The sequence below is a fragment of the Leucopleurus acutus genome (assembly GCF_964270905.1).
Source record: "Leucopleurus acutus genome assembly, chromosome: 1".
In the NCBI taxonomy this organism is placed as follows: Eukaryota; Metazoa; Chordata; class Mammalia; order Artiodactyla; family Delphinidae; genus Leucopleurus; species Leucopleurus acutus.
In genome coordinates this window covers 12,576,972-12,642,872 of record NC_139142.1, presented here as the reverse complement: position 1 = coordinate 12,642,872, position 65,901 = coordinate 12,576,972, and the positions used below count along the sequence as shown (strand labels likewise).

Below are 65,901 nucleotides of genomic sequence, written 5' to 3'. Positions count from 1 at the left end.
TCTTTATAGTTTTACTACACACACACACACACACACACATGCACACACGCACACCTGCACACACCCGCACACAAATACACTTAAATCTCTAAGCAGTTTATTGTTTGGTTTGGCAGGGTACAGATGCCTATTTTTAATGCTGTATTTAAGAATACAATATATATTCTTCTGTGACTTCTTTTTTTTTTTTGGGTACGCTGGCCTCTCACTGTTGTGGCCTCTCCCGTTGCGGAGCACAGGCTCCGGACGTGCAGGCCCAGCGGCCGTGGCTCACAGGCCCACCCACTCCGCGGCATGCGGGATCTTCCCGGACAGGGGCACGAACCCGTGTCCCCTGCATCGGCAGGCGGACTCCCAACCACTGCGCCACTAGGGAAGCCCTCTGTGACTTCTTTTATTCAACATTATGTTTTTGAGATTCCTTTGTGTTGATGCAAGTAGCTGCAGTTCACTTTTCACTGCTGTGTAATCATCCAGTATGTGATTATCCCGCATTGCGTGCATCTGTTCTGCTCTTTAGAGTACACACCTATGAGAGGAATTGCTAGGTTCAAGTGTGCTCACATCTTCAACTCTCCTGGATATTGCTAATGATCTTCCCAAGGTGATTATAACAATCTACACTTCCGCTAGCAATCGATGATAGTATTTTGGTTGATCTCATTCCTGTCAGCTTTAATTTTTGTCATTCCAATAGGTATGGTCTGTGTCTCATTACGGTTATAATTTGCATTTATTTGATAACTATTGAAGTGAAGAATCTTCTCATGTTTACAAACCGTCTGTTTTTTACCTCTGCTGTGAAATGTCCATTTAAGTCTTTTCCTCTGTTTTCTAACGAGCTGTTGGTATTTGACAGTTGATCCATAAGAACTCTTTCTATGGTCTGGATTATAATCCTATGTTAGCTTTTATAGGTTCAGATATCTCTCAGATATCTCCTTGCAGTTTGGGATTGCCTTTGCATTGTATATATGGTGACTTTTGAACAGAAGCTCTTAATTTTCATGTCAAATTTACCTTGTCAAAGAAAACTTTCCCAACTTGAGGTCACAAAAATAATTCTTTTTTATTCTCTTCTAAAAACCTTTTATTCTGTCCTTTATATTTAGTACTTAATCTTTCATATTTAAGCCTTTATTCTACCTGGATTCGATTTTTGTAACTGTTATAGGATAATAGACTTCCATTTTTACTTTTCCCCTCACTTATCTGCAATGTCCTCTGTCACAAATCAAGTTCCATTTACGAGTGTTTTTTTTTTTCCTCTGAACTCTCAAATTTTCTGTGTTGAGCTCCAGTTTTTCCCTTAATCCATGGCAGATCAATATTTTTGTAGATATAACGAAAATTAATTACTAAAAACATTTAAAACATGCATAAAATAAAGGCCTCAATTATTTATTATTAGATTCAGTGGGCATAAACTTGCTCTGTAAAGTTGCTATGGAAGTTTCTAAATGCTTACTGTTCACTTCTGCACTGATCGTGGGCCCATGGCAAGGAATTCAAAGATGGTAACCGGTGTACAGGTCACATCTGAGTCATGCTAATCTGTACTGCTCTACTGATATGTTTGTTTATTCCTGCTGTACTATCACTCAATCTTTTTTTATTGTGGTAAAATATACATAATATAAAGTTTACCATCTTAACCATGTTTGGGAATACACTTCAGTGGCATTACAGGCATTCACGTTATTATATAACCATCACCACATCTCCAGAACTTTTTCAGCATCCCAAATGGAAACTCTGTCCCTATTGAATGATAACACCTCATTCCGCCCTCCGTCTAGCCCCTGGTAACCACCATTCTACTTTTGGCTTTATGAATTTGAGTATTCCAGGTACTTCATATAAGTGGAATCACAAAGTATTTGTCCTTTTGTGTCTGGCTTATTGCACTTAGCATAACGTCTTCAAGGTTCATTCATATTGCAGCGTATATCAGAATTTCATTCCTTTTTAAAGCTAAATAATATTCCATTATATGAGTATACCACATATTTTTTATCCATTCATCCATTGATAGACATTTGGATTGCTTCCACCTTTTGGCTGTTGTAAATAATGCTGCTGTAAACGTAGGTACACGAATACCTGTTGGAATACCGCTTTTCATTCTTTTTGGGTATGTATTCAGAAGTGGAACTGTAGTTCAATGTTAAATTTTTTGAGAAACTATTATACTGTTTTCACAGAGGTTACACCATTTTATATTCCCACCAGCAATGAACACGATGTTCCACTTTCTCCACATCCTTGTCAACATTTGTTATTTTCTGGCGGGGGTTTTTTTTCCTCTTTTTTTTTTAAATAATAGCCATCCTTATGGGTACGAAGTGTTGTCTCACTGTGGCTTTATTTGCATTTCTGTAATGATCGGTGATGTTGAGTATCTTTTTATGTACTTGTTTGGCCATTTGTATGTCTTCTTTGAAGAAGCGTCTATTCAAGTCATTTGCCCATTTGTTAATTGGATTTTTTGGTGGTGTTGTTGCTGGATTGTAGGAGTTCTTTCAATCTTAATTACCATGGCGGTATAATACATTTTGATATCTGGTAGAGGAACTGCCCCTGGCACACACACTCTTGTCGGTTGTTCTTTAAATATGACTTGGCATTTCTTGGCTCTTTGCTCTTCCAAATAATCAGCTGTTGAGTTCCTTTTAAAAATCTTGTTAGGATTTTGATTGGAATTGCCTAGAATATATACATCAATTTGGAGAGAAATGATATATTCACAATATCGTCTTCCTGTCATGAACATTTGTTTATGTCATTTTTTTAAAACTTGCAGTAAAGTTTTTCTCTAGAAAGGGCTTTCACATGTTTTGTTAGATTTACTTCTGGATATTTGAGATTTATTCATGCTATTATAGGTGGTATCTTTAAAATTGTATTTTTTAGCAGTTACCAGTGAATAGAAATACAATTTACTTCTCACATTGATTTTGTATCTAGAAACCTTCCTGAACTCTCTTACTAATTTTAATAATTTATTTGTAAATAATGTTGGGTTTTCCATGCTGACAATCACAAGTTTTTTCCCTTCCTTTCCAATCCTTACACATTTCCATTTGCTTTGTTTTCCTTGTTTTACTACACAGGCTGGTATAATGTGGTGTTAATGGGACTTCTTAGGCCTTGTTTTAGCTCTTAAAGGGAATGTTTTCAACATTTCACAGTAAGTATGATGTAAGTTTTTTGTCCTTTTTTTTTCTTGCTAGATGTTCTTTATCAAGTTCTAGGTCAAACTGAGTTTTAAAATTTTTAATAGGATGTTAAATGCTATTAATTTTTTTCTGATTTTATTGTGGTGGTCAATTTTTTGCCTTTAATCTGATAATATGAATTCTATTAACCACTTTTCTAATATTAAACCAACCTTTCATTCCTGGCATAATCCCAACTTGGTTATGAGGTACTAACTTTTTTGATACATTGCTGGATGTAGTTTGCTAATATTCTGTTTGGGATTTTTGCATCTATATTCATGAGTTAGATTAGCCTGTCACTTTCTTATCCTGTTCTGTTCTTGTCTTCTTTTGGTCCTGAGGGTTTCTTTGATCCAGATAAGCTTCGTTTGCTGCCTAAATAAGGAGAGTAGATCAGTGGTTTTTGCTGACTTGGTAACACACCAACAGCACGTGAGAATTTGTGTTTTGATGGAGCATGATGTTGAATTATATTCAGACCATGTGCTGAACAGTCAGCTCCTGAGTTGGCTTGATGAGGGCTCAACAAACTTTTATGCAAAGGACAATAGTAAATACCTTAGGCTTTGTACAATACTTACATCTCTGTATTAGTCATGGTTCTCCAGAGAAACAGAACCAATAAGATATGCATAGATATATAGAGATATGGAATTGACTCATGGGACTATGGAGGCTGAGAAGTACCACTATCTGCTGTCTGTAAGCTGGAGACCCAGGAAAGCCAGTGGTGTGGTTCCAGCCCAAGTCCAAAGGCCTAAGAACTAGGAACACGGATGGTGTAAGTCCTTGCCAGAGGACAGGAGAAGACCAACGTCCCAGCTCAAATAGTTAGGGAGAGCAAAGTCTCCCTTCCTCTGCTTTTTTGCTCTATTCAGGCCCTCGATGGACTGGGTGACACCCATTCACTTTGGGGAGGGCAATCTGCTTTACTCAGTCTGCTGATACTAATCTCATCTGAAAACGCCCTCACAGACACACCCAGCAATAATGTGTAACCCAATATCTGGGTACCCTGTGACCCAGTCAAGCCGACGCATGAAGTTAACTACCACTCTGTTATTATTTCTCCACCTGCTTTTTAACAACCTTAAGAAATATAAAAACCATTCTTAGCTCACAGGCTATGCCAAAAAATTTGCCAACCCTTGGTTTAGATTGTCTCCCAATACCTACATCACAAATAAGTTTTGTTGTTTTCTACAATTTAGTGATGCTTGTGTGGTTTCCTAAAGTAAATAATCTATGAAAATAAGGAGTCAGATAGACAGCCACCGCCACAGAACTAATGTACACCCACCCAGCGCATGGTCCACGCTGCCAGACCTGCATCCACCAAACTTAGTATCTTTTGAAATTAGTACCAACCTGGACACACCAAGTAAATGCCCCTAACTTGGAAGCATTGTGATTCTAGCAGCTACAGAGTTAGTCTCTGGCTCTCTCTTGCTGCCCTCTCCTGGCTGGCCCATTGCTGAGACTCAGAGGAGAGTCCTGGTGGAGTTCCTATGGCTCATAATACCTTCAGGTCTGGTTGCTGGTCCGTAGACTTGTCAAAACCTGCTCCAGTAGAAAATACAATCAGGGATCTTAACACTGGTTGTGATGGCCAATTTTATTATTTCTCGTAGGGTCCTAAGACTCTTTGAAGAATTATCACATAGTGAACGTTTCGTATATGCCAAGCATTGCTAAATATGTGTTATTTCATGTCATCCTTATAACAACCACATGAGCTCCATATCCCTTGACTGTTGAGCGTTCCCTTTGTACAGGTGATGAAATTGAGACCTAGAGAGGCTAAGTACCCTGCCCAAGGTCCTAGAGAGGTTAAATACCCTGTACAGGTAGTATGTAGTGGAGTTGGAGCTCGGAGTTAGTCCATATATATCTGACTCTAAAACCCATGTTCTTAACTGCTACTTAAGGTTCTCAGTCTTTCATACTGAGTCTAATTCAGTGGGAATCTATGGAGCCAGACATTTGCATGCACTCCAGGGTTCTGATGCGGGTGTCCCGGAGATCTACACTTTGAGAACACTGCCTCCCATAAATAGAAACTGAACTGCTTCCAGCAGAAGGATCTAACTATTCAACACCAGAAGCTTCATTCTTGGGTGGAACAAAATGCTGGGCCTACCCACATTCTTTGGGTAAAAGAGATTAGAAGAAGTGATAAAATGTAAAGGAATCTTATCTCTTCCTGTCCCTCAACTAAACCCCAGAGAAGTGCTGCTCCATCGAGTTTACCTAAAGAGGTGTAACAGTCACCTTTGCTAACAAGCAGCCCCGAGCGAGTAATCAACTGGTTATGTGATAACACTCAGCAACTAAGGGAATCCTGGCTCTTCTGAGGAACGATTGCGCATCTTCATTGAAAATGTGTACTGAGCTGCCCAGCAAATCCCCTTTCCTTTCTTTAATAAGTCAGACCTGGTACTCAGCCTGTCAGATCTGGAACTGTTCATGGCTCACTAGGCAGAGACGAAAGGAAAAAAGCTTAGTTATAATCTAAGCACAATGAATTTGCAATGGAACAAAGCAGCCTGGGCTACAACCATTCCTGGGCATGCCCTGGTTCTCTAGCAGCAAATCTATGTTTGGCAAGGAATGGGATGGAAACTTCTCCCCACCTCGTGGCCCATGTTTTCTTGAACTTCTATATCTCTTTGGATCCTGGGTGGGGTTGGACACCATCCACAGAGCAGAGGTTGGGGGTACCCATGGCTATGAGGGCCAGCCACTCGTTAGTGCCCAGTGAAGAAGAAATATAGTGGGGGAAAGAGAAAAACTATGCAAGGAATTTTGCTGGGTGTTTGACTGATATGATTTAATCTGCCAACAGCCCGGCGAGGTGTTGGGATTATATCAGTATCTTCATTTGACAAATGAGAAAACAGAAGCACAAAACTCAAAGTAACTTGCCCAACGCCACTCAGATAGCAAGAAGTAGAACCAGGAATCAAACCCATAGTCCTGTCCTTTTCACCTAGCCACGTGCCACTGTAAGGCACCACTGCCCTCTGTGTTTATCCCTCAAAATAGATCCTCTACTTCCAATCTAAACAGGTTCCACTCACAGGCCTTGGCGAAAGGCCACTCGCCCTTGGGTCCAAGAATAACATTAATACAATGAACCTTTTTTTTAAAATGAGATTCCGTATGAAAAGCACTTAACCCAGTGCCTGATACTTTTTAAAGTACTCAGCAGACCTCCGGGCATTGTCAGGCCTGAGTCAGGTGTGTTCCAGGCTGCAGGAGGTTCCCTTGACCATTTGGTAACAAACACTTCTCAAGTAACTACAATGGATGGTCAAAATAGGAAGAAAAAATAGCCTTGGACTTAAGACCTTTGTAATCTAACTGGGGTATTGAAAGAATTGAATATTTAGAAAAAAAACTTAGAACTTATTAATAGTTTACATATCATACAGGGTTCTCATTTCTAGTTGGGATCTTACTCACTACTGGATGTGTAGCCTTGGAGAAAATGATTTCACATCCTTTTGGACCTCAGGGTCCTCTCTGGAAAAATGGAGACACTACCAATCTCAAAGGATTTTACTGTTAGGGGCACATATACGGTCAATACTTAATAAACAGTACACAGGGTCTGGAGATAAAGGAGGAAATAGAATTAGGTGGACTTCCTTCAAGATCTGACTTTGGAATTGAGCTCTGAATGAGGTGAAGGCCCTGAAACTAGAGAGAGGAAGTAATGTTCCAGGTGCTTTTTATCCTCATGTTATAGAAAATCTAACTGAAATTGGTTTAAACACAAGTGGAATTGATTGACTCATAGAACTAAGAAATTCAGAGATAGGGCAAGTTTGAGATGCTCTAGGTGTTGATAATATCATCATGGTTGCAGCTATAGTTCTTGGCAGTGCTTTTGTTGGTACTCTTCATGTGCAGTTTTACCTAGAGTCTGACTTTACTTATGATAGTCAAGTGACTGGAGAAACAGTCCAAGCCTCCCATCTACAGCCCCTGAGGACCTTCTGTCCTCCATTCTCAAGAAGAGTCCCAAGAGCCATTCTGATTGGACCAATCTAGACCACATGAACCAATCCCTGCACACAGGAGGTTGGGATTATGTGATTGGCTCAGCTTAGGTCACATGTTCCATCCCCAGAACCTTGCAGTAGGGACCAGTTCCTTGGAAGTACATGGCTCCTCAAATGGAAATTGGGCACTGTTGAGAGGTGGGATTTGGCAGGGAGAGACACAATGCCCTCAACAGGGAAATTGCTTTTATAAAGTACAAAGGATCGAGGGAGCTGTGGATAGAGTGAACCCACAGACTTGCTGCGGGGAGCAGTGCATTCTCCAGAGGGAGTTGTGAGAAATGGAGCATTTGAGAGGGAAGTGGGGGCCCTGCAGGAGGCCATGCCAGCCTCTGGGGCCTGGGGCCTTGTGTGAGCCTGGGAGTTTTACTGTAGCGTATACCGGCACCACCAGCAAATTCAGGAAACGAGCCTGTTTCCTTCTATTATAAAGGCTGATCCTTTACTCATGAAACAGAGTATTCACTCCACCTGAAAACGTTCAGTGTTGGGATTAGAAGAGAGGGAGCCCACTACATGCTCACTCTGGGTAGAGGAGTTTCCTGTGTTTTCTCCTTTAATAATGCTCCCAACCTCCCTCTGGGACAGGAGGCTTTACAGCATTCGCAGATGGGAAAGGGAAGGGAAGTGACCTGTCCCGAGTCACTCAGCTAAGAGATGGCAGTGGGGAACCTGGAGTCCCCAAGGCTGCTTGACTCCCAAGCCCACAGCAGGGCACCAGGCTGGGATTTTCTCCAGTTCCTGAGAATTCCGCTGTCCTGTATCACAGCAGCGCCCGGGCTGATGACCCTTTTGCATGGTGACACCTGCCTCAGAGCACAAGCTTGTCCTCGGCTACACTGGTTGTGCCCGAGGACCCTACTGGATGTGGGAGTCTGGAGGCAGGGGGCTACTCATGAACAGGGACTCTGTACCTTCCCCATCGGACCGAGGACGGGAAGTCAGACCCGGGAGAACCGGGGGCAGAGCGGGTGCTGAGCAACCTTTCCGGAAGTCGGAACTGTCCTCCTCACACCCTCCCCTCCGGCAGCTGTGGGTGCTCTGCTCGCTGCTCTACGTACAGCGTCTGCTCGAACGTCACAAATTTTCCTAGATGAGCAAACCAAGGAACAGCCATGACAGCTGAGGTCACAGCAAGCGGCTTGTGCCTGTGGGTGTGTCTTCTCAGCCCCATTTTACAGATGAGTATGTTAACCTCCGGGAGGTTGCCCACCGACCTCACATGGCTGGCAGGTGACTGAGTTGGAATTTGAACTCAAGTTCTGTCTGACTCCAGAGACTGGATTAAGTGCTCTGCTGTGAAGGGTGACCTTGAACTTAGGGAAAACCTTCAGTGAAGCTGTTTGGCCTTGTGGATCCCTCCCCAAGGAGAACGTCATGTGCTCCCTGGACAGCGTCTGATCCACTTTGTTGGAATAAGCACAGATCCTTTCTTGGGGCACCTGTGCTCACTGATGTCACCATCCCTCTCCCCTACTCTCCACTTCTTCCCCCCTCCCCCAATACCTGAACAAGCCCCAGAGGAGTCACTTCCCGTGCGGGCTCCCTCCGCCCCAGGAATTTTCTATCTGCAGCAAGTAGAGTGCAGACTTCCCGGAGCCTCGGGACACATCACCCCCAAGATGGTGCTGGTGCTGATAGTAAGCCTTTTATTTTTTAAGGCCAACTACAACAAAAACATGGAAACTGGGAATGAGCAAGGTCCACGTGAGCAATCAGAAGGTGTAACAGCAGCTGCGGGAGAAGGTGACTGCAGGGAAGTGGATTGCCCCCCTTTTCCTTGTGTTCTGTTTTTAGCCTGTGTTTTTCAGAGCAAGTAGGTGCCATGGTGACAGGTACCATAGAAATAGATGGAGCGCAGCCCAGCGCGGGGCTGCCGAGCCAGCCGTTCCCATGGAAATGCACCGAGCCCTGGGAAGAGCCCAGGGTTCTGCCTGCCGTGCTCTGGCTGCAGCGCACAGCAGGCTCCCTGAAGGGCCCGGCTCCAGTCAACCACGTGACACTGCTTTAGGATGGCCCCTCGAGGCTTCCAACTTTCTCACCAAGTTTGTCCAAGGTCCCTGATAGCACACCCTCCCTCCGAGGGCACCCATGGGAGCTGCGCTCTGAGTCATACCAGACACTGTCTTAGGGAGCTTTGGCTTTGCCCATCCGGGCCAATAGTGGCCTCTAACACTGCCAGCGTTCCTGTCCCCACTGCTGGGAACACCCTGTCCCCATCCTGACTAGATGTGGAACTGTCACTGCTTTTATGCAATGGTACACAATAACAAAGAGCTTTTACCACTGGGATTGAGTCCCAGACATTTGGTAACCAGGAACACTCATAAAATGAAATCTCAGAGGATCTCAACCTGAAAGCAGAGCAGGAAGGGGCACCATCAATCACGTCTGAGGTCGTGCTTTCAGTCTGTGAACCTCGGACAGTGCAGACTCAGGCCCAGCCTCACAGCTGCTTCCGGATGCAGCTTTAATGCACTGAAAGACCCTTTGAAACAACTGCTCGAGCTGTCCCGTAGCATTTATATAACCCTCTCAGCATCGCTGTCTGTAGATGTATGTAAATGATCCTGGTGGAGCTTAGCTTGTTTGTATTTGGATTTAGACCAATTACACGTCTTCTGAAATAGAACCCATGTGTACACACGCCCTTTAAACCTAACTGTCTTATATTAGGCCTGGCATAAGAGGGTTACGTTGAAAGGACATATGTTATAATATCTGTTCCATAAGAGGGTTACGTTGAAAGGACATATGTTATAATATCTGTTCCAAATATAATATTTCCTTCTGCGATGGGGCTCTATTACATATACTTGTTTCCATACATTTATACCATCAGATGGCATACATCCTTCAGGGCAGCGGAAGTATAATTCTGGACTAAAGTATGGTCCTCAGACCAGTAATTCTAAGCATTGACCAATTGAAGTTAATTTTACTCTCAATTAAAGAAACACATACACACATACCCTTAACAAAGGAATTTTTTTAAAAACAATTAATAATCCATACCACCATCAACTCATGAATTATTGCCCAGGTGGTTACAGATTGTGAAAATCATAGCATTGGAAGGCGCTAAAAGTCATGTCTATCCTGGCATATCTGGCATTTGACATGAAGACACTGAACCCCAAAGAGTCGAGGTTCTTTGCTGTTTAGCTCAGCATATCTTCTGTGTATGCAGATGGTGTGTCAGGTCATTACCACACGGACAGCCCTTTCCCAGCAGTGGAAATGCATGGAGTCTCCCACCCCTCCAACTAGCGAGTGGTGCTCACAGTGACCTTGAAGTAGGCCTGTAGGTCATGCCATTGGTGGAGATGTGCAGTAGAAGGGTAGCCAGACATTAAAGCAACTTCCTGGTTTGTCCCTAGGACTCATCCGTGAAACCATGTCACTCCACATTTACCATTCGTAGCATCATACACGTAACCTGCATCTGGCTTCTGTATATCATGTTTTGTGGTTACAGGAATTTGGTGTGACCGAGCATTGCAGAGCCTCTGAATTAAATAAGCAAACACGTGTGCTCTAGTTTTACAGGCGAAGCAAACTATGAAACAGAGGGCTTGCCTTTCTTGCCCATAGCACTGTCATACCTTGGAGTTTTGCCACTTGGTTGGATTGCTTTATTTGGCCTAGTAACTAAAAGCAGATTTGCTTTGAAGAACAAATCTTCTATAACTCTCTAAGAATGGACATTCACAGTTATGTTTGGCAGACAGAGTTTTCCCAGATTTTCATAGAGTCATAAAGTTAATGTTTGGCCATGTGAAGCATAAACAAAGAAACCTTCCTTTCCTAGATAAGCTCCTTTCCATGGAGTTGGAACAGGAAGCCTGAGTTAAAGAATAGTTGATATTTAATTCAAGAGACACACAAACCCTTGTGTCACTTTTCCCAACAGTTTGTAACTAAACATTTAATGTGAATGCACCTTAACAATCACAGTTTCCTTTTTTAATTTTAATTTAAAATTTTTATCGTGGGAAAATATGTACAACACAAAATTTACCACGTTAACCAGTTTTAAGTGTACGGTCCAGTGGCATTGAATACACACACATTGTTGTGCAACCGTCACCACCATCCGCCTCCAGATCTTTTTCTTCATCCTTACCTTAAAATCTGTCCCCATTAGGCACTAGCTCCCCATCCCCCCTGCCCCCAGCCCTTGGCAAGCATTGTTCTATTAATATTTTCTGTCTCTATGAGTTTGGCTATTCTAGTATCTCATATAAATATAATCATATGGTATTTGTCCTTTTGTGGCTGACTTATTTCACTTAGCATAATGTCCTCAAAGTTCATCCATGCTGTCACATGTGACAGAATTTCCTTCCTTTTAAAGGCTAAATAATATTCCATTGTTTGTATATACCACATTTTATCGACCATTAAACTTTTCTATAGTTTATCTCTTATCATTTTTTTTGTTTTTGTTTTTTGTGATACGCAGGCCTCTCACTGTTGTGGCCTCTCCCGTTGCGGAGCACAGGCTCCGGACGCACAGGCTCAGCGGCCATGGCTCACGGGCCCAGCCGCTCCGCAGCATGTGGGATCTTCCCGGACCAGGGCACGAACCCGTGCCCCCCGCATCGGCAGGTGGACTCTCAACCACTGTGCCACCAGGGAAGCCCTATTTCTTATCATTTTAAAAATTTGAAACAATCACAAAGTGACAGAAAAGTTGCAAGGGCAGTACCAAAAAAAAAAAAAAAACACCTCTTTTTTTCTTGAACTCTTTGAGAATAAGATGCCCTGATCCTCCTCATTTTCCCATACTTTCCTGTGTTTTTCTATAAACAAAGACACTTTCTTACCTCACCACAATCCAACCACCAACACCAGAAATCTGACACAGATTCATAACCACCATGGAATGCTCAGACTCTGTCCAAGGTTTGCCAAGATCGCAATAGTGTCTTTTATCACAAAAGGGTCCAGCTCAGAATCACTCTGGCATGTACAGATGTCTTTTTGTCTCCTGCAGCCTAGAACACCTCCTCGGTCTCTCCTTGACTTTTATGACTTTGACACTTTTGAAGATCACAGACTTTGTAGAATGTCTGTCTAAGGTTTCCTCATGGTCAGATTCAGGTGATGCATCTCTGGCAGAAAAATCACAGCAGTGACACTGTGCTCTTCTTGCACCCTGCCAAGGGGTTCACCATTGTGATTTGTTTCTATACTAATGATGTGCCCTTTGATCCCATGATTAAGGTGGTGTCTACGAGGTCTCACCACTATAAAGTTAGTCTTTTCCTCCTTTCTGATTAATAGGTATTTTATGGGGAGGTACTTTATTTATTTATTTAGGCTGCACTGGGTCTTAGGTGAGGCACACGGGATCTTCATTGCAGCATGCAGGATCTTTTAGTTGCGTCATGTAGACTCTTAGTTGCGGCATGCATGTGGGATCTAGTTCCCCAGCCAGGGATTGAACCTGGGCCTCCTGCATTGGGAGCAAGGAGTCTTACCCACTGGACCACCAGGGAAGTCCCTGGGGAGGTACTTTGAAACTAGGTAAATATCACATGCCTCATCAACTTTAATTATTTTTTATATCCGTATAGACTTATGGATTCCTGTATTAGTGAGTTATACTCCATTCCCATCATTATTTAAAGTGCACCTTGGCCCCAGCTTGACCAGTGAGAGCCCCTTCGATCTGTGTCCTTTCTGTATGGGCCCATCATGTGCTTTCTGGCATGACAAGATGTTCAAGGCTTATCTTCTGTTCTTGCCTCAGTTCTGGAAATCAGCCTCTTCTCCAAGGAGTCTTAATTCATTTTAATGGAAAATGGTATTTAGAATCCAAGATCTGGGCAGTAGATGTGCTCATTCCTATTGAGATGTTGCTGCTCCCAGGCAGGGCTAAGGAATATATGTTTCTCTGCAAACACACACATACACAGATACACTCCTTACCCTCTGATACCATTTGCCAGGCTGCCATTCCCCAACGCTCTGAAGAATCCCCCCTTACCCTAATCGGGCTGTGACACCACAGGCCAGGCCACCCTCCGTGGGGATGTCCTCCTCATTACTTGGCCCTGACCCCCACCTTGGGCCTTCATGGCTTCCTGCCCTCCATCCCCGCCATGGACTCCTACCTCTCCACTCCACCTAACGACTTTAGGACCAAATTGTTTAGGAAGAGGAAGTGGAAGGGACCACCACTGACTTTGGTTGAAAGTAATTGTATTGCTAACAATCCTTTGCATATTGGGAACACTTGTGTCTGACCTATTACATAGACAATTCTAATCATGACTGCCAGCATTTCCCCTATCTTTTGTCTGTTATTGTAATGAAAAAATTTTATGAAATATTTATACAGCCAGGATGCCATCTTCCTTACAGCAACATCTACTTTGCAAATTCGCAGTTGTGTTTAGGCTGCCACCAGCAACCTTCTTGGCAAACATTGAGCAACTCCCACCACAAAAATTAATGAGTGAAGACAAGGTCTGTACACCTACTTAATTCCATGCTTCCGTTATCAAATTATAGGACTCTGGGGAGGTGATCCAGGGACAGCTACAGAAACCAGAAATGGAGTTTTGTAACACTGTGAACTGCCTTGTAGTGAATAATGAGATCTTCCTGGCTGGACTGTGAATATCAAGGAAATGGGCTGTGTCTTCTACTATTTTTTGTACCCCTCAAGGTCAGGTCCTAAGTATGATCTGTGTACGTACATATGTGATGCCTCCCGGGCTTGCTGGCCGACAGAGCTGTGACGGCTTCCTCATGGTAGTGAGGGAGAGAGAGCGTGAGTTACAAGATCTGACGGACGCCTGTTGGGCTTTATCTTCCTTGACCTCCGTGATCACAAATTGTTCTTTAAGACACTTGCTTCTTTGGCTGCTGAGCCACATCTCCTGCCTCCCTGGCTGCCTCGTCTTGGTTGCCTTTGTACTGATACATCCTATTTGCTCTGCCCATCCCCTGCCTCCCCGACAGAGGACACTTATTGGGTGCCTTCCATGTGCCAGGCATTGTTACAGGTGCTGGAGATACTGCAAGGAGTAAAACAGACCAAAAGGCCTGTGCTGGCAGAACTGAAGGGAAACAGAAAACCTTCTCCCTTGTGTGTGTGTGATCCCGTGGTCCCACTTCACAGGAGCAACTTCCGCTGAGCACTGGCTGGTCCAGCAGGGCACGTGAAGGGTTAAGGCAGCCTTTCTCCTGCCAGGTTCTTTTTTGGGAGGGAGGCTTTCTAGACGCTCATCTCTCTGGCCTGGCCTCCTATCTCATCTGCCAGCTTCCTGCTTTGCCTGCCCTGCAGTCCGTCTGCTACCCATAGCCAGAGCCATCTTCATAAAGGGCATATCTTACCAAGTCACTCTATTGCTGAAAACCTTCGTGATTTCCCATTGCTCTGGGGACACATCCAAATTCCTTCAGGAGCTGGCCTCTGCTTACCCTCCCAGCCCCTGCTCCGTTCACCTCCTCCCGTGCAGTGTATACTCCAACGGCACCGGAAGCAGGTTCCCTGCACGTGCCTCCTTGCCCTCGCTCGTGCTGTGCCCTGGCCTAGAGCACCCTCTCTCCCCACACTTCTGCTAGTCTGACCCCTACTCTTCGTTCTAGACTCAGCCCCTTTTTCTCCTCCACCTGCAGTCCATGTGGCCCAGGAGCGCTCAGCACATGCAGTTATAGTTACCTATTTATTTTTCTGTCTCTCCCTGGGAGACGACACAATGGTAATTACGTGTTTAATGTCTGTCTCTGGGGGATGGTAAACCCTCTGTGTGCGTGGGCTGTGTCTGTCTCATTCCCACTGTATCTGCAGCACGCTGAGCTGGGCGAGGAGGAATAAACATACACAGTGCTTGCACCTTGCTACCTGTGGGCCCGGCCAGGAATTGTTCTAAGAACCTCACAAGCGTCGCTAAAATCCTCACCACAACTCAATGAAGAGCAAACGGTCATTAGCCCCTGTTTACAGGTGAGAAAATAGGCACAGAGCAGTTAATGATTCCCTCTTAAGTGTAGAGGCATGCTTAGAATTCAGACAGTTTGCCCCAAAACTGTGCTCTGGACCACAGTGCCTGTTGCCTGGATGGGTGGTGGATGGTGCCTGGACCCTGGGCATCGAGCAAGCACTTGGTGAATGACAGCTGTTGTTATCACTGTGGTGTTCACTCCCAGGCATCCACGCCTCCTGAATGGGAATAGGACCTGTTTTACTCACCTCCGTATACTCAGCATACCCCACACGGTTGGGACTAAATAAATATTTCCTGAAAGAGTGAAAACCAAGTGACCCAGATCCTCAGAAGTATAAGGAGTAACTTATTTTATCATAATGACCTGATTCTACCTTCCTAATGTGTGTTTAAATTAAATTCCATTTTTTTATTAGGTAATACTTACATGTTGTGCTATTCAAAGTTGCAGAGGGTCCCTCTTCCACCAGGGCCACCCTGTGGCACCACTCCAGAGGGTACCATTCACATAAAATCGTGTAGCAGCCACTGGTCCTGATCAAGCCCCCATCTGCTCAGTTTCCCTTTCTACAGCCATCACTGGTGCCAAGCTCTTCTCCATCCTTCCAGAGCAGGTCTCTGTGCATTTGAACTGATCGGTTGTGTGTGTGTTATTCAATACAGAAGTCTTCACCTTGCCTTGTTCATTCTACATCTTTGGGAGGTTTTGCATTTGAGGCATATAGAGTAGGCTTATTCTTTTAATGGTTACATATCATCTATGTATGGTTTAGATGGACGGTAGGGATGTACCATAGTTTAACTTCTCCTCTACTTAACCAGTCCTCCATGTATTTAAGCAGCCTCTATTAGGTTGTTTCTAAATTGTTTCTATTATAAACAGTGCTGCCTCTGTGCTGGCATTATCTCATCCACTTTTGAACACATCTGGAGGTTATATTCCCAGAATTGGATTGCTTGGGTAAAGCAGAGGAATGACTTTCTAACGGTAGAATTTCAGTCATCTGTGACAGGCACAGATAAGATATGTTTACACCAAGGCTTTGGGTGTTTCAGTTCCTGCTAAGGAATTGATTGGCCATGGGTCCTCCTCTCTGGCATATTCGATACTGGGGAATGATATTTGTGGGTTTGATAGTTTGTTATTCTCTAAGGAGAAAAGAGAGACCTCACAGCAGAAAGGTGGCTTCTTGGAGTCTGACCAAGTCTTACTGACTGGATCCCATCTGACCTTACTTCTAGAGTAAGACCTAGCAGGACAACGCAACACCTGGGCCACTCAGCAGTGAGTTCACGGAGGTCCTGAGAAGCCTGAGTCCAGGGATCAGTCCACAAAGAAACATGTTTGAACCCTGGCCCCAGAATCACCTTGTGGGGAAAGGGACAAGGCCTCTGATGTTCCTGAGGATGTGATTCCTATTAGCACCACAGGATAGACGATGGATGGGTGGGTGGATGGATGTAAGGTTGGATGGATACATAGATACATAGAAAATATCCATAGATAAATAGGTATTGATCAAGCAAGCATGAACTTAGACTTGCTTTTGAATTTGGGCTCTGCTACTTCCTATTTATGGAACTTCTTTGACTTCCCTGAGCCCCAGTTTCCTTGCCTATAGTGGGAATGTCTTCTTTGTGGGGCAGTGGTGGGGAGCCAGTGATTGTAAACCAATGAGGGTGAAGGGCCCAGCACAGTGCCTGGCCCACAGTGCTCTCCCTATCATTTATTTTATGACTGACTTGCTCTGGTTGGTTACTGGGGGCATTTCTTTGGCAGGAGCCAATGAACATGTACTTCACGCTCTGTTTGGCCCCTGCCTTCAAGGGAATGACCCTGTTGAGTGGGGGTCCTCGACCTTCTTTCCCTCCCAGCGTGCACAGCCAGTGACATTAAGTGCCTGGCACGCTCCCCGCATGCATTGCACAGGCAGGATTTCTACCTACACTCATCTATCTCCAGGCTAGGGAAGTAACATTATTATAGGAATTACCTAGATCCACTTACATTTATATTAAAACAATAAATAAAGGAAAGAAAAGGCAATTACCCTCAGATTTGGGTCTTCTGGCTACAATTTATTTGCAAAACAGCACCCAGCTTGCATCTGCTGCCTTATAGAGCAATAATGGGGAGCGAGGGCCCACAGATACCTGTGGGGTGTCTCATTTCATCGGGTTCAGGGTAAACTCCATTCTCTCCTCCGGATGTGAAGTGAGGTCAGTTATCAGAGGGGTCTGGCCACTGACCCACATGGTTATGGAATGGTTCTCTCTTCAAACTTTGCTGAATGCCTGGCTGAGGTGCTAAGCCCTCCACAAACCTCAAGGGAGCCACAGACATCCAGGACCTTAGCTGGTACCTTGGATGCTGGGCTGAAAGGACAGGCCTGCCAGGGCCAGCGGGGGCTTGCTCAGTCCGGCAGGCAAGCACAGGCTGGACCTGCCAAAGCAGCTGCTTTAAGCCTCAGTATCTTCAACTGGGGTATGGAATCCAATCTCACCTGACCCTCCCGGCACCCCTACCCCAGCCCATGGGAACCGACTGTCCTCTCCTCTGTGCCTCCACGGCCCTTTGTTCCTGCAGCTATGAAAGCACCTGCAGTCAGTTTCAAATGTATCTCTACCCCTTCCAGGACAGTATCTTTATATTTTTTGTGTTAGAGATTTTATACCATCTCAAATTCTTCATGAAAATAGCCATGAGGTTTACATGATCTTCTGTCTGGGAGATGAGAGTTGAAAACACACATTGGTGATTTGGAATTCCATTGGGCTCGTCTCTGTAGATAGAAAGAACTGTGGAGAATCAGGCTTGTCCAGAACCTTCGCTATGGACACTGCCCTTGAATCCTCCTTTCAACCAGCCTGCAGTCAGTCATTCAACAGACACATATGAACTCCCACTTTCATGTCAGGCACTATGCTAGGCACGTGGTATATTTAGATGAGGAGGACATGGGCTGTGCCTTGGAGGCCAACACAACGTGGCTATCTAGCCCTAGATTTTGCTGACATGTTGATTCCTCTCTTTCTAGAGTATAAGAAGTCAATTTATAGGATTACTTTTTGAGCATATTTTCCTAGAGCTTTGAGACTATCTCTATATTTTAAAATTTACAGTTTTTATTCATTCACCAAAAATCTGTGTAAGACACTGTGCCTATAGTAGTGGTGAGAGGAGGGGATATAAAGAAGAAAACATAAAATCTCTACCTTCTAGGTCCTAAATCTAAATAACAGAAGTCATACGTAGACAGAAAATCTAGCCTATTAATTCCTTTGTGAGCTCACGTGGTATGCATTCGTTTCTTCACTTACTCGTAAGTAGGTTTGGTGTGTGCTACGTGCTTAGGCTGTGATAAGTGCTCTGGGGGCTGAGGAAGAGCCCTAAGTTATGGACTTACCCTCTAGGCACTCGGGGTCTCTCTGGGAGAGAGAAAGGGGGTTCAGGGTCAAGTAGAACATCAGGCTGACTGCAACTCCAGGCCCAAATCAGTGGCTCAAAGAATGCTTTGGGGGCAAGGCAGCTCAGCGCCAGCCAGCACGAGCCTGTTGGGTACATCTTAGAGGTAGAAGATTCTGAACCAGTTCTGAGGAATGGAAAGGCCTTCTGGGAGGGAGGCAGGGAGGACATTCCAGGCCGGAGAAAGAGCATCTTGAAGTGTCAGGAATTTCTCATTAGAAACTGAGACATGAAGGGGATGGGGCTGGGCGAGAACTTGCCCCAGGACAGGGCCAGGAGCAGCGCTGGGCAGGTCGGGAGGCAGTCCTGATGCTGCATCTGCTGCCTTCCAGGGGGCTGTGCTTTCTCATCTGTCCCTCCCTGCCCCATAACCCGGATCCTCTGTGGCCCATCCAGGGATGACCTTCCCACTCCCCCTGAAGTCCCGCCTTCCCTCTGCCGTGAGGAGTTTGATTCTACAGAAGAAACCAAACCTCAGAAACATGTCCAGCATGGCTAGGGGTGAGTGGTGCTAAGATGTTAAAAAAATATTCCCTGGAAATACCAGCCATGTAGGGCCCAGGAACTCCTGAGACGCCTAGCTTCTGCACGGGAGACGGCAAGTCAGAGCAGAAGGAGATTCTCGCTGGTCACTAATTAACTTCCCAGAAGGAGCGGGCACCTTGGACCAGACTCAGGTGCGAAGGCTATCACCAACCAGCTCTGCTTGGTCCCCACAGCTCCATAGGGAGAACCGCCAACGACCTCCAGTGATGGAAAGGTTTTCCCTTCTGGGAAAAGTGCCCCCATGTTACGCCGCATTCTAATCTGCTTTTGATTCAGACCAAGTCTCCCTCCTTGGGCTGGTGGCACCCAACTCCCTACTACATCCCAGGAGTGACGCCCAAGGCTCTAAAAGGTCCTGCAAGAGAAAACAGATATCCAAATTGTCACTGACCTGAATCCCAGCAAAATTTCACAACGGGAAAGACTTTCCTGGTTCTGGTGGAGTCACCAGCAACACAGATTAAAATACTAAAGCAGGACAATTTTCCTTGTTTATGGACACGTCCGGCCTCTGTCGCTATTTGTGGGCCAACAATTATCTAGTCTTGCCTAACAAACCACCCCAAACTTAGTGGTTTAAACCATAATTCTGCCCTGAGGCTGGGCTCCACGGGTGTCCACTGGGCTAGACAACCAAGATGGCTTCTTCCTCACATGTCTGGAGTGTCCACTGGGATGGCTGGAACCACTGGGACTAGCGTCTCATTTCTCTCTCTAGGAAGCCCCTCTAGCAGTGGAAGCCAAACTTCTTTACGGAGTAGCTCAGGCCTCCGTGGGAGATATTCCAAGAGGACAAGCCCTAATGCACAAGCACATATCAAGCCTCTGCTTGCATCACACCTCCTAATGTCCCGTTAGCACAGCAAGTCATGTGGCCCAGGCCAGCGTCAAGGGGGAGGGGGCTCCTAATGATGTGAATACCGGGAAGTGTGCTTTACAGAGTCAGCAAGGAACAGTGGACCACAACCCTTCGTACACATGATGGACCAGCAAACCCTAGCTCAACCAGGTCGACCCTGCTCACTAGAACCTTGGGGGGCCAAGGGCGCAGGTGGCTCCTTACTGGCTGTTGCCGTGGGCAGACTGTGTGACCTCTCTGAGCCTCATCTATTACTGAAAGTAACCACGGAATCTTCCCCACAGAGCTGATGTACATAAGATGCGGGACCCACGTTAGCTGCTGTCTGTCGTGGATTCTCCACAAGGAAAGCAGTCCATTTTGTGGAACAGCTGGCGCTCTCCAGCTTGGGACTACGTCTTCCAGGGCTTTAGATCAGATTAGGAACATTAAAAGGCTTCTGCTTCTTCTTCTTCTTTTTTGTTTCTCTTGTTATTAAGTTTTTTTAAAAAAAATGAAAACATTGATTTTTGGGTAAAAGGACTCAGAGGACACACTTCATTTCTCGCCACAAAGAAAAAGCTGTCGTGACCTTAGATGGAGCCCGAGACAGCAGACCATAAAGTAGCCCCAGCTCGTGTGTCCACCGCCCCTCCAAAAAGGCACCACGGAGCCTTCTGTTCCATGTCCTGTTACTAATGCGGACGACGCGGGGACTTGCTATGACCAGCAGTAGAGATGAGCAAAACCGAAACACAGTGCCTTCTGAAGTACATTTAATTAAAAAGGAAACAGAGAAGCTTTGTGCACGTAATACCTCGTGATTTATGGTATTAATCCAGTTTGCTCTTGAAACAGGCTTCGGAGGTAAGAAAGGTGTGGGGAGGGGATGGGCGGCCTCTAGGCTGGCTGAATTCCCTTCCCTCCCTCCAGATTATTTTTGGAGCACGCTGGGCTTGCTTGAGCTGTGCAGCCAGCTTCCTTGAGCTTTCGGCAGCGGGGGGTGTTCAGTTTGACCTCCTTTGCAAAGTCTGTAGCATTGGCAGGCTCTGTAGGGTTTGAGGTAATGAGTTCCAGGCAGTTAGAGCAGGAGCCAGTCCCGGACTTTCCCTGCAGAGGGTCACATCTGCTTCACTACCCCATGCCCAAGGAGGAAGATGCTGGAGGTGATGGTGGACCCATCCCGGGGAGGCCCGTGCCCGCAGCCCAGTGGTGACCTCAGAGGGACACAGGGGTCATCTGTCTGAGGCTTGAATCCTGGCTGTGCCACATACCAGCTGTGTAACCCTGGGAAAGTCACTCTATCTCTCTGAGCCTTACTCTCCTCTTGTATAAAATACAGATGATTGATTACACGTGTAAATTACTTAGCACAGAGATCCTGGTACATAATAAGCACTCAGAAAATATTAGCTGACAGATATTATTGCAGAAAAGAAATGTCCACTTGTTGACAGAGCATACCTGGCATTTAGGAGATTTGTCACCAAGGTTATTTCTCCAAAAGAGTATATTTTTCTTTGGGATGATCTTTTTTTTTAAGGAAATAGTCCTTTTTTTTGAAGCATAACTTTTCTTGTTTGTTTTTCCTCCAGTTACAGTTTTCCTCCAGATACCTATTTATTGCATAAATTCTAGAATATTGAGGAAAGCACAAAGGAGAAAATTAAAATCACCTACCATCTTGTCAGTGGAGATAGCCGTGATTAACATGAAGATGTGTTTCCTTCTAGTTCTTTCTCTTATCTCCTTTAAAAAGGAGAATATGCTGAACATAATGTTTTGTTACCTAGTAATGTTCCTTTAATGGTACATCCCAAATATCTTCTAATATCTTTAAATATTTCTTCTGTACCATAATTTTAAATGTCTATACAAGATTCACTGAATGAATGTAACTCCAACCCCTACTTCCCGAATACCAGTGTGTTAGGTAACTTACACACAGGAAAGGACTCAAGGAGTTCTCTTTGAGGTAGGTATGATTACTGCCATCTTATCCATGGGAAAACCAAGCCCAGGGTCACAGCACTGGCCAGAGGCAGAATCAGGATTCAAACTCGGGTTTGTTTGCCTCCAAAGCCAAAGGACTTCCCATTCCAGAGGTGGGCTGGCTGCCCCCGGGGGAGATTGTGGCGTGCACGTGGGGGTCTTCCTCTAAAACTCCAGTAAGACTATCTCTTTGGAGGAGAGTCGAGGATTCTGAGCCTGCCCAGTTAAGAACCTGCCCAGACAAAAGAAGTGAACGGTCTCTTGCCCAAAAAGGATACCCAAATGGCCAATAAAGCATACAGAAAGTCACTCAGCCGCATTACTCAACAGGGGGATGCAAATCAAAACCACCGTTCGATGCCACTGGAAAGGCTGGGATGAAAAAGGCAGAGGCAACACCAAGCGTTGAAGCGGGTATGGAGCAACCAGGAACTCACGCGCCCCCTGGTGGGAGTATAAATCGGTACAACTGGGATCGGCTGGGACCTGGGACCATTTGCTGCAGTGCTGCAACGCTTGCACCTGGACAAACGTCTCCTCGAGCTACAAAATGCAAAGACTAAAAATAACTGTGTGCGTGCGCAGTTGGGGAAAATTCTGGACAAAAGATAACAAAAAGACCGAAAAACCCAACTGCCACTTCTCAAGAGCTGGGAGCAAAAACAGGGAGTCAGGAGCAAAAGCAGGGTACTGTGCATGACCCCTGCACTCAACGCCACCAAAAGGGTGGGCAAAACACCTAAGCCACCGCTCCGGCCCAGCCCCTAGACACACCCCTACCCTCACCCCATGTAAGGAACCAGCTTACCCTGCGTCGGGAAGCGAGCAAGGGAACCTGTTACTTATTGTCGTTCCCTCCTGCGGCCGCAGGGGCCCCAATAAAGGGGCCAATCACCAAACCCAGAATTTCTTGATTGACTTCTTATCAATTTCTATTGATTGGGGAAGGTCAAGAGCCCTGGTCAATATCACAACCACTTTGGAACCTGCTCGGCAGCATCTACTAAAGCTGAGCAATTATATTTCCTACAACCTTAGGTATGTGCCAAACAGAACCGTGCACACATGTGCCCAAAATGCATGTACTAAAGTGTTCACGGGGGCACCATTTGTAATAACCTGACACCGGAAGCGATTCAAATATCCATCAGCAATAGTTTTAGGTAAATGCACTGTAGTAATGAATACACCACAGAGCAATGAGAATGAACCCACTATTGGTGAGTGAAGGAAGGTAGACTCAAAAGACACATGCTGTATGATTCTGTTCTAGGAAGAACATGTACGAAGGACAGGCAAAAGGAATCTGTGGCGTTAGAAGTCAGGGCAGTGGCTATCCCTGTGGGGGGCGTGTGGAGGATGATGACCAGGAGGGGCATAGGGGGTCCTGGGATGCTGGTAACACTCTGTGTCTTGACCAGGATGCCGGTTCCATGGATGGGTTCATTTTGTGAAAGTTATCAAGCTGTACACGTACGTGCGTTTTTCTGTGTGTATGTTACGCTTCAACAAAAAGTTAAGTTAAAAAGCCTCTACAAGAAGGAACTGACTGCATTCTTCCCTTCTCTCACCAAACCCAGGGCTCCAGCCAGCCAGTGTGGTGGCCCTGCCCAGGTCCCTTGCTCCGGCCTTTGAAAAGTTCTGCCAGGTCAACAGTGTCTCTCTGCCGTCTGCCACTGCTGGGCCAAAGTGAGCCAGGCAAGTGGACGTTGCCTGCCCTGGGTGCTGGCCCAGGTACCAGGTAAAAAACCTCAGTTTTCGGGGTTAAAGCTTGGGAGTGGCCAGATGCTGCAGCCAGGTGTGTCTGTCACCAGGAACCTCTCTGTCCAGCCTCGGGGACCCTATGGTGCCTGGCATGGAGCCTCACTCATGACTGTTGCTTTGGAAGGGGCTGCCGTCTTCGCATGTCCACTCCTACCCCTGTCCCCTGCCCCTGCCTCTGCCCTGGGAAAAACCTTTGGGACTACCAAGAAAGTCCAGCCCTGGACAGATGGCACTGCCATCCGTCCACTTCATTACCCAAGCTAGAAAACTGACTCCACAGGATTAAGAAGGATATAAAACCACCTGCAATTAAATCCAGAGACAGACATTGTTAATACTGTCATGAATGTTCTCCCAGACTTTTTTTTTTTTTTTTTTGCAGTACGCGGACCTCTCACTGTTGTGGCCTCTCCCGTTGTGGAGCACAGGCTCCGGATGCGCAGGCTCAGTGGCCATGGCTCACAGGCCCAGCCGCTCCGCGGTATGTGGGATCCTCCCGGACCGGGGCACGAACCCGTGTCCCCTGCGTCAGCAGGCAGACTCTCAACCACTGCACCACCAGGCAAGCCCTCCCAGACTTTTAAAATACAACATATGGAATAAATGGCCCTACTGATTCTGCTTCCATAGTAGCCCTTGGGGAGCCCACATTTCTCCTGCCCTCCTAGCTCAGGCTCACATCTCTCTCTGAAAATCCTGTGACGTCTTAACTGTTCTCCTTGTCCCACTCTTTCCCTCTCCTATTCTCCCACCCCATCCCCATCTTCTCTCCCCCTGGAGTGACTTTTTCTACATCTGATCACGTGACTCCCTCATTTAAAGTTCTTCGGTGTAGGGACTTCACTGGTGGCACAGTGGTTAAGATTTCGCGCATCCAATGCAGGGGACCCGGGTTCGATCCCTCGTCAGGGAACTAGATCCCACATGCATGCCGCAACTAAGGAGCCCACATGCCACAACTAAGGAGCTCCTAAGACCCAGCACAACCAAATACATACATACGTACATAAATAAAATATTTTTTTTTAAATACAGTTCTTTGGTGCCTTCCTGCGGCTTGTACCTTACTTGATATCAGGCCTGTAGTGACCAGGCCCTGGCTCAGTACCTACCCCCCTCCGACAGTCCAGTCATCCCCAACCGTCTCCTCAGAGAAAAAGTTCCCAGGAACATTCTTCTCTTATCATTTGTGGACTCCAGGGGTGGGAGGGGCCTTCAGAGCCCCACCTGGGTCCAAGGCCAACTCCTTTACGAGCCCCTCCCATGCTGCCATCTCAGCGGCTTTTAGGGCCTTGATGCCTCCATGCTGTTCACTGCCGCTCCCTCTGCCTAGGATGCGCTTTCTCCCTTGTCCAACTGGTGAACTCCTATTCAGCCTTTAGGACCCAGCTCCAGCATCTCCCCATTTGTGGGAGAGAATGGATTTCTCCCTTCTCTGAGTCACTCCTCTATCTAGGCAGTTAGCACTCACTGCTCTGTATTGCTAGCATCTGATTTCAATGGAGCCTCGCCTGCCAGTGTGGGATTTCAAGCTTCTTAAAGGCTGGCCGTTATCCTCTCCATCACTATAGCCCATCACCTGGCCTGTGCCTGGCACGGAGGAGCGACTCAGCAAAATGGTTTTGGAGTGAATGAAGAATAGGCTTATGACTAAAGACTTTCAACCCTGTGGAGGAGTTTCTCTAAGAGAGCAGAGAAAGGCCTTTCCACTGCTAGCACTGAGAGCTTCCTTATCCCTTTGGTCTGTGGGCCTCGCCTCGATGGCAGAGAGGGCACCATTGTCCTTTTCTTGCTGGTTTGGCTGGTTTCTGGTTGAGGTTACAGGAAATATAATAGGGTAGAGGCAGGAGCTACAGTATATTCATGCTGATTTGATAGTTTCCAGTCTGGAAAGGATGAAGGATGTTGAAGGATGCCAGCAAGGCCCCCTGCCCAAAACTGTGCTCACCGCCTTGGTGCTGGTGTCTGAAATTTCAGCCCCAGATGTCCTCTTCTCCCTCCCCAGTCCTTTTTAAAAATGCATTGTCAGAGTCCATACCGAGTCTGGGGGCCTATGAGCTTTCCCTTGTGTCTCCAGGACGGGCTGTCCCCAGTTCTGGAAGTATGAGTTCGGCACCTGCACAGGCAGCCTAACCTCGCTGGAGGAGTCCTCGGGGCAGCTGAAGGACATGATGGCCTTCCTCCTGGGCAGCAGCTTCTCCCTGGAAGGGGCCTGGGAGAAGGGGGGACTCCCCAGAAGGGACTCAGCAGGCCACGGCCACATGGGTGCATACAAGGTAGGGACGCAATCCACAGGGGCAGAATGACTTGAGAATGTGGGTCATCTTGTATTTTCCTGCAGTGGGGAGAACAATGGTGCAGGAGGCAAGAGACCTAAGCTCTGGCCACTTTCTAGCTGGGCAATCCAGGACAAGCGGTTAACCTCTCTGGGCTTTTTTTCCTCATCTGGAAAATGGGACCACCAGCCTCTCCCCTGCCTACCTCTGTGAGCACCCAGCATGCCCTTGGGAGTGCGAGTCAAGCCCTTCCGGGCAGATCTTCCGGGCAGATCACTGTGCTGTGTAAACCAAACCTCTTTGGAATTTGTCTGGCTCCTTTAACTTCGGGCACCTCAGTGAGATTTTTGAAAAAGCTCCCTGGCAGTGGGGAGAGCGCGCCTGTCTGGGTAAATGCCCAGGGATTTGTGGCAGAGCCTTGGCCAGGCTGTTAGCTGCTAGGTCACGTCTCTGTCAGGAAAGCTGGGTCATGTTCTTGGCCAGAGGCGGCCGCTGGTGGTCACTGATGCAGAGTGGCTGCCTCTCGGAGGACGTGCCCGCCGTGGGGCCGCCTCCCTGCAGTGTTTCTGAGGTTTTATTCCAGCCACTGCTTGTCACGGGGTGGGGAGATGGGGGGAGTGGAGAACCAGATTGCTCATTCCCCTGACCCCTTCTGGACACTTGTGTGAAGTCTGAGAACGTACTCTGCTGGATGGATGGGCAGCCAGTGTCAACAGCCAGCCCCAGGTTTCTTTACGGAGGACGCAGATTGGAGATTTCATCTTGGGTCTGAGACGTTTATTAAAACTTGCCTGGTTTGGGCTCCTGCCAGAGGGGCCCAGGCTGCCTCTGATGAGAAACAAGGCTGCCCACAGTGCGTGCTGCTTTTCATGTGTGAAATATGTGTCTGAGCGGTTTTCTTGACGGTTGGGAAGGGGGGTTGCAGAACCGCAGCTGCTGGCTGGGCCCCTGCAGGGCTGGCCCTGGAACACACCGCTGTCTGTGGCAGGTAGGAGCCGGGAGGGCCTCGCGGCTCATCCTGGCCAGCCTTTCATTTTAGATGCAGAAGCTGAGGCTCGACAGAGAAAGGGACTTGCCTAAATCCCAAAGCCAGGCTGGAACCCAGGACTCCTGGCTCCCATCTGTAAAATGCCCATAGTGGAGGTGTGACAACTATAAGATGCTTTGCACAGAGGTGCCCATTGCTGCCCAGAGGAAGTGCTCTGCAGAGCCACGGTCTAGCCACACCTCACCATCCCAGTGGATACCAGATAGCTTTCTGTTTAACATCGATGCCTCTGCCCGTTGGCTGCTGGGAGAAATGGCCAGGCTGCCATCATGGATTCGGTTGGCGGCCTTGAGGGGATGCAGGGAGTCCCCCAGAAGGAGGCTCCTTGGCCTTGAGGAGTGCTGCCGGTCTCTTGTGAGTGCCCCTGGTATGTGCTCCCTCCTGAGTGCTGTTCTGCAGACGTCAACCTGGCAGGCACATCAAGGTTTCATCCTGCTGCTGCCAGGGTGCTAACAGCACGCCCTTCAAGCAGCTACCAAGACCGTCCCAGTGGTGTATCCTCCTGGCCGTGGCCTGAAGCTTTCATAAGCCCCACTACAGGGACCAGAAAACATTCAGGGGGGGAAAAAACCAACATAAGCAGGGAAAGTCACACAGGTCATCCTGGGCAGCTTCCACTGAGGCAGGAGGAGTGAGCAGGGCTCAGTGGGGTCTGTGGACTCATGGGGCAGAGGAGACCCTGGGGCCTCCTTCGAGGCTCCCGCCTGGGGACCCTCTGCCTCTGATTCTCCTAGAGGTCTTCATTTGTGTTCACGGGCCCCTTGAGGTCTGAGGAGAAAATTCAGAGGGTCTATGAAATTGCGTGGGAAAAAATTTGCATTTCTTTTCACAGTCTCAAACTGAAATGGAGTGTTTCCTTCCGTTATGATTGTAATGAAAGAAAAAAACGGCACCACGTCAGCAGTCCCTGTGATTTGGTGGATGCCCAAAGAAGTCACAGACGTGCCCATGTCACACTACAGTCCTTCCTGACATCTCAGAAATATCCCGTATGTTGATCACTACTTCACACTTCCAAGGGTAGGTCTCCCATCTTGTTGCTTGCTTGAGTTGCTAATGAAGAAGCATACCTATCGCTGTATCGTAGTTTTTCCATAATTTGCTAACTGCATTTGCAGCATAATTGGTTTCCTTTGTAATCCTATGCATTTCCTTTTACACAGTTAAAAATGCTACTTCGACACAGGTCCGTAGCTGCACCAGACTTCCAAAGGGGTCCAGGGTGAGTACAAAATTAAGATTCTCTGTTTTAGACCAATAATTACCAGCAATCTTCCTCATCTCTATGTCACATAAAAGTAGAAGCTAGGGGGCTTCCCTGATGGCGCAGTGGTTGAGAGTCTGCCTGCCGATGCAGGGGACACAGGTTCGTGCCCTGGTCCGGGAAGATCCCACGTGCCGCGGAGCGGCTGGGCCCGTGAGCCATGGGCGCTGAGCCTGCGCGTCCGGAGCCTGTGCTCCGCAACGGGAGAGGCCACAACAGTGAGAGGCCCACGTACCACAAAAAAAAAAAAAAAAGTAGAAGCTATATTTTTATGATGGTTACTTGGACCTCCTCCTTCACTGAGCTGCTTTGAACTCTTGGTCCTGAGGGCTTTCATCTGTGCTAATTCTATTTTTTAACATTTTTTCACTTGATTTCTTGGCAGACAGAGGTGCCTTGTGCCACCATTGCTGGCTTTTGCTGCCCTCTGGTGGTCACAGTGAGGCCCGTTCCCAAGGACAAACTGGAACAGCTGGTGCAGGCCTGTTGCTCCGTGGGGGGTGAGCATATGGACAACCGACCCAGGTCAGTGTCCACTCTCTTTCATGATTCTGACAGCTGCACGTGGACTTCTGCCTGAGAAGACGGGAACTTGCTGTGTTCCTGAGTTCCCCTGACGTGTCCTCATCTTTCCCAGCGGTCCTGGGGGTTAAGGCCCTGGACAAGACCCAGATTCCTGCAGTAGCACCAGGGCTGGGTTTGCAGGTGCCCTTCAGGTTTGAAGGTGACGCCCCTGGCAGAATAGCCAGCCTCATCCATTGGTCCCTGTGAACTTCAAGTGAACCGGGGGTTGGGGAAGCAGGTGGTGGAGGATGTCAGCAGAGCTATTTGCCTTGAAATTTGAAATCATAGTAGCCGCTAATCTAGGCTATTGTTCAGTGGCATATCTGGGCAGGGGACGGCTTCCTTCCAAATGCTAACTTGAGCTGAAAGCCATTGATCCCCAGTGTATTAACTCAATCTGCTGGCAAGTGAGCAGATCCAAGTGTGGAAGCTTCCCAGGCCTCCTGGAGGCTCTCAGAGGTCCTGATGAGAGCTTGGGATTGGGTCTTGGGTGAGAGTCAGAGTTCAGAGTAATTGAACTCACTCAGCTGCTTAACAAACAAAATCAGACAAAGCCCGGCCTTCTGCAAAAATGCAATCAGCACCTGTCACCTCCCTCACAGAAAGATGGTCTCAGGACCACCCAAAGCAGCGTGTCGGCAGTTTTATCATTAGTGGGATGAATTGAACCCAATACATCCATCTTTGCTGTCTTCGTGAGGGCTCTGATATCTGGCCAGGGGTAGGGATGCTGTTGGTCATCAAGCAACAGAGTTTCTGTCTAGGTTATGTGACTCGGTCTGCACCAAGATAAACTCAAAATCGCAATCTGTATGATGACAGTGTTGGACTAAATGCCCCCCTAGTCTCCTCCAGCAATCACACCAAGCATTTAAGATTCCATGCTCTGAAACTATGCCCCTCAAAATGCACTAGAAGTCAGCAAGTATTCTGGGTTGGTAAAGTCCGGATTCCTGGTGTCCTCCCTGGACTTCTCCAATTTACAGTGGTTCTGTGACTAGAGTTGCTCTTGGAGAAAGAACCATAAACTACTCAACATGTTCAAATCAGATAGTACCAGCCAGTGCAGGACCCAGTGGAATTCACCTTCTTCTTCCATCTGCAGAACTGTTGGGTATCAAAGATCTTTCCAAACCTGACCACGGGGAGCCTGTGCTGTGTCAGCCAGGGCACGTTCCAGTGTTCTGGCCTTCTCAGCTGACCAGTCTCGAAGCTGTCAGCGCCTGCAGTACGTCTGGGCTTAAGGGGGCTGTTACTCTGACCTAGGAGGGAATTGGGTGGGTTTCCAGTTCCTGAATGCATAGGCTTATGGTGCAATGACTTAAGGAATAAAGTCATAAAACACAGGCCTATAGCCCACAGCAAAGATCCCTCTGACTGCTTCCATCCCAGTGCTGGGACTCACCAGAGCAGCTTGTCTTTCAGCTCAAATATGTTTTGATTAAATATATTTCTATCAGTGGAAGGCTCACAGTCCAATCTAACAGAAGCGCCAGTTTTGCTTGATATTTTGAGACATCTTGGAGGTTAGTGGGGCTTTGAAAGCAAAGGTGAAGGCAAGCAACTCAATTAAGCAAAGCATTTCACGTGGTATTTGCCGGGTGTTTGAAAGCAATATTGTCGGTCCTTTTTTTCAAAGGCCAAGGGTGATATTACACTGAAGCGACACACGAGGGCCCCCTAACTAGCACACAGTAAGGTAAGGATGTGACAGAGACATTAAAAATAACTGTTGCAGCCCATTGTTGTAGACAGAGGAAGATTCTAGCCAGGTCAGCCTGGCTTGCACTACAAATAATAGAATTTAGTGCTACTTTCAATTTATTTTTAAAGCATTCATGGACGCTTAGCTATTAGAACGGCCTCATGATGGGGAAGATTATCTCTAATATGGTGATAGGGCATAAACACCAAGATCCAGGGGAGTCTATTTGTTTATTCACACAAATGTATTGGGAGCCTACTCTGTGCCCAGATCTTAGGAATAAAATGCTGCAGGAGACAAGATGCAGTTCTCAGGGAGCTTGTGGTCATTTACAAGTGTGTGTGTGCTCACGTGTGTACACATCCATACACCCACAGTAAATATCCTCCAGCACGATGGTCTCAGCCCTCTCCTGTCCCCTGCCAGGGGGATGCCCTGCAGAAGAGCTCTCACTGCGGCTGGGATCCCAGCACACGATAGCCCTTCAGTTCTGACTTGCGATAGCATGTTTGATTGTAAATGAGAACAAATGACATCATTGGTCAGGGATCACCTTGAATCTTTCTAATTTATAAAAATCAGGCTCAAACTTCAATATTTAAACTTCTGTTAGCAATAGATTAATTGCTGCACATCTCACAACAGATGGGCCAAAACCCCATGTCACACTTCGAGCTGACTGTTCTAGTGTGTGATTGCTTTAGAGTGACCAATTTTAGGTTCTGCCCCAAACACAGAAAAACTATTGCATTCATCGAAATCCTTAGTTCTTCCACTTTTTATCACAGCTGAAAGTTAAGTTTGAATGCTTGACGCATCTGTCAGTAGGTTTTCCTTCTGAAGTGTTGGCTGACTTTAGCTTTCTGTTAGATCTGAGAAGTTTTACGGTTTCCTGGGAAATCCAAGACGTTGTTACTTACTCAATTCATGTCTACATTTATTGAGCACTTATTGTGTGCACTTGTGAGATGGATAAGCAATGGTCCCTCTTCTCTGGGAATATACAGCTGAGTGGGGTTAAAGTACTCAAGGATCATAATGACACTGAAGAAAGCAGAAGGTCTAAATTAAGTTATAGTGAGGATTAAGCACCTAACAGGCCAGGCACAAGGACATGAGAATGGATAAGATATAGCACCTGGTTCAATAATGCAAACCATCACCTATACCGAGGGCTTACACTGGACCAGGCACTTTGCTAAACACTTTTATGTGCATTTTCCAGTTCACTTCTGACAACAACCAGATGAGGCATTATCATTATTTTACAGTTGAAGAAACAGGTTTAGAGAGGATAAAGTCACATCTCGTGCTCAAGTGTGTTCACCATGCAAAGTCATGTCTTAATAACTATGCTACAGTGCATCTGTTGCCCAGAATCTAGTGGGGGAGAACAAAATTAGCATAAACCAAAGCAAAATATACGGGACATGAGAAAAATAGAAGCTATGTTCAGAGAGAACTATTTGTTAGCAGATCTAACAACTGCTGCAAAGTAAAGCAAGATGGCTTGATGCGTTGCAAGTGTTTAGTAAGTACTTTCTGATATCCATGGGATTGCATTGATGGAAACTCCTAGAGCCCCAACTGTAGCTGTGGGTACCTCACTTCTTTGCCCACACTCAACCCATCTTCACCTTCCTAAAAATCAGGGGCCCCCGTTAATGTGGAACTTGATTTAGTCGTAAGCCAGCTCGTCCTGGCCTGGTGCCAACAAATGGGTAAGGAGCGCCGCCAGCTAAACCAAGGCATGGGCGCCATCTTTCCCGTTAACGGTGGGCTAGATGGACATGGACAGGGTTTGATGAAGTGGGCTGGGCTCAGACCCTCCTGTTGTGTGCCTTAGAGATGCCACTGGCTTTCACCAGCGCACCGGCTTGCACAGTTATGACTGACCTGAAGGGTACAGCGGCTCCGGCCAGATGTCTCACCCCTGAGGGAATGCCAGAGGTCCATCACATTTCCCAGGATCCTTTGCACGGCAGCATGGCGTCAGCTTCAGTCGCTCAGACGGTCAGAGAACTGGAGATGATAATTGCCATCGACCCCGGTAAGAAACAACCAGTCACACCTCAAGGACCTGGAGAAGTTCATCACTGATGAATGTTCAGGGGGAAAAGCAGCATGCCAACTGTATCTACAGTATGATTTTTTTTTTAATGCTAATACTGTGTATGAATCCGGAAAAAAGTAAATGCACCAAAATACTAACGGTGATGATCTCTGGATAGCGTGATTGTGGATGATTTTTTTTTCTTCATTTATTTCCCCCAAATTTTCAACACTAAACATATGAGGGAGTTTGGGATGTGGGCACGTTCCCATCCAGAACTAAATTGGGGTTGAGTAGGGAAGAAAAAGGGAGAGGAATGGTTCCTAGGTAGTCAACTGCCACTGTTTAAGCAATGTCATCAGTCATTCCGTAATAATGTCCCTAATCGTCTTCTTTTGTGCCATTGCCTGGGGTTGGGCGTAGACTAGATTTTGTTCACTGGGCAGTGGAGATAGGAGGGGGGTTTGGATTGCTCCTCCTTGGCGGATCCTTGGTGGGGCAGGACCCTGCAGAGACAACCTCACAACAGTTTGCAGCCGACATGTATATTGTATTTGGCGTCTCAGAGGATAGCCCTTCTGTGGTTTGAGAGCCGCTGACTTTCTAGACATTAGACAGGGCTGCTGGGGTCCAGTAGGGGTCTGCTGGTTCCAGTTAGGAGGAGGTTTGCTGAAAGGTGCTTGTCTGTTCGTTCATTCACTCATTCATTCATTCATGCTGCAGAAAACAGTTTCCTTTTCATGCAAACACATTGTAAGTTTGGGATATCTGCTCATTACAGATGCACGTTTCAGGACACACACATACACAGCGTCGTGGCTGTGTATACACAGAGCCTCTGACATAGCTGGTCTCCGTGGTGAATATTTTTAAAAATTCTGCAATCTGTCTCACAAACATTCTTACTCAGGCTGACGGCTCTCCCGCTCAGTACAAGCGTCATGAGGGAAGATGTATTATTAGCTCTGCCATTAGCTCAGATAAAAAAGTAACTGGGAAGTAAATTTACTGCAGACGCGGTGCTCCCGTTGCTTAATCAAAATGATCTGGGAGGTCGTCCACAGCAATACCCTCAGTGCTTGGGTGAACTGTGTGTCAAGGCTTGAAGCATGAGGCTCGGGGGACAGGCAGATTTATGACTGTCCAGAGGTGCCAATATTGTTTATCAAGGAACGTCTTTAACCCTCAAGAACAACAGAGGCTTCTGATTCCCACTGTATTAAATAAGCAGGTATAAGACTGATGGCCATATAGTGAACACCAGTCACGGAGCATAATAATAGAGCCACTCAGTCATTTTTGAGAGGACCTCACGTGGCTGGCGTTTGAGGTGCCTGGAGAAGACGAAGAAATGCAGGTTTATAATGGTAATGTTTGTGCTAATAATAACATCATCATAGATGGATGGACAGCTTTCAAGTTGACAAAGGTCTCTCTCCCCTCTTCTCTCTATCGGGGCTCACCACATCCTATTAAATAGGTTACATTCCAATTTTTTTCTTTTAAGATGTTGTTATTCTTCTCCCCACTTATCAACAGTAATTCATGTTTATTGTACAAACATCAGAAAACATGAAAGAGGCAATAAAAATTACCAGGATCCCATCACAATTAACCATTATTAACAGTTTTATGTTTGCCCTTAAAGTCTTTTTCTTCAGTCTTGAACCTATAAGACTGAATGTATATATATATATATTGGAATCATACTGTGATACTATTTTAGGACTTGCTTCTTTCCCTTTTAAATGTATTGTGAACATCCTTCTATGTCATTAAATATCACCACAACATCCTTTATAGTGTTTGCATAGAATTCTATCTTATGAATGTTCTACCATTTTATTAATAGCCTATTATTTGACACCACAAACAATGCAGCACTGAACATCCTTATGACTACATTTGTGTACATACCCATGATCACTTTAGTAGGATAAATTCCTAGAAGTGAATTGCTGGCTCCAGTGGAGTGTACAAATCTAAGGTACAAATCACCCTCCAGACAAATGTTCCCGTTTCCACTCCCACGGGCAGTACGTGAGGGGCCCTTGCCTCACAGCCTTCCTCCACCTGGACCACCCCCAGCTCCATGTAGGAAAACTGACGTTCAGAGCAATCAAGGGACAAGGCCAAGGTCACACAGCTGTGACGTGCCAGTGCCTGGACTTGAATGTACGTTTCCAGATGCTGAATCTGGAGCTGTTCCTCCATAACCAGAATCCACACCCTGTGTCCCTCCACGTTGTCCAGGTACCTCGAATGCAAGTTGAAGCCCCCCACATCCCTTAGGCCACCCCTCTCACTTCAGCCGCAGCTGGGGTGGGAGTTCTAAGTCACATCCCCCCGTTCCACGGCACAGATACGCCCCGAGGTGGCCTGAGCATGGACGAAGGCACAATGGTATGTGATGGGAGTCCGGAGGCTGTGCAGCCTTCTGGGACTGGCTTGGCAGCCACGGTGGCATCTGTAAGATGCAGCTGGTGCCCAGCCCAACCCCCCCACCCCCACCCCCACCCCCCCACCCCCCGGGTTCACTGCAGCTGCAGTGGGCAGTTCCCAGCACATCAGCTTTCCACCTGGGCCTCTGGTCTCTCTGTTTCTCCAAGAGAGCAGGTGCAGCCCAGCCCTGTCCTCTGGCAGGACAGTCCCCAGGGGCTGGTTTCTTAGAGGATCTCAAGCAGGATTGAGCCGCCGTTGCCTTTGGAGTTAACCTGCTCACTCACACATCCTTTCGTGGCTTTTCACCTCCTCCCTCTTCTGACTTCCTTCCTGGGCTCCCTCTCCACTGAAATACCTGCCCCCAAGCCCTTGTCTTAGGTCTGCTTTGGGGGAATCCCCAGCTAAGACAGCCCTGTTTCCCTTCCTCCTTCTGTATTCCCTGTATTGGTTAGAGCTTGCTAAACTGCTCTAACAAATGACCCCCAAGAGGCTTTGCTCAAATACATACAGCAGAAATGTGTGCCTCTCTCACACAGCAGTCCAGGGCGGGTCTTCCAGGGTGAGTGTTCTAGCTCCTCAGGAAGGGGATCTGCTCCCTCGCGGTCACTCAGGGACCCAGCAGCTCCGCATCCCATCGTGAGACCCCCAGGGGGCGCTGGCTGTCAACAGCCCAGCTCCCAGGAAGGGAAGAGCTTGGAGTAGAGCCTGGGGGTGTACGACCAGGCCAGGGGGAGGCCACATCACCACTCCCACTCTCTTTCCACTGCTCTTTGATTGTCACATGGAGAGGACCTGGTCTCGAGGCCACACTTAACTGAAGGAGAGGCTGGTGGGCCCCTTACCCAGTGACCCTTCTCGACTGGCCCGGGAGGGGTCTGCCACACCTTCAAATCCACTTCTGTAACAAAAACAAGCAAAGGAACAAAAAAACAAGCTACTGTCCCCATAAGATGCTACTTGGAACACAGTTATGTGATTTTGTGATTTAATTTTGTTTTTGCCTAATTTTAGGCAGCCGAGGTCTCGGGCACCTGCTCCGTCCAGGCAAGCTGCTGCGGGCCTTCCTGTCTCCGTCCCACACCCGCTCCGTGCTCCGCACCACCGGCTTCCCCGCGCATCTCAACCACGAGCCTCCAGAAGAGACGGACGGCCCGCCGGGAGCCGCGGCTCTGGCTGCATTCCTGCAGGCCTGGGAGAAGGGGGTCTCCATGGTCGTCGACCAGAGAGCCTTGAATTTGCACAAGAAGCTTGTTGACGAGGCTGTACAGCGAGGTGAGCAGTGAGAGGAGGGGAGTCCCTTTAGCCAGATGAGGCTTCGTGGGCGGAGGGTGGAGGGAGTCAGCATTTGTGGGACTTCCTCCGGGTGCCCAGGCACAGTGCTATGCACCTGACACGGGGCGTTTTCCTTAACACTCAGAACAACTCTTTGATAGCAACAGCATTATCCCCATTTTATAGATGAAGAGACTGAGGCCCTGAGAGGGCCAGGTGATTTAACCAGGTGGGGATGATGAGCTGGAATTTGAAGCCGGGTCCATCAGGCCCCATGATCCCACCTGTGCACATGCTTCCCCCCGTGAGAGGCAGGGGTGACCTGCAGAGGACACTGAGCCAGCCGGGACAGGCCTGGACCCCCGAGTTGAGGGTAGAATGGTCGAGAATAGAGTGGTAGAGAGGCTGAGACAGCCGTGTCCCACAAAGCCCAAATGGGCAGGATGCCCCACGCCTCCCAGGTTCCCGGAACACCCAGATGGGCATCAGGGCCGAGAGTGCTGACCGTGCGAGCCTGGGACGCTGCTGTCAGTGTGTCAGGACTGGCCTAGGGTGCAGGGTGAACAGCTGCTACTCATCTCTCCTCGTTCTGTGGGTGTCACTCAGGTATCAGCCGGGAGCCTACCGCGCTTCTGACTGCCTGTCTCTCTGTGTCCCTCAAAATGCATTCTTCAGAGAAGTACTTTTGTCTTCTTAGCCTCTAAAAAGGGCTTCCACCTCAGGAAGGCATATCCTAAAGCGCCTGCTACGTTAGAAGTTGTGGAAAGGCTGTGTCTGGACATACAGAATCCATTTCACACGATGAGTGTGTATTGAGTACCTAATATGTGCCAGGCGCTATTTAAGGCTTTTGGGATCCATCGGTGAACCAGACTGACAGCCATCCTGCCCTCATGGAGTAATGGAGACGGTAAACAGCATAGGAAAATAATACAGTGCATGTGTAGTGTGTTAGAAGGTGATACGCTATGGAATAGAGTGGCCCGGGACCCAGGGAACGGGGACTGACGGGCCAGGCGTGAGGGGGCCGCGCAGGGGTGGGCTGCTCTCTTAAACAAGAGGGTCAGGGAAGACCTCCTGGACAGGGTGCCATGTGAGCAAGGCTTGAAGCGGGTGCAAGAGTGAGGCCTGGACTGGCTGCGGGAAGAGTGTCCCTGGCTGTGACAATGGCCATGAGGTAGAGTGGGGGCCCGGCAGGCTTAAGACAGGGCAGCAGCCAGCTGACCGGCCTGGAGCGGGTAAGGAGAAGAGGAGCTGGATGGAGGACAGAGGTCACGGTTAGGTTTTAAAGGATCCCCCAGGGGCTTCCCTGGTGGCGCAGTGGTTGAAAGTCCGCCTGCCGATGCAGGGGACACGGGTTCGTGCCCCGGTCCGGGAAGATCCCACATGCTGCGGAGCGGCTGGGCCCGTGAGCCATGGCCTCTGAGCCTGCGCGTCCGGAGCCTGAGCTCCACAATGGGAGAGGCCACAACAGTGAGAGGCCCGCGTACCGCAAAAAAAGAAAAAAAAAGGATCCCCCAGGTAGCCACAGGCACAAGCGTAGGGACAGGAGATGGGCCAGGTTACGGCAGGCGGGAGACGAGGCTGCTGCCCTGTGGCGAGTCCTTCTGTCCCCCAGTGATTTCAGCCACAGCTGGGGTGGAAGCTCTGAGTCACACAGACAGCCCAGGCCAGTGCTCTGTGGGGAATTCTCCAAAAACCTCTGCAAAACCACCCAGCCTGGAAGTATGGGGACTAATGCCTCCAGGGCCCCCTCAACCCGTGGAGAGTGGGAGCTGCTGCTTTGCCTCCTGTCTTTTGGAGTCACGCAGGTCCCGGAGGAACAGAGACCCCATTGCCTTGAAAATGCACAAACCCTCCTGTTGGCTTCTCCTTCCCATCCTCACTGTCCCTGTTCCCTCCTGGGATCATCTCCCAAATAAACCACCTGCACCCAAGTCTTTGTCTCAGACTCTGGTTTCAGGAGACCCCAGAGGGATGAATGGTAGAGATGGAGGTTGTGAGAAGCAGCTAGATCTATGTTTCGAAGGTAGAGTCGTGACTGCTCTCATGTTCGGGGCAGGGGACTGAGAGGATGGAATTGGCGTGGACTGGTTCAGGGAAGACCATGGTGGAGCAGGCCTGACCTTGCACCCTGTTGGTGAGGGTGTAAAATGGGGCGGCCGCTGTGGAAAACAGTATGGCAGTTCCTCAAAAAATTAAAAATAGAAAATACCATATGATTCAGGAATTCCACTTCTGGGCGTGTATCCAAAAGAACTGAAAGCAGGGACTCAAACAGATATTTCCACACCCGTTTGCACACCCAGCAGCACTGTTCACAGTAGGCAAAAGGTGGGAACAACCCAGGCGTCCATTAACGAATGACTGGATAAACACAGTGTGGTCTGTACATACAGTGGAATGTTACTCAGCCTTGAAAAGGAAGGACATTCTGACACATGCTACAACACAGATGAACCCTGAGGACATTATGCTGAGTGAAATAAGCCAGTCACAAAAAGACAAACCTGTATGACTCCACTTGTATGAGGTGGGCAGAGTAATTAAAATCACAGGGACAAAGGGTAGAATGGTGGTTGCTGGGGACCGGGGTCAGGGGAAGGGGGAGTAAGTGTTTAATGGGTACAGGGTTTCAGTTTGGGAAGATGTAAAAGTTCTGGGGATGGGGCTTCCCTGGTGGCGCAGTGGATGAGAGTCCGCCTGCCGATGCAGGGGACGCGGGTTCGTGCCCCGGTCCGGGAAGATCCCACATGCCGCGGAGCGGCTGGGCCCGTGAGCCATGGCCACTGAGCCTGCGCGTCGGGAGCCTGTGCTCCGCAAGGGGAGAGACCACAACAGCGAGAGGCCCATAGTTCTGGGGATGGATGGTGGGGATACTTGCACAATGGCGTGAATGTGCTTAATGCCAGAGAACGGTACTCTTAAAGATGGATAAGATGGTAAATTTTACATTAGGTGTGTTTTACCACAATTACAATTTGAAAAAGTTTATAAGAGTGCAAGTTTGAGCCTGGGTAACTGAAAGTGTGGGTACCTATTAGACATGCAAGTGGGGAAGACAGCAGGCAATCAGATCCACGAGTCGAGTTCAGGAGAGCCGTCTGGGCTGGAAAGAGGAACTGGAGAACAGTTGGCATGTTGATGGCCTCAAAGTCAAGACACTGGATGACATCATGGAGGGAATAAGTGGAGACAGAGAGAAGGACCCAGATTGCGCCCTGGGACGCTCCACGCCCAGAGGTCAAGAGGAAGAGCAGGATCCTTCGTCCAAGAAGGATCAGCACTGAGGAAGGAGGAAAACCAAGAACCGTGTTGTCACCAAGGAGAAGGGACAGCCAACTGTGCCCACTGCTTCACAGGCCGGCAGTCTCTTCCATCTGGCCACGCCCTGCTGGGTGTTTTTTGCTGCCCACTTTCCCAGAAGTCGCTCTGCCCTCCTGTTCACCTGACCACCGGCTCCATGCTGGACCTCAGCTCAGAACTGGGTCTTGCCCACACAGTGGCTTGGAATTTGGAATTCGCTGTATTAGATTTTGCAGAGCTTTCATTACATGTGGACGAAGAAAGTAGAAGCGATTTGGCCTTTTAATGACAATGATTTCAGTTCTTTTTTTATAAGTGAAGCCTGGGAAATGTTTAAAGAAGAAAGCTCAGTCATTGATTCCCTGTCTTGAAGATAAATTGATAAACTGGTTCTTTATGGCTTGGGTGCAGGGTCTCCGCTCGCCCCGACCTTCCTTGCCTGGGCTTCCTTCTCTCTGTGTGCCCCCCTTGGGGATATGCTATGTTCCCCACCCTGTGTGGCTCCCTGCTGCCCCGTCTTACTAGTATCCTGTATCCTCAATCCAATTTCAAAGAAATAAAGAGCCAGCCTTTACACAGCACCTGCTTTGTGCCAGGCCCCCAGCTTGGTGCTCGGCAAACATCACACCATTGCGTCCACAGCAATCCTGGGAGAGGGCCTGATTACCCCCATTCTGCAGAGGGGGAAGCCAAAGCTCAGAGAGGTCCCGTGGCTTGCCCAAGGTCACACAGCCAGGAATTGTCGTTTGGTTCTATTCAACCCCCTTGCGGGGCCAGCAGCCTGCCCCTCACAGCACACAGAGGGGCTGGGTCTTTCGACCTGTCGTGACTGCCCCCCATTCCCTGGGGTGTCACGTCATACACAGACTGTGCCTCACGAGTATCCCTTGATGGACGACTGCCCTCCTCTTGTCTTTCCCCCTAGGCGGGGGGTGGAACTGGAGAAGGGGGTTGGGAGAGCCCCGGTAGGGGCGCTTCAGGAGCTCGGACAGTGATCTGGCTCCTTGCCCTCAGCTCGCCCCATCGACCCACTGGGGGGGCCGCGACAGCTCCCAAAGGGCTTGCGGTGACAACATGGGGAGGCTGGGGTGGGGAGCAGCTGTCTCGAGGCCGTATGGTTTTAACATAGACAAGGTGCTTATTTGGGTTGGCTTTACGTGAGGGGGTGAGGGGCTGATGATGGAGCTTATGGGGGTAACCAAAGCTCCCCCAGCCGCCCCTTGATACTGCTGCTGGGCCACAGAGCAGTTCAGGAGCTCCTGCAGAACCAGTGGGACCGTGAGTACTGGGTCCACCATCCCCGTCCCAGGCCCTCTGTTAGCCTCTGGATAAGACTTCGTCCTGGGCCAGCGAATATGCAAAGATTCTACCTCAAACGGCTCTGAGGGGGTTTAGTTAATGGAAACCAAATCAATTTTATTTTATTATGGGATTTGTGTGTGTGTTCCACATATTCTACAATAATATGTATTATTATTATAATTAGAAAGTGTGCTTTTTTATTTTATTTTATTTTATTGTTTTGCGGTACGCGGGCCTCTCACTGTTGTGGCCTCTCCCACTGCGGAGCACAGGCTCTGGACGCGCAGGCTCAGCGGCCACGGCTCACGGGCCCAGCCGCTCCGCGGCATGTGGGATCTTCCTGGACAGGGGCACAAACCTGTGTCCCCTGCATCGGCAGGTGGACTCTCAACCACTGCGCCACCAGGGAAGCCCTTATACTGTTTCTTAAAATGATCTGAGAGACCAACGCCCAGCACAGGCTCTGGCACACAGTGGATTTTGAACCAAGTTCTGTAGGAAAGAAGGAAACGAAGACGGAAGGGTCCTTCGCACAAACACAGGAAGGCATGAGCCAGCCAGGCACCTGGCTCTCCATAAGGACCCTGTGCCCTCACCCCGGCAGGTTTGACCATCTGGTGGCGATGGAGCGCAGGGGAGGGGCTGCCGATGGCGATTACTACAATGCAAGGAAGAGGAACATCAAGCACTTGGTGGACCCCATCGATGGTCTTTTCCTTGCAGTGCAGAAGAGTTCTGGAATTTCAACAACTGGTAAGCAAGGGGCGCTGAGAATGCGACAAGAATATGTCAACACTAAAAACCTTTTTTATTGACTGTTGAACACATGACAAAAAGGAGTTATATGGGACCATTGTTTTCCACTTCAGAGTTGGTCTTTGTTTATTCTGGTTGGTATAGACAATAACGATGCTGACATTTAGAAATCCAGTGTTCCCACGAGCAGGAAAGGGAAATGACGCTTAACTGAGCATATTCTATTTGTCCAACTCTAAAACATCAAATCTAATAATAAAATAATGACAATAATAAGCTCAAGCCATGATATATTATTTTGGTCATACAGGGTGAATGTACCATATGTATTCTGTATCATCTTATGAAGTTTATTCATTTTTAAATATATCTTGAATGTATGATCAGTGTGATATTATGATTGCTAATAATGGGATTATTCATGTTTGTATAGAAATTTATGGTATTCAAAGAGGTTTCACAATCATTGTATTGTTTAAGCCTCTCTTAAAACCTGCAGGTAAGGAAGGTATAGTTTCCAAAGGTGAGGCCTAGGGAGGTAATTAGGAGTAGAGTCCAGACTCCCAGGGCCCTACCGACTATGCTTTTCGTGGGACCGTGTTGCCTTTATGAATTTCTGAAAGGCTTGATGTGACTGGGATGCCAGCAGTCCTCCCCTGGGGTGGGAACCAGAGCGTGGAGAAATGAAGGCACGTTTGTCGTGTTCCATATTTACTTTTTCTGTCCATTCAAACACTTCAGAATGTTTCCCAGGCCCATTAGTTGCCTTTGGCTTTTGGGGTTTTGATGAGACAATGAAAGCCTTCCTGGCTGAGTAGAAAATTTCCACAAATCGCCCTGGTCTTTCCCAGAAGAGGCCTCGGGTGTGGTGCTCCCAGTGCGGCTGGCTTCGTGCTTCCTGCCTCTCTGGGCTGGGGAGGCCTCCCAGGATAGAGCAGAAGGGCTTTCTGTGTCCGCACGGGCCAGCAGGGTCCAAAGAAGCTGTAGAGCAAACACTCTTCCCCCGCTGAATGGACCCCCGATCTGTGCTCTTCCCCCCAACGATGCAGCCAAGATCCCAGAGGAAGCAGGTGGGGCTGGCTGTGCTTTCCAGCTGCCCCCTTTGTGGACCCCTGGACCCTTCTCTTGGCCTCAGGAACCTGAGCCCCTCCTGTGGCTGACCAGCCCCCTGCTCAACAGAGTTACCCCCCAAACCCTCCTTTCCTTCCTTTGCTCCATCAACACCCCTGTTCCTCAGTTCCACAGGCAGCTGCCTTGTCAGGGAATCACACTCAACTGAGAATCAAGACACCCATGTCCCACTCACTACCCGGGTCCTGCCCCTCTCAGAGACTCTGTAAAGTGAGGTCAAGTCCACAGAAGGGACACACCTGAGGAGCGAACAAGATGAACTTCATAAAATGTTAAAGGGCAGAGACAGAAATAGACAAGCTATCAGTGCTAGGTGTCGTTATTTTCTTTCATTCAATGGACTGTCATGGATCTAGAAAACTGTTCTGAGAAAAATCCTCAGGGTGAGGACCTAGGGCATCTGGTCATCCACAATCATCGCATTCTTTTGGCTGAGACCAGGTCTCTGATGCCCAAGGTGAGTCAGCTCCAGGCCCCTCTCCACCATCACGCAATAAATGCTTGCCTCTGGTGGAATTCTTCCGCATATTTGTAGAAATAGACACAAAAACATTCATACAACAATTCTGTAGGCTTGAGGGGCCCAGCCTTCTGTCCTTGGGGCACTGGGATAATCTCCTTAGTGAATGGTTATCTTGAGGCAGCTGCAACCATCTTCCAGAGGCAGATTCAGCTGACCTCTAGTCTACAGAATCCTCCAGAAACACTTGGACGCAGGACCAAATGGTGTTCCTAGGGCACCACCTCAAAGGGCACAGGCTGCAGGGCTTGTTAGAGTTTTTTGCATCTTGTTCCTACAAGGGTGGAGTTACCTGGTAATTACTTCTAGCCAGTTCACCTCTCTTGAACACCGTTTATTTCACCAATGAATTAAATAATATCTGACAGGGCTTCCTTGGTGGCGCAGTGGTTAAGAATCCGCCTGCCAATGCAGGGGACACGGGTTCAAGCCCTCGTCCGGGAAGATCCCACATGCCGCGGAGCAACTAACCCCGTGTGCCACAACTACTGAGCCTGTGCTCTAGAGCCCGCGAGCCACAACTACTGAGCCCACTTGCCACAACTACTGAAGTCCGCGTGCCTAGAGCCCGTGCTCCACAAGAGAAGCCACCGCGATGAGAAGCCTGCACACCGCAATGAAGAGCAGCCCCCGCTCGCTGCAACTAGAGAAAGCCCACGTCCAGCAACGAAGACCCAACATAACCAAAAATAAATAAATAAAATAAAATTAAAAAAAAAAGAAAATTTCTGACATTTACTTATTCTAACATATTTATTCTAGCATTTATTATGCTACAATAATTAACAAACCTTCTGGTGCCTAGCAGATTGGCCTTTATTCTGTGGTCTCTTTCAAACGCTAACAGGCCACCCCTGGGGTGTGAATTCCTCATTATGCTGCTTCACATATTAACCAGGCGCCTATCTGGTGTAGATTAAAATTAACTAAAATGACACACATACATTTCACATACTTGAAACAGAAGGCTTTAAATTACAGAATTGACTTTAACAAACCTATACCCGTTCCCTTCTGCCAATGGAATGCTGTCTGGTCACAGTAATGAGACTCAGGGCCTTGTGGCCCCTCCCTGAGCCGGAGCTACTGGCAAGGAGAGGAAGTCCTGGATGCCACCATCTCTCGTGGACCTGGCGCCCCATCTGTGACTGGAGAATGTGACCCAACGGTGGACACGGCCACACTCTGCTGAGTTCCAAACCTGGACTCATTTTTAACTGGAGAAGTTTCTAGAATACCTGAAGAAGTCCAGCATCTCCTGGTAGTGTGAAAATGTATCCAGAGCCAACCCCTTTCCCCACCCTGAGGCACATGTGAAGGGGCTGCTCTGCCCCATAACCACGCCACATTTTGCCTGATCCTGTGTCCTGACTCAGTTCCCTTCCCTCCAGGGGTCGGTGACGGAGGGAACGAGCTTGGGATGGGCAAAGTCAAGGAGGTCGTGAAGAGGCATATACGAAATGGGGACGTCATTGCCTGTGACGTGGACACTGACTTTGCGGTCATCATCGCTGGTGAGTGCTCAGACGGCCAGCCAATCAGGCAAGGCTGCCCGGGGGAGGGACCTGGCTTGGAGCCTGTCCAGCCAGAAAATCATCTCCTCCATGAGTGGAGTCTAGAGGGCGCCAGGGTAAGAAGGGGACCTGGTTCTCAGCCTCTGGCCTCTCAGTCATTCCACAAACGTTTGCTGTGGGCCAGACATTGCTCTGTGTACTGAGGCTGGAGCAACAAGGGCCCTGCTCCACGGAGTGCCTGCTCTAGTGTTGGGAGATGGACAATGAGCCCTAACAAAGAAATATACCAGATGGTGCTAAACGGTGAGAAGAGCTACAGGTAGATAGAGAGAGTGACAGGCAGGCCACTTTAGATCAGTGCTCTGAAGAGGGGTCATCTCTGCTTTTATCTGTACCTCCTGTGGGGTGGAAAGGAAGAGAACAATCTGGCAAACGTTTGGAAGATGCAGGAGGCTTCAGCTCTCCTTTCACTTACCTCTGCCCCAGGCTTCCCTGCCCGTCCCTGCAGCTGCCCTTCCCATCAGGACCAACCTTTCCTGTGTCTGGGTCCTTCCAGGCCCCACCCTTCCTCCCTTGACTTCATCACAAGTTTCAGGAATTTTGACCCATACCTGAGAAAGGCCCTCTCCCTTTTCATTGTCAAAGTCAAAAACAGCCGTGGAGATAAGCAGAAATATCTGAGGGTACCAGTGCCTGGGTAAGAAAACTTGAACTGTAATTGACAAGTTGCTGGAAGCTTCGTGTGGACAAGTCTGAGTTAGAAGCTCCAGAGGGACCTAGTCATAGGAGGCTCCCACCTTCTGTGAGCTTTACCTTCACAGGCTCTACCAGGTCCACACTGAATATTAGAGAAAAACCCCCTCATGCTTTAGGTAGGGGAGGGGAAAGTGAGCCATTTTTGAAATACACCAGAGCACCTGTTCTTCTGAACAAGGCCTGCCCTTGGAAGAAACTATTATACCAGAGCCTAGCCTGCTAGGGTTTTAACAGAGCCTAACTTACCTAGGGGAGAGAAATACCCAAAAGTAGATAACATGCAATAACAGATGGATAACGTAAGCAGAGAAATGGAAATTCTAATAAAGAATCAAAAAGAAATGCTAGAGATAAAATACACTTGTAACAGAATGAAGAATGCCTTTGATGGGCCCATTAGTAGATTAGATACAGCTGAGAAAATAATCTCTGACCTTGAGGATATGACAATGGGAACTCCCTAGACTAAAAAGATAAGAGAAAAAAGACTGAAAGGAACAGAAAAGAATATCCCAAGAATTGTGGGATAACTACAGAGCTGTAACCTATTTGTAATAGGAATCCAGAAGGAGAAAGAGAAAAGAAATATTTGAAGAAATAATGACAGAATTTTCTCCCAAATTGATGTCAGACACCAAACAATAGATCCAGGAAACTCAGAGAATACTAAGCAGGATAAATGCCAAAAACACTACACCTAGACATATGTTCAAATTTCAGAAAATCAACAATAAAGAAACTATCTGGAAAGAAGCTGGAGGAAAAAAACTCTTTACCAATAGAGGAGCAAAGATAAGAATTATATCCAACTTCTCCTCAGAAATCATACAAGCAAGAAGAAAGTGGAGTGAAATATTTAAAGTGTTGATAGAGAAAAATCACCAACCTAGAATTATGTATCTTGGAAACTTTTCCTTTATAAGTGAAGGAGAAATAAAAAATTTCTCAGACAAACAAAAATTGGGGGAATTTGTTGCTAGTAGACCTGTCTTGTAGGAAATGCTAAAAGAAATTCTAGGGACTTCCTTGGTGATGCAGTGGATAAGACTCTGTGCTCCCAATGCAGGGGGCCTGGGTTCGATCCCTCGTCAGGGAACTAGATCCCACATGCATGCCGCAACTAAGAGTTTGAATGCCACAACTAAGGAGCCCGCCTGCTGCAACTAAGACCTGGTGCAACCAAATAAATAAATAAATATTTAAAACAACAAAAAAAGAGAAATTCTAAGAGAGAAGGAAAATTATATTGGTCAGAAACTCGATCTACACAAGAAAGGAAGAGCATTGGAGAATGAATAAATGAAGGTAAAATTAAAATTTTTATTTCTCTTATTCTTAATTGATTTAATGGATAACAGTTTGTTCAAAATAATAATGGCAACAATGTGTTCAATAATATGTGCTTATGTGTATATATGGGCATATATATATATAATATATATATATATTTTATATATATATATATATATATATATACATGAAATGACTGACAGCAATGATACAAGGGATGACAGGGAAGAATTAGGAATATTTTGTTATTATAACATGCTTGAGCTACCTGTGAAGTGCTTATTTGAAAGTAGACCTGGATTCATTGTAAACATATATTGCAAACTCTAGGGCAACCACTAAAAAAAATTTTTTTTTAAAGAAGTATCATTGATATGCTAAGAAAGGAGAGAAAATAGCATCATATAAAGTGTTCAATTAAAACCGTGACAGTCAAAAAAATGTGAAAGACAAAATAGAAAAAAGAAAAAGGGCAACAAATAGAAAATAGCAAAAGTATGGTAGATAGTAATCCAACCATATCAATGATCACCTTAAATGTCAATGGTCTAAATATTCCAATTAAAAGACAGAGATTGTCAGAGTGGATCAAAAAACAAGACCCAAATATGGTTGTCTCAAGAAACCCACTTTAAATATAAAGAAATGTATAGATTAACAGTAAAGGTTTGGAGAAAGATATACCATGTTAACACTAGTCAAAAGAAAGTAGGAGTAGCTATATAAATTTCAGACAGAGCAGACTTCAGAACAGTTCAGGAAAGTTACCAGGGTTAAAAGGGGCATTACATAATGATAAAGGGGTAAATACTCCAAGAGGACATAACAATTCTTAATGTGCATACTCCTAAAGTGTCAGGCAAAAACTGATAGAACTGCAAGGAAGAATAGATGAATCCACTATTATAATTGGAGACTTTAACACAGCTCTATCAGAAATGGACAAATCCAGCAGGCAGAAAATCCGTGAGGGCATAGTTGAACTCAGCAACACCATCAATCCACTGTATATGATGGACATCTTATGCCCTGCTTCATCCAACAACAATAGCCTACGCATCCTTCTCAAGCTCACATGGAACATTCACCAAGATAGACTACATTCCGGACCATAAATACCACCTTAACAAATTTTAAAGACTAGAAATCATAACATGTCTGCTGTCAGATCACAATGGAATCAAACTAGAAATCAGTAACAGAAAGATAGCTGGAAAAATCCCCAAATACTTGGAGATTAAACAGCACTCTTCTAAATAACACATGAGTCAAAGAAGAAATCTGAAGAGAAATTTTAAAATATTTTGAACTCGATGAAAATACAATTTATCAAAATTTGTGGGATGCAGTGAAAGCAAGGAAATTTATTATATCGAATGTGTATATTAAAATCTGTAATCTAAGTGTTCACCTTAGGAAACTAAGAAATGAAGAGAAAATTAAATACAAAGAAGGAAATAAATAATATCAATTAAAGCAGAAATCAATGAAATTGAAAACAGGAAATCAATAGAGAAAATTAACGAACCCAAAAGCTGGTTCTTTGAAAAGATCAACAAAATTGATAAGCCTCCAGCCAGACTAACTAAGAAAAAAAGAGAGAAGACACAAGTTACTAAAAATAAAGGAGGGCACATCACTACAGATGCCATGGAAATTAAAAGAATAATAAAAGAATGCCATGAACAACTCTGTGCCCATAAATTTGATTAAAAATGGCATACTGGGCTTCCCTGGTGGCGCAGTGGTTGAGAATTCACCTGCCCATGCCGGGGATACGGGTTCATGCCCTGGTCTGGGAAGATCCCACATGCCGCGGAGCAGCTGGGCCTGTGAGCCATGGCCGCTGAGCCTGCGCATCAGGAGCCTGTGCTCCACAACGGGAGAGGCCACAACAGTGAGAGGCCCGCGTACTGCACAAAAAAAGAAAAAAATGGACAGAGGACCTGAACAGACATTTTGTTTTTCAAAAGAAGATATACAGATGGCTAACAGGCACATGAAAAGATGCTCAACATCACTAATCATCAGGGAAATGAAAATCAAAACCACAATGAGATATCACCTCACACCTGTCAGAGTGGCTATTATCAAAAGACAACAGACAACAAGTGTTGGTGAGGATGTGGAGAAAAGGGAACCCTGTACACTATTGGTGGGAATGTAAATTGGTGCAGCCACTATGAAAACAGTATGGAGATTCCTCAAAAACTTAAAAATAGAACTACCATACAATCCAGCAATTCCACTCCTGGGTATTTATCCAAAGAAAATTAAAACACTAATTAGAAAAGGTATATGCACCCCCCCCCATGTTCACTGCAGCATTATTTTCAATAATCAAGATACGGAAGCAACCTAAATGCCCATCAGTAGATGAATGGATAAAGATGATGTGGTATATATATATATACAAGGGAATATTAGCCATAAAAAAGAATGGAATCTTTCCATTTGCACCAACACAGATGGACTTAAAGGGGATTACCCAAATGAAATAAGTCAGACAGAGAAGGACAAGTACTGTATGATTTCACTTATTTGGGGAATCTAAAAAACAAAACAAATGAGCACACATAACTGAACAGAAACAGAGTCATAGACACAGAGAACAAATAGGTGATTGCCAGGGGGTTGGGGAGGAAAGAAATAGCTGAGGGAGATTAAGAAATACAAACTCCCAGTTACAAAATAAATGAGTCATGGGTAGGAAATGTACAGTTTGAGGAATATAGTCAATAATTACCTAATATCTTTGTATGGTGACAGATATTAGCCAGACTTACAGTGGTGATCATTTTGAAATGTATAGAAATACAGAATCTCTATGTTGTATACCAGGAACTAACATAGTGTTGTAGGTCAATTACACTTCAAAAACAAACAAACAGGGGCTTCCCTGGTGGCGCAGTGGTTGAGAGTCCGCCTGCCGATGCAGGGGACACGGGTTCGTGCCCCGGTCTGGGAAGATCCCACATGCCGCGGAGTGGCTGGGCCCGTGAGCCATGGCTGCTGAGCCTGCGTGTCCGGAGCCTGTGCTCCGCAACGGGAGAGGCCCCAACAGTGAGAGGTCCACGTACCGCTAAAAAAAAAAAGCAAAACAAACAAACAAACAAACTGACAGAAAAAGAGATCAGATTTGTAGTTACCAGAGAAAAAGGGTGGGGGGAGGGGGAATTGGATAAAAGTGGTCAAAAGGCACAAAGTCCCAGCTATAAGATAAATAAGTACTAGGGATGTAATGTACAACGTGATAAGTATAATGAACACTGCTGTATAAGTGAAGGTTGTTAAGACCGTAAATCCTAAGAGTTCTCATCACGAGGAAAACTTGTTTTCTGTTTCTTTAATTTTGTGTCTATAGGAGATGATTTGAGTTGATGAATGCTCACGAAACTTGTGGTCGTCCTTTCATGATGTTTGTGAGTCAAATCTCTGTGCTTTACACCTTAAACTTATACAATGCTATATATCAATTATATCTCAATAAAACTGAAAGAAGGAAATGTAAAACTTCTGCTCTGCAGAAGACAATGCCCAGAGAATGAGAAGGCATAGACTTGAAGAAAACATTTACAAAAGATGTTTCTGATAAGACTGTTACCCAAAATATACAAAGAACTCTTAAAACTCACTAATAATAAAATAAACAGTCCAGTTTAAAAATGGGCAAAAGACCTGAACAGACACCTCACCAAAGAAGACGTACAGATGGCAAGTAAGGATATGAAAAGATGTTCAACATCTTATGTCTCAGGTCTCCACCCTGGGTTAGCTTTTCGGCTGGGACACCCAGACAAGCCCTACCCCTCAGGCGTGCCGAGCTTGCTTGCTTGCTTACTAGTCCCCTTTATCCTGGGGTCTTGGATCTCAGTGGAAGGGAGCCTCTGGAGAATCTCTTTGAAAGTCCCCAGATTTCCTTGTTTATCTGCCACCCAGAATGTAGGTTCTCTGTATAATTGAACAAATCCCAAACGCTTGGCCAACTGCATCACTGATGCGATTTTAGCAGCAGGTGAAGTTCCCCAAAGAGAAAAGGTGACCCCAGTTGGCAGTGGGGAGAGAGGGGCTGTTATCTGGAATGAGAGTTTCAGATGAGAATCTGTGGTTTGGGGCTAAGAGAGATGGAAAGGGGCCCATCCGATTAGGGTTGGGAGCTGCTGGGGCCTGAAAGCAGAGAAGTTTGTCTGCTCCTTCAGCTCAACAAAGACAAGAAAGATCAAGGGCTCCGGAATCAGTAAGGAGATGGCAGCTCTTATCTCCAAGCTTCGCTGGCCTCACCCAGAAAATGAGTCTCTTTGAGGATTAGAGAAAGCCTTTTCAAAGTCACCCAGGCTGGCCCTGGGCTGGGTAGTCACAGCAGATTTGCTATTCTTCTTCCAGGAGGGGCAGTCAAGAGGGGGCAGTAGGCAGGTAGTGGATCTCCCAAGGAGAGTGAATTAGGAGGCACAGAAGCCCTGCTGACTCCATCCTTGGTTCTTGACACCAGGGCTGGTCAGCAAGTTGTCAGGCCTAGCCATAGTCAGACAGGTATGATGGAAGTGAGAAGAGAAAAAACCCATGACAGGGTCCACAAGCAAATGGTGCCTTGGCCCTAAAGATGTATTCTTCTGTGCTATCTGGTGCCTATAGAGATCAAAGTTTGCAGTGGGACATCACAGGGGGCCTCCCAGAACAAGCTCCTGAATATGGGCTCACGTCTAATCCTTTTTCCTGGTCTTGGGGACCCTCTCAGCCTCATCTCCCTGATCTCCACTATGTATCCCATGATCTAGCCATGCTTGAATACAGCATACCTTTCACTTTTTTAATTGAAAAGATGACATAACAATACTATAGACATTCTCAGAAGGCGGTAGTGAAGGGTGACGGAGGACAAAAATACTATCATCTCATCACAGCACAATCAGCATTTTTTCATTTGGCCTGTTGGCTTCTAATTCTTATACTCAGTACAAACCCACTTTTGGCTTCTGACTGACCTAGGAGTGATCTTTAAGCACAAGAAGAAGTGATGCAACACAGCATGATGGAGCTGTTACCTAACCGCTCTGATGGTGGGCTTCCATGCAGCGTGAGGGATTCAGGTTAGCCATAAGGGAGAGTTCTGGAATGGCTTCCTAGGGTTATAGCTTGAATGTTCTTCTCTTCTGGTCACTAACAGTGCATAACCCAGATGGTTTAGAGCAATGGTTCTCAAACTTTAACTTGAATCAGAATCACTTGGAGAGCTTATTAAAACTCAGTTTGCTCCCCTATTCCCTTGCTGAGTTTCGATTAAGTCAGTCTAGGCTGGGGCCCAAGAATTTGTGTTTCTAACAAGTTCCCAGGTACTACTGCCACTGGTCTTGGGACCACTCTTTGAGTTCTGCTGCTTAGAGGCAGGGTGATGAACCTGTTGGGGAGCAAAATTTGTGACCCCAAAATCTGTCTCCTTGGGGCTTCCCTGGTGGTGCAGTGGTTAAGAATCCGCCTGCCAGTGCAGGGGACATGGGTTTGAGCCCTGGTCCGGGAAGATCCCACATGCCATGGAGCAACTAAGAACGTGCGCCGCAACTACTGAGCCTGTGCTCTAGAGCCCATGAACCACAACTACTGAAGCCCACACACCTAGACCCCGTGCTCAGTAACAAAGAGAAGCCACCACAATGAGAAGCCCGCGCACTGCAACAGAGTAGCCCCCGCTCACCGCAACTAGAGAAAGCCCGCGCACAGCAACGAGGAGCCAGTGCAGCCAAAAATAAATAAATCTATTAAAAAAAAAAAAAGAAATCTGTCTCCTTGGCATGAGGATTAATTTAGGATGATCTTTGAAAATTTTTTATTGGCGTATATTTGATTTACAATGTTGTGTTAGTTTCAGGTGTACAGAGGATGATGATTTTTAAGAAACGGAAGACTCAGGATGTTTTTCTTTTTAGCTCCCCCTTAGCTGCATAAAGAGTTTAGTTAAAGGGCCTGTTCCCAGAATAGAGCTATAAGCAGAGGTATCTGCAGAGAATACGGGCTAGGTATAGTGGGAGAAACTCAGCATGGCCTAGAGATCAAAGTCCACCCTGTGTCCTGTTGTCTCTACATGACCCAGCAAACATTTATTTGCCAAACATTTGCTTTTGCATCTCCATGTGCATTGCCTTCCTCCCCTTTGAAGTCTCAAACCAGTACCCCCAACATCCTCTTTTGTCTTTAGCTGAGGATGGTATTTAAGATGAGGGCTTCGGCCGTTTGGGTGAATTTTTCAGTTCTCCTGGGCCTCTGCCATGTATACATGTTATTAAACTCCTGTTTTATTTTCTCCTGTTTATCTAACTCATGTCAATTTAATTCTTATACCAGCCAGAGGAACCTAGAAAGATGGAGGAAAATTCCTTTCTCCCCGACAGTTGGCATAATCAGCAGGATTTCCCTTTACTGGCAGGATACTACTCTCCCTGAAGCTGCTGCGGCTAAGAGATCCTGGGACAACTGACAGAAGCCACAGACGGTAAGAGTTCTTGCCTGTCAGTCAGTCTCCCCATCTCTGCTTGCAGCGTCTATTGGAAGCGAGAGTGGTAAGAGCCCTTTACTGCTTTTCTAAAGTTAGATTAACAGGAGGAATATTTATGGAGCCTAGTTCCTTGGACCCAGAGACTCTTGTTTTGAAAACTGGCAGAGTACTCTTGATTTGTTGATCCTTTTCCTCCCAAAGATGGTTATTGCTTTTCTTTATCTCTCTATTGTGTTGTTTGTCATAAGAAGGAAATTCCATAGGGTAGGACGCAGGCATAGGTCCATTAAGCTTGTTGTCCAGGCTGGCCCCGCACACTGGTGAGTTTGCTAGTCTCATAAGAAAAAAAAAAAAAAACTGGATGAGTTTTTTCCTTCCATCTTATTATACATCCTGAAGAGCTTGGTTTGCTGACCAGTGAGAAAACTCTCTCTGGTCTCTGCCATCAGAAGGGTACACATACTGGTATGCATTTTGCAGTCAGATAGACTGGGATTCCAAGCAGCTGTAGCCAACTGGTCAGAAGCCCAGGTAACAACCCAGGCTTCTGACTGGCGTCTCTTTGTGTGGCCATGCCAGCTCTCAGGGGAGTTTGTCATAAAGGGTCCAGTCCATAAGGGGCCTTTGTTGTTCAACCTTTGTTGCTTTATTAGTGATGCAACAAAAGTCTCCACTTTCTTAGACTATTTTGGGGAGTGAAATTTCTGGATCTCGTTAGGGCTGTGTCCTTTACATGCTTGTGGGATGCCTCTTTCATCCACGGTTAAGGCATAAAAAGACTTATTGGTTTGTGTTGCTATTAAGATACTATTCGTCAATAGCAGATGATGGATCCTTTGAATTGGAAAAACTTCTAAACCGGTACATTTTTTAGAGAACTCTCATTGTAAACAGCTGTTTTATTGGCACCTGTGGAAAGACCAAATTAAAAGGTGGAAACAAAAAAATATAATGGCTAACCCTAAGAACTCCCTTAATTAAAAAACAAAACAAAACAAAAAGATTTGGGAAAGCTTATCAAATTTGGTGTCTCAGCTTCCCCTCATGGGTCTTACAGATGCTAATAAAAGCATTCAGTTAATTAACAAGAGAATGGGAAGAAACCAAGGGGAAAGTCAAGGTACTCTTCCCCAAAAGGTAGAAAGTGTTAAAGGGTTATTAAGAAGGTAAATAAAGCAAATATTGAAAGTTGCAGAATGAAGAGGAATCAGAAAGAGAAGACACAGGACTTGTCCCAGCAGGATGGAAATCTTCAGATGGCTATTAAGAAATGGGATAAGTAAAATGGACATTGATGGGATTAAAATAAAGGGTTTCTAATGCAGCACTATCTAAGATTAGGTGGGCCAAAGGGACGCTCTTTGATCCCCAAAACATTAAAGGGCCCCAAACAAGTCCTCTCTACTTACTTCAGTTTGGAGAAATTTTTTAAACTGGAAGGCAAAAATTACAATGTGAAACCTAACCAACAATCACTTGGGGCAAGAATTAGGTCGATTAATTGAGTTCAAGATTGACAAAAGGGCCTGGGTCCCTTAGCTCAACCCCTCACTGCAGACCCAAAGCCTTTTACACAAGAGTGGGGAGATGGCAGAGGGATGGAGAGAAGTTTCTGGAACTCCTTGATGCCAGAACCTCACAAGCTGTGGTACCAAAACCCATTAGTGGAACCCTGACTTGGGCTACAACAAGATTGAGAAAAGTAAAAAGTGCAAGAGTTGATAAGGTTAAAGTCGGAATGTTTGAGTGGGTGTTATATGAAGAGGTTAAACAACGTTGCTGGAATGCTTTATGCTAATGGATGTTATGGCCAGGAACACTTCTCCGACCCAGTATTGTAAGACTGAGACTTATTGATGGGGTCCTAATGGAGGCTATGGTCAAAGGTATAAGAGTTGATGAAATTGGGGTGAAAGCTTGTAAGAAAATTGCAATGTTTGAATGGGCTTTATGTAAGGTGGTTATGTCTCTTTTGCCTGATTGTATTGTCGGGGTAGACATTGCCTCTCCCTGGGGAATGTTTCCACTGCTTGGTATTGTAAAACAGGGCACATAAATACACCCTTTGGGCAATGTTAATTAGACATGCTAATGAGAGTCAGTAGGGTTGCCTGAGCCCACACAATGTGAGATGAAAACTGGGGGCTGATACTGGGGCCTGATAGGAGCAATGCTGGAGGCTTTTTGCCCCTCGGGTGAATTGGTCTGGCATTGACTTGAGCACTCATAAAGAGGGCCTTGACTGAACACCTTGTGCAGACTTTTTGAAGGCATGATGCATTGATCTCTGAAGTTCTAAAACATAGAAATCTTTTGATTTCCATTTTAATTGGAAATCTTCTCCCTGATATAGAGAAGCAAATTAAAGAAAATATAGTTGGATGAGCAGATCAGCCTTTTGATATCATTTAGGCAGTAGCCCAGTTCTTTGTGGAATTGAAAGCAACTGTCTTTGTCTTGTAAATCTCTACAAAATCAGAAATGTAAGCACAGCCCACAGTCACCTGAGACTGAGCCTGGAGAATCAATCAGTAGAACCTGGGGGGAAAAAAAAGGGAAAAAGACCTTTTCAAAAGGACTAACTGGACTTCCCCGGTGGCACAGTGGTTAAGAATCTGCATGCCAGTGCAGGGGACACGGGTTCGAGCCCTGGTCCAGGAAGATCCCACATGCCACGGAGCAAATAAGCCTGTGCTCCAAAACTACTGAGCACGTGAGCCACAACTACTGAGCCCCCGCACCAGAACTACTGAAGCCCGCACGCTGTAGGGCCCATGCTCCACAACAAGAGAAGCCACCACAATGAGAAGCCTGTGCACCACAACGAAGAGTAGCCTCTGCTTGCCTCAACTAGAGAAAGCCCGCTCGCCTCTACTAGAGAAAGCCCGAGCGTAGCAATGAAGACCCAACGCAGCCAAAAAAAAACAAATTACTAACTGCTGGAAGTGCTCCCTCACCCAAAATCTAATGCACAGCTTCTTTAATTAATATTATTTGTCAAGGACAAATACAAATCTTAAACGTCTTTTCCACGTATAGTAAAAAGCCTTTGCCATCTGAGTGGATAAACTTAACTTACTGCAACTGACGTTTATGAACTAGTGAGTTTTATATTGTTATACCTGATTCATGACTAAAGTCTTAAAATGAAAGCTATGAGGTCTCTGGTTGTGTCTGTCTGTATATCTATGCATGCATGTTATAGATAGGGTATTTTTCTACCTTCTGATGGTATTGCCAAAAGTAACTTGTAGAAGAACTCTAATTGGCTTAAAAGTAAGCACTTTTGAATTAAATATGTCTAAATATAACAGACTAACCCAAATATTTTTCGAGTTCACATGATCTAAGATTAACCTTTAGTAAATAAAAGCAAATTTAAAGTTACTGGTTTAATTAAAATAGGCATGTCTTTAGAGTTAGCAGCATTAAATATAAAACTTTTATTCCACCTGGGTTTACTAATCAAATAAGTTCACGTTATGTCTGTTACGAAGTTTATCAGCAAGAATAATGGCTTGGGATGATAGTTGACTTTAATGTCTCATGAAGTTTTCATGAGTACTCTAAACATAATTGTTGGTAACAAATTATTTAGATAAATATCGATATAAATGGGGTAAGACTTAAAAATAACTTCGAAAATCTTTTGGTAATTTAAAACTTTAGAGTTTTTCTAAGGTAAGTTAAATGATGAGAATTCACTGAATGTCTAGATCATTTCCAAATAAGATAAAATACTTAAATATTAATTGCTAAACAAGTCTAAGTTTACCTACTTTTGTCTTCTTATTACAAAAAAAAACCCTAAAGATGTTTGGGTCTATTATACATTACACATTATGAAATGTCTTTAAAAAATACTGGTATAACAAACAGTTCACAATTGCTTACTTCTTAGTTTTCACTAGAAATTAAGTTTTCTAAGGGTTAAGAATTCTAATTAATATACCATAAAACTACTAAAATAAATAAGGAAAACATCTTCATATGTAAGGAAAATGTTTAAAAGGTATAAGGAATGGGAATGCATTTTGTTAAGGGAAAATAAAGTTAAAAAAGGGCTTCCCTGGTGGCACGGTGGTTGACAGTCCGCCTGCCGATGCAGGGGACGTGGGTTCGTGCCCCGGTCCGGGAAGATCCCACGTGCCGTGGAGCGCCTGGGCCCGTGAGACATGGCTGCTGAGCCTGTGCGTCCGGAGCCTGTGTTCCGCAACGGGAGAGGCCACAACAGTGAGAGGCCCGCACACCACACACACAAAAAAAAAGTTAAAAAAAAGAGGAAAAGCACAGGACAAAGTTTGAATGTGAAAAAAAAAAGGATTTGTAGGTTTATGGAAAAGGAACTTTGAGAAAAGAGTTTTGTGTGCGGTCAGGACTGGCAAAGATTAGAATATATTCAATTGAGTGAATGAATTTTAATATTAAAAGTAAGCTGATACAAAATTAGAATCTTGTTTTCTCTGTGTTAAGAAGACAAAAGTCTGCTCTTGATAATTTATAAAATGTTTTTCTTTACCTTTGATTAGTCTGCCTATAAAGAAAGGATTTTATGTTTTATCAAAATAATTTCCTATGTTGTTTTTATTAGGTCTTTGATTACTGGTTTGGTCCCAAACCAATGCCCCTAAAATCCTTTTTTCTTTAGCTGAAGATGGTATTTAAGGTGAGGGCTTCAGCCATTTTGGTGAGTTTCTCTGTTCTCTTGGGTTTCTCCTGTGTATACGTGTTATTAAACTTTTGTTTGACTTTCTCCTGTTAATCTGTCTCCTGTCACTTTAATTGTTAGACCAGCCAGAAGAACCTAGAAGAGTAGAGGGAAATTTCTTCCTCCCAGGCAAATGACATGACTTTTGCGATCCTATGATGGAATCTTTTTTTATTTGTTCCAGGCGTTTCTAACTGGGGAGGTTATGCCTTGGCCTGTGCTCTGTACATCCTGAACTCATGTGAGGTCCACAGATGTTATCTGAGGAAGGCAGTTGGGCCCTTCAGAGCACCTGGAGAACAGAATTGGACTCAGGCCCTCCCATCCATCACTAAGGTAACATAGCCCAGCAGGCAACTCTCAAGGATGCAACTTTTTCCCCGGATGAGGAGTAGACACGGTATTTCAACCCATAAGCCAGGGGCCAGCACCACTGCTGCCCATCAGAAGCCAGAGGCAGAGCCTGCCTTAAAACAAAGGTCTCGGGCTTCCCTGGTGGCGCAGTGGTTAAGAGTCCGCCTGCCGATGCAGGGGACACGGGTTCGTGCCCCGGTCTGGGAAGATCCCACATGCCACGGAGCAGCTGGGCCCGTGAGCCATGGCCGCTGAGCCTGCGCGTCCGGAGCCTGTGCTCCGCAACGGGAGAGGCCACAACAGTGAGAGGCCCGCGTGCCGCCAAAAAAAAACAAAACAAAAGTCTCCCATCAGGCAACCACTGGACCGGACTTTGACCTACTAGTGACCCTAAATCACTGTGAAAGATCTCATATAAATGACCATTTTCCTTCTAATTTGGCTGTAGGCAGGTTACTTAGCCTCTCTGAACCTCATTTTCTTCCTCTGTGAAAGAGGGCAGTCAGCATTCTGGGAAGGACGGAATACCTGAGCCATGGTAGGCGCTTCATAGCGGTAGCTGGAGGTGTCCTTAGCATCTCCCTCCAAGGAGTTTACAACCTGGCAAGGGCACTGACACCCCCGCTGGCACCATCAGCCATCCTACACGGTGCTAAGGTGTGAGGGCCCAGGGTGGCAAGAGGACCCTGTGGGCTGAAGACTGGGAGGGATAAAGCCAGTGGAAGGGGAGGCATCTGGGCAGGAAGACCGGAGGGAACAGAAGCTGGGAGATGGGGACCAGCTTAGTGCTGGTTTGGGGAGACTGCTCTTGAGGTTGGCAGCAGCAAGCCAGGGTGTGATAGGAGCAGAGGAGGGCTTCTGACCCCAGCGTCCCCAAAGAGGGGGCCCGCAAGTCCTCCTAAACAGTTTGCAAAATTGTTTCATACGTGGATTTTCCTGGGCAAGAAGCCCTGGTTTCATCAGTCTCCAAGTAGTCTGGGGCCATTAAGAACCCCTGGCAGAGGGAGGTCACATGAGCCGGATCAAAGCAAACCCGACTCCTGACTGAGGCTTCTACCCGAGAAGTAATAGGGAGCCACGCGAGGGCTTTGAGCGAGGAACCGGGGTCCCACTGGGTGGCTTTTGAGTGCGCTCCTCTGACTGCAGAGCCAACTGTGAAGGGCTGTGTGCAGTTCCCGGCGTTCCCCATAGACCAGTGCAGAGGCAGGACACACACGGACACGTACACACGCACACACACACACACACACGTGCACATACATGGCTGACTTACGTGAACTCACATATACGTGCAGGGAAACAAAAAGAGAGAAGGCCAGCCAGTCCTCTAAGTGGTTCCAGCATTCTGCTCCCGGTCCTGGACCCCGGGCAGCGAGATGGGCCCCTGGAGACTCGGCTGTTCCTACCTCAGGCCTCAGTTCCCACGGCTCTCGTGACACCGATTCCAGCCTCAAGCCCCCTCCCCGGCGGGTGCCCCTCGCAGAGCTGGGACCCGCCCACCCCGGAGAGAAGCTGGTGGCGTGTCAGTCTCTACCAGGCACCTTCTAGGGGAATTCTCCAGAGTAACTGGATCACGGGAAATTGGGGCCAAAGCCCAGACTTTACATCTAAATCCCAGGTCACAGGTGACTTCACCTGTGAGCCGACAGCTTCGCCTGAGGGCAGGCAGGCAGGAGGGGGGAGGCCTGGGGACACCTGGAGAACAGCCGAGGGAGCTGGGGTGTCTGGCCTGCTGGAGAGAGGATTTGGGGGGGCCTGAGATCTCAACAGCTTCCTGGGGGAGGGGCACAGATACCCTCCTCGGCCGCGTGAGAGACACAAGCAGGCCAGAAGACAGAGGTTCTGGTTCAGTGTGAGGAAGAGCTTGTTCTCCTCAGAGCTACTGCCCAAGCCTGCGAGGAGGGAGCTCTCGGACACAGGGAGCGGGTCAGTGTCGGGGGAGAAGTTTCTCGAGTTCCGTCAGGCTGACCACAAGGCCACTCCCAGACAGTCCAAACAGTCTCATGCAACTTAAGGCTGCCCCAGTCTCATGCAACTTAAGGCTGCCCCAGTCTTATTCCCCCCAAATAGATTTGCTAAATGAGGAAAAAACAAAACAAAGAAAACCTTCTGGAAATCAGGGACCAGGTCTTTCGTATCTGCTTTCCCAGCAACTAGTGGGGGGAAACCCAGTGCTTGGTAAATCCTTGTTGAATGAATGAGTGTATGAATGAATGAATGAATGAATGCCGTGCTTATTAAAGCAGTGATTCTTCCAAGTTTAGAGGCATCTAAGGGACCTTCCACACAGCAGGAATCACCTCAGGGGCATCTTAAAGCACACAGTGGGGCCCACCCCAGGGTTCCTGATTCGGTAGGTCTGAGACGGGTTAGAGAATCTGCACCTCTGCCAAGTTCTCGGGCAATATTGCTGCTGCTGCTGCGGGGACCACATTTGAGACCCTGGACTAGAGGGTGGGTCCCCAGTGTCGTGGCAGAGGCCTGTGTGGGGAGATGGGAAGGCGATCCAGGAGACAGGAAGGTTCCTGAGCGTTGAGCCTGGAGACAGCAGCTGAGGTGGGGCTGCTTGCAGGTCCCCCAGCCAGCCAGCAGCTGAGGTCCTGGGGCCCCTCACTTGTGCGAAGCCTCTGCATCCAGAGCCCCTCCCTGCCTCCTCCCTGTCCTTCTTTTACATTGTCTTGCACCCTTTCTGCTCCCTTTTTCTTCCTGCCTCTGTGTCTGTCTCCCTCCTGCACCCGCCCCCTTTTCTCTCCAACACCTCCCGGGATTGGTTTGTTATCCCCACTTTACAGAGGAGGGGGCTGAGGCTCTGAGAGGGAAGGTGGCTTGCCCAAAGCCGCACAACTAAGAGGCAGAGCTGCGCCCAGGCTCTCTGACTCCATTCTCTGAGCTCTTCCTGATGTGGCTCAGTAGTTTCCTAGTTTCCGGCAATGCCAGGGTGCAGGAGAGGAGGGGAAACGAGGAGTCGCGCAGCTAAAGTGACATTTTCAGGGGAAATGGTCTGCCCTAAAGGGGCCCAGAGAGCCTTCTAGGCTTTCTTTACACTTCCTGGATCTGAATTGGAAAAAAACACTCAGAGGGCCGCCTCACACATGATTCCTGATTCATGCAGACACAAAAGACTGAACCCAGCCAAACAAGTTCACGCAGCCCCACGCTTACCCTCTGGGGATGGAAATTCTCCTTCCACATTTCCACCCAGTCTTCATAAATATATTAATAAGGTACCACCTTTATAAAGAAAATAAAAGGGAACATCATTAAACCAAAATTACAAACACATTTTTGTATAGCCCCTCCTCTGGGCCAGGCCCAGGCTTGTTCTGGGAGATAATGAGGGGTAAAGAACCCAGGGTCCACGGGGGGAGCGGGTGGCTAATTTCAGGAGCTGGGATAGAACTGTGAACACTGCTTGTGGGGACACAGAGAACAGGTGCTTGGCTCGTTCAGAGAGCTCAAGGAAGGCTGCCTGGAAGAGGTGGCACTGAACTGGGTCTTGGAGGGTGAGTAGGATATAAGGAGCCAGGTGAGAAAGTGTGGGAAGGACCTTCCAGACAGCAAGACTCACAGAAGTGAAGGTGCAGAGACATGAAGCAGTGCGTTGTGCAGGGGATAACTAGAGTCGTCCTACTGGAGTTCAGTGGGTCACTCCATGGAGACCCCTGGGTCATCAAGAGATGCCGGACAGAACTGTGGCCTGAGTTTTGGTGAAGTTTGGCTGGTTAGGAGCGGAGGAATGTCCCTCAACCCTGTTCTGTGTGTTGCTTATAAGAAGGGCCTTCCATGTTCCGCGGATGTGATCATGACTGTAGCAGGAGTGGGCACCATGTTGAGGAGCCCAGGGAAGGTGGCCACCACCATCCAGGGCACGCCCTGCCCACTTTGGCCCTTGGCTGTGCCCCAGGGGTTTTCCTTGAGGGCAAAACAATGTTGGAGGACATTTCCTAGAGCTTATCAGGAGCGAAGAGCTGATTGATGACACCTTACAGGAGGGACTAAGGGTGGATGGATGGATGGATGGATGGATGGATGGATGGATGGATGGATGGACAGACTGCTGGTAGGCTGGCTAGCTGGATGGATGAATGATATGATAGATCAATGGATAATGGTTGGATGGATGATACAGAGAGGCAGGAACATGACTTCTGGCCTCATCCTGGCTACCATTCTCTTCCAGCACTTTCACCCCACTCCACTTTCTTTATACTTTTTAAATTGAGGTACAACTAACAGAGTAAAGCACATAAGCCTCAGTGTACAGTGGGTGAAGTTTTACACACGTACACATCCATGCAGCCACCACCAAGGTCACAATGCAGAGCAGTTCCAACTTCCCAGGAGGCCCTTTCTCCCACCCCACTCTGAACAGCAGCATTGCCTGAAAATCAGCCCGTTATGCTCCAAGCATGAATCAATAGTGACACCCACACACTCAGCCTTGACATCCAGAACTCATCCTGGGGCCTCTTTCCACATCCACAATGAACTAGGCCCCAGGCCCCGCCCCCTCTGCCCAATTCAGTCCTCTGTTCCTCTCCTCCTGCCCCACCGTCTCAGCCTGGACTGGTGTGGCAGCCCCCAGGCCCTGTGTCTCCAGCCACTCCCTGGTCAGCTCTCCTCCCACCCCCACCACCTCCTCTTGGTGGGGCCTCCTTGAAGATGGTCTGGTCGTTTAGGGGTTCCTGGGAATTTACCGGCAATCACTGTTGGCCCAGCTGCTCCCTGTGGCTCATGGAGGCTGAGTGCCAGCCAGTTTCCTAAGCTGTTGACTGATCTCGTGCACCCTGAGGACCCCCAGGGCTCTACTGGGACCCAGGAGGATGTGAATGGTGGGGGCAGGCAGTGTGCTAGGGGGAAATGGCCCTGTGGTCCCAGGAACCTTGCCCCATAAAGAGAGGATATGTCCCAATGGAGAAGAGAAATGGGAGAATAAAGTCCAGACAATTGACGGAAGATGCCATTCTGGGCTGGGTACCCCTGGGAAGGGGCTCTTGGACAAAGGGCTTGCCTGGAAATGCTCCGGGCCTCCCTCCTACCTTGGGCCCCAGGGAAGAGTGGAAATGCAGGTTCTCAGGCCAGGTGCGAGTAGAAACAGGTCCTAGGTGATATTTGCCAACACTTTCTCCCTTGTTCTGAAAAGTTTTCAGTGAGTGCTCCCCACAGCCCCTGGCTTGGTTCGCTCCTGCTCTTGTCACCTGCGGTCCTCGTTGCCCCTCCTCCAGAAAGTCCTTCTTGAGCCACTTCAATAAATGGGGTTGGGGGCCCCTGCTCTGTGCCGTGATCCCCATGGACTGTGCCTGCCTGATCAGTCGTCTAGAATGTGACGCCCCCGGGAGTGTGGGGGGCAGGGACCACATCACATTCACCACTGTATCCCTGGTTCAGGTCCTGGCACAAAGCAGGTGCTCAATAAAACTTTGATGGGTGATGGAATGAATGAGCAAATGCCTGAGCAGGAAGATGAGAACCTTCCTCTGGTCTGTCATGATCCACCTGCTCTAGATCCTTTTGTCCCCTTCCTTTGTCTGTAGAGGAGAAGAAGGAAGTTGTGCTTGACTTCTGCCCTTCGGGCACCATCTTCTTTCCTGTGTCTTCACCTAAGACCCACCTTCCTCAGGGGGACCTGAACTGCTCAACAAGGGACAGACACGTTAGTGGCTTAGACAAGTGGTTCTTTGGCACCTTGTTTTTGGAGGGAGATGGAAGAAAGCAAATCAGATCACTTTTTTAAAAAATCAACAAGTCAAAGGAAGAAAGCTCTGGGCTAAAGACCAGGGGACCCAGCCCTGCCAATAATAATCCACCTCATTTCATGAGCACCTACTGTGTGCCAAGGACCGTGCTAGGTGCTTTACTTGCATTTTCTCTTTTTTAAAAAATTAATTAATTAATTTTGGCCACGCTGTGTCTTAGTTGCGGCAGGCAGGATCTTTAGTTGCGTCATGCGGACTCTTAGTTGCGGTGTGTAGTCTTCTTAGTTGTGGCATGTGGACTTCTTAGTTGTGGTATGTGAACTCTTAGTTGCAGCATGCATGCAGGATCTAGTTCTGGGATTGAACCCAGGCCCTCTGCACTGGGAGCGTGGAGCCTTACCCACTGGACCACCAGGCAAGTCCAGCATTTTCTCATTTAATCCTCACAACAACCTTCTAAGGAGGCATTGTTATTATCATCCACCTCCCCATTATACAGATGGGGACACTGAGGCACAGAGAGGTTTAACACACCTGCCAGGAAAGACCCAAGTCAGATCTGTCTGATTCTAAACCACTCTGCCTGCTGGGCCCAGGATGGGGTTGCATTTTCTCCGTGGCTCTGCTCCCTCCAGATTCTCCCACAACCACACCGGGTAAAGTCTAGAAGGTGACTGAAGCAGGGCTAACAGAGGCTGATAGCGAGGAGGAACTCTCAGGAGGAACAGGGGCCTTCCTGGCACGAAGGCCATTGGCAGATAATGCAGAGCTGGGCAGGGCTAGGTTGGCAGGAAGTAGCCAAGCTGCCCCTGCAGAAGTGAATCTTTAGCGTCTGTTAAGAAAATGCAGATTTCCATAAGAAACATACTATATAGTTACATGAAGAAACAGCCCAAACTGTTCAAAGTAGCAGCTTCCGGAGAGTGGATTGGGGAGGCCATGAGGTGTCCATGATGTAGGACACTGTTACTTTTCACTATGAGTCTTCCAGTGGCGTTAGTATTTTTAAACATTTTATTTTTAAAAAAGAGACTATGTCAAGTCAAACGTTCTTTTTCCACTTATAAATGCATGGATTTCTTTCTTTTTCCTCCCCCTCCACTGCCTCTATCTCTGCCCCATTTCCTTCCAGGAAGAAAAAATGTTGGGCATCCTGGTGCAGCATGGAGTCCGGAGCGGAGTCTCGGGCACCCTAGGCATGGAGGTGGACGGGCTGCCCTTCCGTGGCACTCACGCCCAGATGATCCAGAAGCTGGTAGACGTCACCATGGCGCAAGGCTGACCATGCAAATTACAGGCATGGGGGGTGCGTACTAGACGGATCTAGGGAGGAGTTCCCTGAGGGCCCCGGCTTTCTTCTACAACAGCCTTGCAAATAAACACTGGCCCTGGGTAAGCAACGTGCTCCACACTGGCCTGGGGCAGGCGTGCCCACCTCCTGGGTCGGGGTTGGGGGCAGCGGGCAATGCAGGTGATGTGGACCGAGTAAAACAGTCCTCTGGGGTCCCCAGTTTTGGCTTTTATTCCTAAGTGCCAGGAGGCATTGATTTCAACCTCCTCACCCTGCCTTCTTCAGGTTACCCACGCAGTCTGCTCTGG

General features: G+C 47.2%; 1 protein-coding gene across 1 annotated transcript; it reads left to right on the top strand.

Annotated features, from left to right (window-relative positions):
* Nucleotides 1-19,116: 19,116 nt before the first annotated feature.
* Nucleotides 19,117-65,584, top strand: DGLUCY (D-glutamate cyclase; the record flags this gene model as incomplete). Its single annotated transcript, XM_082849618.1, is given in 13 exon segments — nt 19,117-19,219; nt 23,675-23,763; nt 23,765-23,835; nt 25,936-26,134; nt 28,832-28,946; nt 30,071-30,238; nt 32,562-32,765; nt 36,222-36,482; nt 40,803-40,854; nt 41,695-41,843; nt 44,889-45,011; nt 58,437-58,588; nt 65,435-65,584. Coding segments are annotated over 13 exon segments (1,836 nt in total).
* Nucleotides 65,585-65,901: the final 317 nt, after the last annotated feature.